The sequence below is a fragment of the Panthera leo genome, chromosome D3, assembly GCF_018350215.1.
Source record: "Panthera leo isolate Ple1 chromosome D3, P.leo_Ple1_pat1.1, whole genome shotgun sequence".
Taxonomy (NCBI): Eukaryota; Metazoa; Chordata; class Mammalia; order Carnivora; family Felidae; genus Panthera; species Panthera leo.
Window position 1 is genome coordinate 39,599,635 of NC_056690.1, and position 72,089 is coordinate 39,671,723.

General features: G+C 38.6%; 1 pseudogene; it reads right to left on the reverse strand.

Moving 5' to 3' along the window:
- Nucleotides 1-28,376: 28,376 nt before the first annotated feature.
- Nucleotides 28,377-30,711, reverse strand: LOC122203107 (annotated as a pseudogene).
- Nucleotides 30,712-72,089: the final 41,378 nt, after the last annotated feature.

Here is a 72,089-nt window from a genome sequence, read left to right on the forward strand (position 1 = left end):
CCATCAGAGTGATAAATGATTTTTCTCTTTTTTTAGTAAAGACTTTCACAGTGGACTTGTTGACTTATCCAGCAATAATCATATGAATGACCCAAACCATGAATTGTTTATTCCTGTGTCTACATGTATTCATTAACAATGCTATAAAAAATCAAAAAAATCCCATTCATTACATGGGATCTCTTGTATCCTCTCTCTGCAACATCCATCCTTTTGGATTAACCTTTTTGACCGTCTCTAAAGAATGACTAATTTTGTCAGCCAAGTCGTTTTCTCAAGTTGTTGCTCATAGCAAGTTGGGAGCCCAGAGGCCTTACTGCTATTTGAACACAGTCCTTTTTAACCCAGACCTAATGACTCCTCTTTTGGTATTAGGCTTCTATGGGACTATGCCCTCAAATTTCCTAGAACCCCTTTTGTCTAGCTGAGAAGGCCTAGCAGGAAAAACAAATTTTTTGAGGATTCTTCAAAAGGGTCTTATGACTATAAGACACTTGGTTGGATCTTAGAATCCTCGGGATTTGTTTTATGTTGAGAATATTTACTAACTCGGAGACTGGAGGTGAAAAACATCTTTTTTCCAACTCCGCAATCTACAGGAACCCCCTATATATCTTTCACATTATACTTGCACCATCGTGAATTCTCTACCAGCTCATCTCTTGTTTCAGTTCTGCATCACTCACAGCTAAGAACAGACAGCTGATGCTTTCGCTGTTCTGCCCAGATACCATTCTGACCAATTTCAAAGCTCGCAGCAGACTCCTTCTAGCTTTGGAGGCTACAATGATCTGCTTCCAAGTCTTCTGTTCCGTTTTGTCTGGGCTCATTCGTGGACCCTTGGTCGTGTATGGGACAAGTAATCTGATGATCTTGACTGGGCTGTCTCACATCTTGGGCTTCATTTGCCTCTAGGCTGGTCTAGGATGGCCTCGGTTGGGACAACTTGGTTTTCCTCCACCTGAACTCATCCTCCAGCAGGCAAGCTTTTCCATCTGACTGTGGCAAGTTTCCGAAAGAAAGCGGGGAATCACGTAAGACATCTCGAAGCTTATGCAGTCCTGTCATACAGGCGTGCTGTCACTTTTCACCACATGCTTTTGGCCAATGTGAGACAAGAGGTCAGCCTCTTTTCAAGGGATGGGTGAAAGAATTCCATCTTTTGATGGGAGTGTCTCCAAGGCCACGTTACAAAATGCATGTATATTGCAGCAATCTTGCACTGACTCTACCACAGAGGTTTATCCTTTGAAATATTGCAGCTACTCCATTCTTATTTTCTTTCCTTCTGAAACTCTAATAAATTTTTCCCATGTCCTATAACTTTTCCCTCTTTTGAATCTCTTTTTCTCTATGTAAAAGAGTCTATGTTATTTCCTTTGATATATTTCAAGTTTGCGAGGTACATCTTCAGCTCTAATGTGCTATTCCAATGCTCCACGGACAATTTTAAGTTTGTTTATTTAAAACATTTAATTTTCAGGGGCGCCTGGGTGGCGCAGTCGGTTAAGCGTCCGACTTCAGCCAGGTCACGATTTCGCGGTCTGTGAGTTCGAGCCCCGCGTCAGGCTCTGAGCTGATGGCTCGGAGCCTGGAGCCTGTTTCCGATTCTGTGTCCCCCTCTCTCTCTGCCCCTCCCCCGTTCATGCTCTGTCTCTCTCTGTCCCAAAAATAAATAAAAAACGTTGAAAAAATTAAAAAAAAAACATTTAATTTTCAGATAAGCGTGGTGATTCTTGATAATTTTCTTCTCTGCGTGTCTCTTTTTTATAATATGCACAGTAATTTTATAATCTGTGCCTGATTATTCAAAATCTCAAACTTTCATGGGTTGCTTTCTTTTGTCTGTTTGCTGTCCCACACAGTGACTTGTTCCCTTGTGTGCTTGATGATTTTTCATTGTGAGATATTTGTTTTCCACTAAAAGTGCTTTTCAGGATTTTTTGGAGTATCAGATGATGGTTCATTTATATTTGCTTCTTTCAGGTGACTGGGAAAATACAGGTTAGAATAATTATTTAGTTATTTATTGCAGGCATAATTTGGGCTAATATCCACATGAGGACCTGCTTACAGCTGTAACTGTCAACGATATTTTTACCCTGTTAATTCTGCCCAAGGCAAAGGCAAATCTCCTCTCAGCTTCATAGGAGTTAGAAAAATGGAGCATGTTTACTGCTGGATCACTTCAAACAAACAAACAAAATATCTTAATGGGTATATTTTACATATCCTATATCCTACCCATTTCCGGGTACTTTGTTCACTTGTAATATGTTCTTGAGGTCCATTGATGTTTTAGCATGTATCAGTAGTTGGCTACTTTATATTGTTGAGTAGTGTTCCATAATATGTATATGCCACATCTGGCTATCTACCAGTTGATAGGGATTTAGATTTTTCATTTTTGGCAATTATGATTAATGCAGCTAAGAACATTTGTGTGTAAGTCTTTGTATGGGTATATGTTTTCATCACCCTTGAGTAAATACCCAAGAGTGGAATTGTTGGTTCTTGTGAAATTGTGTTAACTTTTTTTTAAATGTTTCTTTATTTATTTTGAGAGAGAGAGAGCGAGCAAGCACACATGTGGGGAAGGGGCAGAGAGAGAGAGAGAGAGAGAGAGAGAATGAGAGAGAATCCCAAGCAGGCTCTGAGCTGTCAGTGTGGAGCCAGCTGCGGGGCTCAATCTCACCAAACGTGAGATAATGACCTGAACTGAAATCCAGAGTTAGATACTTAACCGACTGAGCCACCCAGTCTCTGTGGTCTTTTATTGGAGGAAGGAGTTAAATAAAAGACCCACTTGTTGGTATATGAGGGAAAATACCAACAAATGCTGTTTAAAATATCTTTCTAAGAGCACCTGGGTGGCTCAGTCAGAAAGCATCTGACTTTGGCTCAGGTCATGATCTCATAGTTCGTAGGTTTGAGCCCCACATGGGGGTCTTAGCTGTCAATGCAGACAGCTTTATCCTCTATCTCCCTTTCTCTCTGCCCCTTCCCTGCTCTCTCTCTCTCTCTCTCTCTCTCAAAACTAAATATATATATATATATATATATATATATATATATATATATATATATATATATATATACATATATATGTTTTTAGGGTATTTTTTACATTTATTTTATTTTTGAGAAACAGAGTGAGACAAAGCGTGAGCGGGGTTGGGGCAGAGAGAGATGGAGACACAGAATCCGAAGCAGGCTCCAGGCTCTGAGCAAGCAGTCAGCCCAGAGCCCGATGCGGGGCTCGAACCCACAAACTGTGAGATCATGACCTAAGCCGAAGTCGGATGCTCAACCGACTGAGCCACCCCAGTGACCCAAAAATACATAAATATTTTAAAAAGATTGAAAACATCTTTCTAAATGAAATTCTACCTTTTATATAATCTGATAGTACTTTTCAATATCTTCAATGTAATATCCGTTAGTAAATCAGGCATAATTTTTGAAAACACTAAGAAAAGTTACGTCGATGATAGAAATGTGATATTTTAAAAAATTAGCAAAGCACCTTGAATTATACTGAATATTTGCACTCAAATCACGTAAAGGTAGCACTTTATGTTAGTACTTTTCTGAAAGGAATTCTCATGACAAGTATAGGAAGAATGTAGTCATGACAACAGCTCTTTGTATAAACTCTTTAACATACATTTGTGAACTAACATGTATATTTTGTTAACGAGATACACAAGTTTACCTGCAGGGAAAGATCAACAACATATTTTGATTAGAAAAATATAAACATAGTTTCAGCTGCTTTTATTTAAAGGACAATAGGCTGTCTTACACTACAGTTGTTTTCATAATGTTTTTATTGTGGAGGTTTGTTTTTTTTTTTTTGTACCGACTTTCAGGTAAGAACTCAAACTTGGGGCCTCTGGGTGGCTCAGTCAGTTGAGCATCCAACTTTGGAATTTGGCTCAGGTCATGATCGCAGGGTCGTGGGATGGAGTCCTGCGTCATGCCCCATGCTGAGCATGGAGTCTATTTAAGATTCTTTCTCTTTCTCTCTCTGTCCCTCCAAGTCTCCGCTTGGGCTCTTTCTTTTGCTGAAAGAAAGAAAGAAAGAAAGAAAGAAAGAAAGAAAGCAAGAAAGAAAGCATGATAGTTAAATGATAGATAAATAAATAAAGCATGATAAAAAAATATTTGGCAAAAAAGTCAGTAGGAAGGAAGGTAACTCCTTCCTTTTTCCATCTCAAATCCTCCTAGCTGTATAGACTCTTCTCTATAAAGCCAATCCAGCCACTTGAATGAAAAGGGATTTCTTTCCACTCAAACTGCCAAACATGTGAATGGCATACAGAATACATGAGGTGCTTTTTGTGTTTTTAATTTTAGCACATTATTTTATATACAGATTCTTAAAGAGGTAGAATGAGGCATTGAAGATTACAGGCCATGGGGTTGGTCAGAGGCAAAATTAGATGCTTCTGGTGCCTGTGGTGTTGGGTACATTACTCAGGGGCTCTAAAGTCTTGGACAAGTCACTAAGACTCATTTACCACATCTATTAAATGGGGCGATAATACCCCCAGAGTAGTTCTTTATCAATTAGATAAAGTATTTGGGAAATTCATCACGCATGTATGCTGAATAACAGAGACCATAGTAGTCTTGCCCTTGGAAGGAGTTTCTAAGCTTTAAGGGAAATGAGCAGTTTTAGCTTAAGGACTTTTCATATCAGAGTCAAGAAAGAGTAACGGGAAATATCAGCTGACAGGGATAGAAATTAGAATCGAATACACTGCACCTGAAATTACTTAGTTAAAGGACAAATGGGCTTTGTCCTCTCATTTTTTCCTGAAGATATTTTTCTATTAGCAAAGAGCAGAGAGTTTCCAATGATTGCCACTAGCTAGGAATAAAGATTAAAATCTACATTCTCTCTCCGTGAAGAATGTATGTATACTCCTTGAAAATGGCTATTTCTTCTGTATTCTCCGAAGTGTCCATTTCTAGCAAGCACCAAAGAAATAAGATTTTTGAAATTTAATCCAGCTACATGTTTTGAAAATGGTAATTAAAGATGTAGCACACCTAAAGAATAGCACAATGAGACCCGGTAATGCTAGAAGTTTGCATAATAAGTCTGTCCCTTGGAAAATAGAAGCTTTTGTTCCATTAAAAAGAAATTGCCCCAGCTGCTGACTTTTTGGCAGTGAGACTAAAATACTTCATTAGTGTGATTAGTGTCAGAGACACATGTGAAACTATATTGCATATGACCATAATGAAACTAATATAATTCTGTGTTTCAAAAAGTAATCATTATTATACATGCTTATAAAAATAATCACAGTAAATGACTACTCTGCACAGGAAAGAAAAGTAGACTGAAAGTGAGTATCCAAAAACTTCTTGATTACTTCTAATATAATATTTCTCCCTGATGTCTAATAACCAGTCCTGTAATTATTAGTCTAAATTCACTGGGTGGCAACAATGAATAAGTTACACTCTCTGGCATTAAGTTCGGGGAATCCTTATGAAGTGGAGCTATATAGTCTGCTCATTTTTAAAATGGCATGCCAAATGCTTATTAATTATGACAATAATAACCAAAGTGATTAGTGAATTTTCTTTTCAGAAGCAAATTTAAAAGTAGGTCCCGAAGAATCCTACTGTGAGGACATAATAACCTTTATTCAGCAGAGGGACATGGAAGGATCATTCCATTTATTTTAGAAAGAAAGCTACTAGACAAAGGAGGATCTGTGAATGAAGAGAATTCTTTCGATGGGCAGGATCTTGTACGAGCGGAAATAATGGTGCCTTCTACGCTGCACATCTAGATATTTTTTAAAGCATTTTACCTGCTTCCGTGGAATAGGAGTTTTGAAAAGCCATTCAAAGCTTAATGAAAGCCCCAGTGTAGGAACTGACCTTTTTCTATTCTCCGTTTTTCAGTGTAGATATTTCAGCATTCACCAAAACCCAACATTCAAGAAACATGAAAGAAACTGGCTTTCCACTGATGTTACGGAAACATGTAGGGAGTGGTCTCACAAAAAGCAGCCACACCTGGAAGGAAATGGCAATTAGGTTGTTTAACTCTGAAAGAAATTTATAATGTACATAGTGGAAATGTCACATATGCATATATATATATATATATATATATATATATATATATATATATATATACACACACACACACACATGTGTATGTATGTATACATATATATGTATACGTATGTATATATATGTATATACATATACATATATATGTATATACGTACGTATACGTACGTATATAATACGTATATACACATACATATATATACACACACGTGTGTATATATATGTATGTGTATATACGTATATATATATGTGTGTACATATATGCATATGAATGGATGTAGACACACACAGATACACATATGTTCTATCTCACTGGTACAACAGAAATCCTTCTCACTTTGCAAATCAGACGGAGTTGGTCTCCTAAGCAGCGTAGGGACGTAGTGAGGACACTTCACTTTCTTTCTTGGGAGATCAGACCCCTAAAATATGTGCTTGTTCTGTCTTAAGAAACAAATATCAGCTAATAGGTTTGAGTCCCCGATAATTTCCTGGCTCCTAACTGCTGCCTGACAGTCTGCTGCTCTGCTTGACCTCTGAGTCCAGCCTGCTTTCTACCTTTACTAGATTATCTCTGCGTGTTGCATAAGCAGCCTTTGCCTTGTCCCTTCTTATTTATATATGGCCTGATTCCCTTGCCCGTTTGGTTTTCATTTCCTTAGCTTTTTGTTCCTGTGCATCTGAGCTCTGACATTTTTATTGTAACGGAAGACCAATTTTGTCTCTTAATGCCTTAAATACATTTGTCAGCAAATAGATTTGTTGAACAATCTAGATCCTGCTTACTAAAATGAAAACGCTATGAGATGAAAATATTCTGTAGAAATTAAAACATTTTTATATATTCAATATAAGAAAATACAATCGGGGCGCCTGGGTGGCTCAGTCGGTTAAGCGTCCGACTTCAGCTCAGGTCACGATCTCACGGTCCGTGAGTTCGAGCCCCGCGTCGGGCTCTGTGCTGACTGCTCAGAGCCTGGAGCCTGTTTCAGATTCTGTGTCTCCCTCTCTCTCTGACCCTCCCCCGTTCATGCTCTGTCTGTCTCTGTCTGAAAAATAAATAAATGTTAAAAAAATTTAAAAAAAAAGAGAAAATACAATCATAACATATGTAAGGATACTAGCTCCATGTATGAAAACTCTATATAGGAAGTACTTTGTACGCTTTATTTCCTCTCATCTTTCCAGAACCACATCAGTTATTGTTGTCATTGTGGTGCAATTTACAGAGAACTAAAAATTCACACTAGGTATATAGCTAGTAAGTAATTAGGGAAGAATTCCAACTCGGATTTCTCTTCCGTGTCAAGCATATGCTACATAAAATTTAGGGAGCTAGAAAACAATTATTGTGATGTTTCAGTGAAGTCAAACGTTATCAGTAAAAGTAGGGCAGAAGATAAAAGCCTCCCATTTTCTGACCAAAAGTGGACTTTGTGAACATGGTTAGCAAACTCATTCTCTCTAGTTAACTAGACTGTTTTGTCCTTCCTAAGGATCAATCTGAGGTCAATGGTCCATGAAATCCCCAAGAATTGAAGGAAGAAAAATCGTCCTTGACTTTTCCCTCTTCTGCATCATCTTAACTCTGTTGTGTCCATCCTCTTTGACCACTTGATAAACTTCAGTTCACCCTTCAAGGAAGTTCCTCTTAATCTCTTCTGTCTTTATGGCCAACTCCCAAGTATAAATATGGACAATTCCTCTACACTGTGTTCCCACTGCATTGAGTCCATATTTCTATCATACTAACTGTATGTAATCTTTCCTTCTCCTATTATTTCCTAAACTTGAGATCAAACATTTTCTTTTTCATGTCTCTATCTCCAAAGCCTGGGATATATCAGTAACCAGGCATAAATGAATAAATGAAAGGCTTGAAGAGGAACACCTGCCAATTACTTGTCAAACTAAATGAAAAATGAAAACCATTTAAATTGTATGATTTTTCCCTAAGTTGCAGACTTCAAGGCCTAATTTTTCTCTTCTCTACTTGCAATTTCAGAGAGATTCCCAAGTAAAATTTCTAGTGCCAATATATATTTAACAATTTTATTGAGATATAATTTACATTGCATATGATTAATCCATTTAAAGTGTAGAATTCGTTGTTTTTTTTAATATATCTACAGTTGTGCAACCATTAACACAATCTAATTTTAGAACATTTTCATCACCTTAAAAAAAAAAAAAAAAAAAGAAAACTAACACTCTCTTGTTACTCTCACCTTGCCCCTATTCCAGCCCTGGACAATTATTAGTACACCTTCTCTCTATACGGATTTGCCAATTCTGAGCATCTCCTATAAATGTAATCATACACGTGTGGTCCTCTGTGTCTGGCTTCTGTCTCTCAGCATAATGTTTTCAAGGTCCTTCCATGTCGTAGCTTGCGTCAATAATTCATTCCTTTTGTTCCGTGGGTAATACTTCCACGGTCGGTCTAGGTATACTACTTTTGGTTTATCCATTATCAATTGATGGACCTTGGCGTTGTTACCACTTCTTGGCTGCTATGAATAATGCTACTCTAAACATTCATGTGCACATTTTTTGCGAACATGTGTTTATTTCTTGGGTACACACCTAAACGTGGAATTGATGAATCCTACAGTAACTCTATGTTTAACTCACTGCAGAAACCATTAAATTTGTTTTCTGTGGCAGCTGCACCATTTTATATTCTCACCAGCAATATCTGAGGGTCCTAATTTCTCTACATCCTCCCCACCCTTTTTTGTATCTGACTTGCTGATTCTAGGCATAGTAGTAAGTATAAAGTGGCATCCCCATAGGTTTTGGGTTTGTATTTTCCTAGTGGCTAATGACGTTGTGGATCTTTTCATGTGCCTATTGCATATTTTCATATCTTCATTGCAGAAATGTTATTCAGATATTTGGCCCATTTTTTAATGGGATTATTTGCCTTTTTATCATTGTGATGTAAACGTTCTTTATGCGTTCTGAGTACAAGTCATTTATCAGATACATAATCCGTAAATATTTTCTCTCATTTTGTGTTTTGCATTTTTGCTTTTCTGATGGTGTCCTTTGCAGCACAGAAGTGTCTAATTTTGATGAAGTTCAATGTACCTGTTTTTGTTTTTTCTGTTATCACTGTCGTTAGGGTGGTGTTTTTAAGAAGGCTTTGCCCAAAACAGGATCATGAAGATTTATTCCTAAGAGTACGATTGTCTAATAAACTTTGATCCATTTGAAATCAATTTCTGTTTATAGTTTCTAGTGTCAACGTTATTCTTTCCCATGTGGGTATCCAATTCTTCCACCACCATTTGTTGACCAGAGCTGAATTTCCTTTCAGTTGAATTGTCTGGGCACACCAATATAATTTTAATAAACGCAGAATATATTCATTAAAACCAGCAAACAAGTATTTTTGGCCTGAATGGTGACATTAGGCCCCTAATTTCTTTCTCTTTCCCATTATTACCACTATGAAACTAGGACCTTCAAGACCATAATGTGAGTTGCTTTATTAATACTTTGTGGAATGAAGCTATAAAAAACCAAAAACTTTATTGGTCTTTTAAATTTTCTCTTTGGTCTTGAATCCAAAATGTAGGCCATCTCTCATTTAGCAGTTTGTCCAGTAGTCAATGTATAAGCACTTAAGTGTTTGACTCTTTAATGTTATCTCTATAATTTAGTTCCACTATGTCCACATCAACTGAATATGTAATAAATATGACAAATGACTTCCAGATAGTCTGCTTTAACAGATGGGATTTATTTCTCGCAACTAGTTAATCCACAGTGACTTAGTTCGTAAATTGTTCATGTGCTACAAATGCAACACGTCTATTTGCAAAAAGACTTACCCATGACTATGAGAAATATTATGGACTATAGTCCAGTGTATCCATTTGTTTTCTTCAGAATCTTTTGGCCACTGTATATATGACCCTTCTCCAAATAAATCCATTTGTTGTTTTTTAAATTACCACTGGGCTGAATAAATATCTTTTTGGCATCACTGAAAATAGATATTAGAATACAAATTAAAAACTGTATTCCTTGAGGAATTGTATTCCTTGGATCAATAGGTAAATGAAAGGATCACTAAAAAACAAACCAATTAAAAAGTAATTCAACTGTTAGAAAAGTATAGCATAGGGAATATGGTCAATAATTATTGTCTGGTGACAGATGGTGACTACATTTACCACGGTGAGCAGTGAGTATTACATAGAATTGTCTAATCGGCATGATGTACACTTGAAACTGATATATCATTATATGTTAATTATATTTCAGTTTTAAAAATCTGTATTTCATCAAAGCAAAAAAATCAACTTGTAGAAGAAAACATAGGGCAAAATCCTCACGACACTGAATTTGACAATGATTTCTTGGATATGACCCTGAAAGAGTGGACAAGAACACAACATAGGCAAACATTATCAAAATTAAACACTTTTGTGCATCAAAGGACACTATCCAGAGTAGAGAGGCAATCCACAGAAAGGGAATAAAATATTTGCAAGTCATAGATCTATTTAGATATTAATATTCAGGATATATAAAGAACTTCTACAACTCAACAACAGAAACAACAAAACAACAAGCAACCAAATTTCAAAATGGGCAAAGGATCTGAACAGACATTTCTCCGAAAAAGATACAAATGACCAGTAAGCACATGAAAGATGTTCAATATTCCTAACAATTAGGGAAATTTAAATCAAAACCATAATGAGATACGAATTCATACCCTTTAGGTTGGCTGTTATCAAAACACCACCACCAACAACAAAAAAAGATGGTGGTAAGGATTCGGAGATGTTTGAACCCTGTGTGTTGCCAATAGAAATGTAATGGCTCTGTGGAAAAAAGTAGGAAAGTCCCCCCCCACCCGCCCCCAAATTGAAAATAGAATTACCATATGATCTAGCAATTCCATTCCTGGGTATTCATCCCAAAGACTTGAAAACAGAGATTCCAACAAATATTTGTACACCCATGTTTGCAGCAGTATTATTCACAATAGCCAAAAAGCAGAAGCAACAGTAAATGGATAAACAGAATGTGATATATATATAAAATGGAATATTACTCAGCATTGAAAAGGAACGGAATTCTGATACATGTTACAACATGTATGAACCTTGAAGATAATATGCTAAGTGAAATAAACCAGATACAAAAGGACAAATACTATATGATTCTACTTACATGAGATATCTAAAGTACTTAAATGCATAGAAAGCAAAAGTACAATGGTGGTTTCCAGAGACTGGGAGGAGGAGGAACGGGGAGTTGTTCAATGTGTGCAGAGTTTAAGTTTGGCAAAATAAAGTTCTGGAGATCAATAGTGAAGATCTATTGATCGTATTTACCTATTTATAGATATTCATCTATAAATAGATCGATCTATTTATCGTATTTCTAATGTTGGACTACCTATTCTGGTACTTCTGATTTGGGGATTTTTGTCTCATTTATGATTACAGTTACTAAATATAATGTGGTTTATTCCTTTACTGTTGGCTGTGTAAGTTGCTTCTTATATTGTACTGTAATAATGTGATGAATATGTTTATACACATATCTCTCAATATATTTAACCAATGCTCATTTAATATTTACTATGTATATGTTTTAAGTGCTTAACAATCAACTCATTTCAGACTCAAAATGATCCACGTTTTACAGTTGAAGAAACTGAGAAACAAAGATATTAAATAACTTGCCTAAGATCGTATAGCAGTTAGATTTAAACCCTGGCAATCCAGGGCTCCAGCATTCATGCTCTTAACCAGTACAGTAAGCTGCTTGTTATTTATTTCAATTAATTCCCAGAAGTTTAATTATGGAATTAAAGAATGTGAAAATTTAAAACTCTTCCTTGTACCTATTCAACTTACTTCCAGGGTGTTTGGATCGACTTACCATCTCACCTAGAGTATTTGGAGATGTCACTCTGCCTTGCCAACTATGGATTTTTTTTTTTTTTCAAAAATTTTTTTAACGTTCATTTATTTTTGAGACAGAGAGAGACAGAGCATGAATGGGGGAGGGTCAGAGAGAGGGAGACACAGAATCTGAAACAGGCCCCGGGCTCCGAGCTGTCAGCACAGAGCCCGACGCGGGGCTCGAACTCACAGACTGTGAGATCATGACCCGAGCTGAAGTCGGACGCTCAACCGACTGAGCCACCCAGGTGCCCCATGGATTTTTTTTTTTTTTTAATAATGGACCTAACATTTTAAATCCATGTCTTGAATTATTAGTTAATAGGGACATTTCTCACTTGAAGTTATTCTGTGAAATTTTCTGTGCCTATTATTCTATTCTTGCTAGTATAAAGACACTCTGATCTATTGAATATATTATTTTTTTTTACCTCACTAGGAACAATTTTATTACTCTAGCTACATATGGCTAAACTGCTTTATATAATACCTTTGTAAATTTAAACACACACAAGGTATTAAACATGAAAAAGCAAGCCAAGCAGCTGCCCAGGGCCATCATCATTTCTGGTCTGCATAACTGAACACCCTCCCAATTGTTCCTTTTCCCTTTTATTTTGTTTCTCATCACCTGGGCTCTCTCCTAAAAAAGAATGAGATGCTAGAGTGAAATTTGAAACATGCTTACATTTTTTCACGTTTTTCAGTGGTGGACAAAAAAATAGCCCAAAGTTCTTAGCAAAAGACAAATAACCTTTCATGACTTTTTTTCCTCCTTTCTAGTTTTTTTTGTTTTGTTTTGTTTTGTTTTCATTATTTTTGAGAGAGAGAGAGAGAGCGAGCAAGCCAGCAAAGGAGGGGCAGAGAGAGAGGACGACACAGAGTTGGAAGCGGGCTCCAGGCTCTGAGCTGTCAGCACAGAGCCCAAAGCAGGGCTCGAACACATGCACCTTGAGATCATGACCTGAGCCGAAGTCAGAAGCTTAACCTACTGAGCCACCCAACGCCCCCTTTTTTCCTCCTTTCTAGATGCATTATTTCTCAGCTTCCTGTGCCATCCCCTAGATCTGCCTCTTCTGCCTCCCATATAAATAGCTACACGGAACCACAAATATTTCTGATGATGCCACACTGCCTCCTACTGCTCTGCTTCCCCTCATGGGCTCCAGTCGTCTCCTCCTTCCCTGTGCCCGACTGCTCGGGCCTGAAGAGTGAGCTTCTCCTCCTCGGAACCTTCCTCTCCTATGAACTCTGGCTCCCTGTCCCCACCCGCCCCACCCCCAACTCTTCACCGAGACAGAAATGAAGGCTCTTCCTTTGGAGCTTCCATTGGGCTCCATATTGACTTCTATCGCAGAACTTCGTAGCATTTACTTTGTGTAGGGCAGCCTGCCAAGTGTACAAGAGTTGCACTAATCCCTCTGTGCTTCTTGGTCCTGTAAGCAATGTCACACCGACAAGAGCATGAGTAATGGACACTTTCTATCTCCAGTCATCCAGCGAGGTTTGCCAGTTGTTAGCTTTGTGGCCCCTCTGAGCTTGTTTCCTAATCTGCTGAAAGAAGGTAAGCGTGACAGAAATTGATTCGTAGGCTGTTTTGACATTTAAACAGGATAATGTTTGTGGTGTCTTTTTAGAGTTATTTAATAAATGTTTAACACAGTCATATTCTATAGGGGAGTCTAAGTTGGTTTTTTTTTTTTTTTTGTTATGTCCTCCTTCTCTGAAATGAAAATACCATACCTCTTTGCCCCTTCAATATTATTTCCCTTTCTTACTGAATATGAAAAAAAATTACACTTTCTCTTTCTCATATTCAAACTGTAGGACCTTTATTTACCAAAGAGTTTGTAGTATATAGGGGTATAAAAATAATTGTTCCTCAGCTGATGTTTGGACATTGTCACGTGAAGCAGAGAAGCTGATTTCAGTAATTCTGACCTGCTGTAAAAGAGTAACATACTATATTTTATTTTATTTTATTTTATTTTATTTTATTTTATTTTATTTTATTATTTTTTTAACATTTATTCATTTTTGAGAGACAGAGAGAGACAGATCATGAGCGGGGTAGGGGCAGAGAGAGAGGGAGACACAGAATCTGAAGCAGGCTCCAGGCTCCCAGCCGACAGCACAGAGCCCGACGTGGGGCTCGAACCCACAAACCGTGAGATCATGACCTGAGCCGAAGTGGGACGCTCAACCGACTGAGCCACCCAGGCGCGTCTAACATACTATATTTTAAAATTCTGACAATGAAATATCTGGTTTCCTTAAAGCTCCCTTTGCCATATTCACTTTGGGCTCCTTTCACCATCGGTTTGCTGCCGAGAGGATTAATACCCATTGTCACTTAGAATTTGCACAAAATAGACATAGAAGCCATCCTTCTTTATTTCACTACCCTGTGAGTGAAAATGATTTCTAAATCTGATAAGATCTACTCCTCCTCAGAGAGCCCTCCTTGGGGGGCCCACACATTCTTGAGCACAGTGCTATCTAGTTCCCCTCGAATCTTCAGACTCTGGGTAAGTCCGTTCCATCTGAGTGGCGGTCAATTGGGCAAATAGAAAAAAAGTTCCTACTTGGCGGTTCTGTTTGTGTGCATGCGCACCTCGCAAACACTAACAACACTAACAACATCTTGGGGGCACTTGCGTGGCTTAGTCAGTTAAGCCTCCGACTTCGACTCAGGTCATGATCTCACAGTTGGTGAGTTCGAGCCCCGCGTCAGGCTCTGTGCTGACCGCTCAGAGCCTGGAACCTGCTTTGGATTCTGTGTTTCCCTCTCTCTGCCCCTCCCTTGCTCATTCTCTCTCTCAAAAATAAGCATTAAAGCCTTTAAAAAAATAAAAAATAAATAAAACACTAACAACATTTTCAAATGTTAATTGAGAAACAGTGCCTTACCTCTGTATGACACAGGGCTGTATCACGCATTTAAGATTGACTTCTAAGGAACATAAAAATTAATATTTAAAGGGTCATTTTCTGGATAGACTTTGCCCTTTCTTTCCTCACATCAAATATGTACATGGGTGCAGCAACGATTTTATAAATTTAACAGTGAGACATACTCTGAGATCCAACTGTGGTCTTTGTTACATGATGTCACTTTGAACACTTTCCCCATTCCCAGTACTTTAGGGCTGTCCTTTTCAAAAGCAAAAGTCCTATTCTTATTGTGAGTACATAATTTTTCATTGCTTCCTGGGAAAGCTATAAGCATTACTGAAGTTATTTTGAGTCCAAATAACTCTTAAAGACATCTTTCATCTGTCCCAGCCATTCACATTTTTCTATTTCAGAATTCCTTTAAGATTAGCTCCATTCTGTTGGAATTTAGACGAACAAGGGCAAGGTTGCACGGGCAAAGGTGAGGAAAAGTTAAAAAGATTGACGTCTATATTGCCTTCCTTTTCCTTTTCCGACTGCTCAGGAAAAGTCTCCTTTCTTTGAGTACAATGTTGCTATTATACACCATTTGCATTTTAGTCAGGGACTGAAATAACAGTGCAGAGATCCCAGAATAGTGTGAACCAGTTTTTTGAAATGCCTTGGAGTAATTTTCATAATGCCCTGGAACCCGACTTGATGGATACATTGGAGGTCTGGGATGACAGGAACCAGATAAAGATGCTTGCCTTTCAGGTTTGGCAACATTGACTTGTTTGCCTAAGGAAAGCCCTCAGAAGGCATCATCCTGATAATAACCATAACCAGATGCAGCGCCCAGTGACAGGACATGGTGCGTACTGGAGGGCTTGACTCTTGACTCTTCCTGTGCAGATGCGCTGCGAACTTCAGCTCAGCAGAAAGGGAGACTCAGAGCGTAACAACGTGGAATGGTGGCTTCCTTCGACCATGCAGCCCTTAAGATAGTGTGACAGCCGCAGAGCAAGTTGTAGTTATTGCTGTTGGCGTCAGTCCAAGTCTCCAGGGCTAGCTTACGTCTGTTCTAACATTCTTTACTGGGGGTCAGCGGCTCCAGAAGCAGAGGGTTAATTGGCTAACCCTCGTGTTTCTATCATGATGGTGGAGATAAATGTCATGTCCTAAAAATGAGCACGGGGGACTCCCCTTCTCGAGATACCTCCTGTGGACCCGATCCCAGTACATGCATTTGACAAACAAGCAGCCCCTGGAGGGAAAGATCAGAACCAGTGCAACTGAACCACCGTGAGTTTGCTGCTTAGTGAGTCAGAAGCTGCCCCAGGTTGAGCTGTGTGTAGCCCAAAGAAAACTTTATTTGTCGCCAATGAGGAGATCACGGGGAATGGCTTCCAGAGCCATGACTTCCTGAGCTAGGGTGGATGGGTTTCTTTTGTTTAGGGTTAGGATGCTTATTTAGATAGGAAAGTCTTGGCATTGTATGGTGCATGGGTCTTAAGGAAACATGCCTATCCACACATTGTATATTATGTAAATGAGGCTCGCGCTCCTCCTTGGGTGGAGATTTTAGTATTATAATGAGGTAAAGGTAGTTGTGGGTCATTCTAGAGGTCACTCCATGGTCCGTTGATGCAGGAGCAAGCCAGGCAGGGGTTAAAGTTGAGCCGGCCCGGGTGGTCTGGGCTGGCTGGAGGTCTTGTCAGGGCGGTTGCTATTGCTAGAAGGGCAGTTTTGCTTCCCGTTTGCCTGAGTGAAGAGAGAAGCTGGAAAGAGGTGTTGAAGGAAAAATGTGGGACAAAGGTTGGTGAGTATAAGCAGATGGGCCGTAAAGGTCAGGTTTTGGGCTCCAGCTGGTAACACTAGTCTTTTGGATCGTCCAGTTTTGTGGGTGACATCAAGGGCAGATGAATATTTTGGCCAGGTCTATGTGATTTACTCTTAGCAGAACCTGGGTCCCTTGACTCCATAAGTGAGAAAGAACCACATTTTACACCATGCATCGCGTATGCTTTAACGTGATTTTGGATGACATGGGCAAGATGGGACTTCTTAGTCACCTGGTGCTGTTGTAACAAAATAACATAGGCTGGGTGGCTAAAACAAAGGAAAAGGAGTTCTTACAGCTCTGGAGACGGAAGTTCGAGCTCACGATGTCGGTAGGGGTGAGGTTCTTACCTTAGATTGCAGATGGTGCCATCTTGCTATGTCCTCACTTGGCCTTTTCTCTGTGCAAGAAGGAGAGTGAAAGCCATGCTGTTTTGGTGTCTCTTCTTACGTGGCACTGATCCCATCATGAGTGCTCCACTGCCATGACCTCACTTAAGCCAAATTATCTCCCAAAGACCCTTACTCAGAATATCCTCCATGGGAGGTTAGAGTTTCAACATGTGAAATTTGGGCGGGAATAATTCAGTCCATAACAGGGAGGGAGGAACAGTTTTGGAAAATGGGCCTCTTTAGAAATGGACAGACTTGAGAAGGAGGCTCTTTGGACTATTACAAAGGGGAGTGAGTTTGCTAGTTGGGTCAGGGGCTGCCAAAAGGGTGGAAAAGTAGGGGCGCTTGGGTGGCTCAGCCAGTTAAGCGTCTGACTTTTGGTTTCCACTCAGGTCACGATCTCACAATTTCTTGAGTTTGCAGCCCACATCAGGCTTGTGCATTGACCGAGCGGAGCCAGCTTAGGATTCTCTGTTTCTCTCTCTCTCTGCCCCTCTCCCATTCATGCTCTTTCTGTCTCTTTCAAAAAAAAAAAAAAAGGGGGGGGGGGGAAGTAGCCAAAGCAGCACGACAATATGTAGGCAAAATTCGCCATTTGATTTTAGACCTACTAGAAACCCCTGTTTCTCCTAACGTGGAACATCATGTCGTATGAACTGCTGTTGTCTGTTTATGCTGACGCCTGCCTGGGGTCGCAACTTTTCAGTGGCATATGCACGGCAGGCAATTTCTTTCTCCACCCTGCTCTGTCTCCCAATGTTGGTCATGTTTAATTAAAATAAATACTTTCTCCCTTCTGCTGTAATGACAGTGCCTCCATCTTATTTTGGCCACCTTTTTCTCCACTCAGTGCATACATAGAAGGCTTTCCTCTCGGAGCTGTGCAGAATTCTCCCTGGAGGACAGCGACCGGTACTCTGTGCTTTGGGAGGAGTTGTACCAGCCAGAAAGGAACTCAGTGAGGCAGCTGGTGGCTGCGGTGCAATTAGCAGGAGCCAGGAGTTCCCCTTGGGCTCTCCTCTGCCCTTTAATCCTCTTAGAGCTCCTGCCAGCAGCTTTTGGGGGCTATATCTTTGTTCTCGTTCTGTTCTAGTTCTTTTCACATACCCTGCAGTAGATGTCAGTACACTCTTGTTCCTATTGTTTGAAGTCGCCCAAAGCCTTCATCTCTGGACTCGAGATGGTGTTTGGGAGAAATAGAATGGCATCAGACGTCATGGTTGTGAGACGTATACATCAGGAACTTTGTAAGATTGTGTTCTCCCCAAATGTACTTGTAGTGCTTGGTAGAAAATATCACTGGTGGGGCGCCTGGGTAGCGCAGTCGGTTAAGCGTCCGACTTCAGCCAGGTCACGATCTCGCGGTCCGTGAGTTCGAGCCCCGCGTCAGGCTCTGGGCTGATGGCTCGGAGCCTGGAGCCTGTTTCCGATTCTGTGTTTCCCTCTCTCTCTGCCCCTCCCCCGTTCATGCTCTGTCTCTCTCTGTCCCAAAAATAAATTAAAAATGTTGAAAAAAAATTAAAAAAAAAAAAAGAAAATATCACTGGTAAGCACGCTCGAAACTTGTGTGCCTTGCTGGGTATCTGTAGCTTTTATGTTATTTATAATTCAGGTAAATTAGGTACTGGTTTCTTCTTTTGGTGGATAATAATTAAGAAAAAAAAATGTCATTGGTTTTAAGTTGTCTTGACTCTAATTCCATGTACTTTATTATAAACACTGGCTTACAATTTGTTCTTTTTATGTCACCACGTTCTGTTCAGTGACTCACCATGAAATCCCCTGAAAATGATCCAATTTTGGTTTCATTTATGTTTCCCTTTTTAGGCAAATAACCACCTAGGCCATTGCAAGTCACTACTAATTACACGCAAGAGCATCTGTTCTTTAGTCAGTCAAGGCTTTCCCCAATTTGGCCATCGATCACCCTTCCTTTCAGGCTGCTTCTCCCGCATGGAGAAAGGCAGCTCGTGCAAAGCATCATCCCTGTCCCAACAATTAAGGATGGCCTGCGACGGACCTCTTACTTATGGGGTCCAAATAAGTTGTTAAAATGAGAATAAACCCTCAACTGGCGAAGAACTACGATAGAGCTTTGCTTAGGAAACCAAATAGGATTCTGCCTGAAAAATCGATAGAAACTTTGCCAAATAACGGACAAAGAAGATAATTTTAAAGCAATTTAAAAGAGTGCTGTAATGCCTTCTAGGGAGAGGTCAGCATTCATTCATTCAATCATTACTTACTAAGTGCCCACTTTAGGCAAGACATTGTGCCAGGCATTGCGCTAACTGCTGGGAATAAAGCTGCGAACGAATTCGCAGAAGAGCAGGGAATGCTTAGCACCGTCAAATGTTTGTGGCCTGCTTTCGGTCCTAACCATGGCGTTTGTGTTTCAATGGACTCCAGAGAACCCAAAGGGGAAGTAGCGAAGCGTGGAAACACATAGGCTGCTTGACTCGAAGCTCTGGCACTCACTAGAGGCCAAGTTTCGGGCCTCGTTTTTCTCATCTCCAAGATAAGGATATGAATTGTGCATTCCTTGTGTAGTTGTGCCATAATGAACTCAGTTAGCACAGGTAAGCATTGGAAATAGTGCCTGGCATAGTGCAAGCATTCAATAAACAGGTAAAATCTCATCTGGGAATATGCTGTGAGGAAAAGGATTCCGAAGCCATACGTGAGATCAACAGGAAAGAGTTTTTTATGCCTATCGAGCAACACTTGCAATGAGCATGAGAACGCTTAGATCTTGGCTGCTCTTTGCCTTCCTTTGCAGCTAAAGAAGTTACAACACAGAAAGGGTAAGACATAGAACTAAGGGACACCTAGTTAGGAACAAAGTTAGCATTGCAACTCATGCCTCTATGCTAATTAGCCCTGCAAATCATTGATCATGTGTAAAGAAATGCTTTGTTTTCTTTCCTTTTGTGTTTCTTAAAGTTTTTATTTTAATTCTATTGAGTGCACATTACAGTGTTATATTTGTGTCAGGTGTGCAATATAGTGATTCAACAGTTGCATACATCACCCGGTGCTCATCACAACAGATGCAGTCCCTAATCCCCGTCACCTATATCACCCCCTCCACTCTGGCAACCATCAGTCCTCAATAATTACGAGTCTGTTTCTTGCTTTGGCTCTCAACGTCTCTCTCCTATTTTTCTCCCTTTGCTTGTATGTTTCGTTTCTTAAATTCCACATATGAGGGAAATCATGTGGTGTTTGTCTTTCTCTGACTTATTTCACTTGGCATTATACTCTCTAGCTCTATCCATGTCGTGGCAAACAGCAAGAAGAATATTAGCCCACAAAACAAGCCTCAACAAATTCAAGAAGATTGAAAAGCAATGATTTTCAAACAAAGATATATGAGCAGTTTTCAAATGAAGGAGAGAAAATCTTACCAAATGTCTATACGGCAGCAATATCCAGAGGCGATAAGTAGAAAATAATTTACTTGATTTTCTGTATTTATTATTTTAGAGAGGAATTCGATGAGTTAATTGTTGAGTTGGTTCCTTACAAACTCTATTTATATTCTCTTTTGCTTACTAGTGACTTTTAAACATAACTGGCTAAAGTCAACTTAAGGTCATTTTCATCCGCTTTTCCATAGCACCATAAAATGTTTCTCAAATTATATGCATAAGAATTTCTGTAGTCATGACAATGGGCACAAACTGGTTGGTTCTAATAGACAAATTTATGTAGGTTGGCATCCTTGAAATTATGCACCTTTTTTTTTTTTTGGCAAATTACAGCGTATTTAGTAATAGATCTAGGTAGGAAGTTAAATTAACCCATTAAACCTAGTCATTGAAACTTTACTCCTATATTCACAAAATAGTTTCTTCTTTCTTTGTAGCTGGGGAAATTAAGACACAGAAAAGTAAATTTTTGGGGAAATGAACCGTGAAAAGCAGAAATAAAGCCACAAGAACTGCCTTCCCATCCAGTGTGCTAACTATGCATCCTCTTACAAGTTGCCCTACATTGTACTCTTGGCGGAAAACCGGAAATTTATGGGTGAACATTCCTAAGACAGGATTATTATGTCCCTTTGTTTTAGAGACAAAGAAAAACAGCGTAACATAGTGCCATCAACGTGTGGCGCTCAAACATTTTTAGCTTGTGGTGTGATAATGGAGCTGTTGTAATGTCAGGTACAAAGTGAGTGCCAATAAATTGTTATTAAAGCCAGGTGAATAAGGAGCGCTGGTGGGTTAAAGGATGAACAAACATACAAACATTTTTACTTTATGAAGAAGTAGTGAACAACAAAGCACCTGGTTCTAACATCCATATTAGCTCATTTAGGGGATAGATATTGGTGAACACACGCCCATGCACACACAAATAGAAGTGTGCTGCACTGTAGCAGAAATTCTCTATAAAGTCTTATTAAACAATAAATAATGTGGGGACTTCACACTTAGAACAACAGCAACAGAACCCCTCAAAGTCCTGCGTGCCTAGCGGGATTGTTTCTTCATTTATTTTTCTTTTCTGCAGGCATTTTCTCTCCGACCCCCCCAACCCTCCCGCCCCTCCCCCCCCCCCCCCCAGTTTATGTGGAGGCGTTACCTTTGCCTTCCGTTTGTGAGTTTGGAAGAGAGGCTCATTAGGGGTGTGCACACCCCCCCCCCCATGGTGGAAATGAGGCCTGGCACGTGACACCAGCTGAGCCAATCAGATTCTCTCTCCTAGGATCCTGGATCTGTAGTCGCAACTGTGTCAGCAGTGGCTTGTCCTGTCTGCTGACTTTGAAACCTCTCTCTGCTTTCTGTTTTTTTTCCTTTTGTCCATTTTCAAGCCAAATCTCTGCCAGCTTCTTTCATTTTATTAATATCTTTATTGGAGTATAGGAAGCATACAATATAGTACACACTTTAAGTATACATTTGACAAGTTTTTTTTGTTTTTTTTTTTTAATTTTTTTTAACGTTTATTTATTTTTGAGACAGAGAGAGACAGAGCATGAACGGGGGAGGGGCAGAGAGAGAGGGAGACACAGAATCGGAAGCAGGCTCCAGGCTCTGAGCCATCAGCCCAGAGCCCGACGTGGGGCTCGAACTCACGGACCGGGAGATTGTGACCTGAATTGAAGTCGGACGCTTAACCGACTGAGCCACCCAGGCGCCCCTACATTTGACAAGTTTTGACACGTTCTCTGTCACTTTTGGTTAGTTTGCATTTTATGAAATTTTGCATTAATAGAATCAATGAATTTTTTTTTTTATTGTCCTCTTTGGCTCAGCACAAGTATTTTGAGATTCATCTATTGTTGTAGCACACATCAACAGTTTATTCATTTTTACTGCTGAGTAACATGCCATTGTATAGAGACACAATGATTTGTTTATTCACCCGTTGGTGGAAATGTAGATTATTTTCAGTTTTGATAGATGTATGTTTAAAAAAATAAATTCCAAAATGATTCTCCCGGTTTATATTCCTGCCAGAAATACGTGAGAGTTCTAGGCTCTCTACATGTTAACTAACACTTGGTATGGTCAATCTTCGCTAATTTTAGGTAATCTAAATGTGTAGTGTTACCTTGTTATGGTTTTAATTTGAATGTCCCTCATCACTAATGATAACGCATTGTCTTTCATGTGCTTACTTTCATTCTGTATATCGTCCTCCAGGAAGTACCTGTTCAAATCATTTACCTATTTATTTATTGAGTTGTGTTCTTCTCTAATTAAGTTCTGAGGGTTCTGTAGCCTTGTTGACAGTTCATTTTTAACCCAGTTAAAAACTGTGTTGAACATTTGACCTGCAGAGCTGCAAGACAACGTTTCTGTTGTTTATGCCTCTAAAAAAAAAATAGTTCTGAGATTTCTGTATATATTTTGGATACAAGTATTTTTTAAATCAGGTATATAATTGGGAAGTATTTTACTTTTGATAAACCCCAGTTTAACAAATATTCTCATAATGACTTGTGGTTTTGGTGTCACATTTAAAAACTCTGTGCCTTGGGGCGCCTAGGTGGCTCAGTCGGTTAAGCGTCCGACTTCGGCTCAGGTCATGATCTCGCGGTCCATGAGTTCGAGCCCTGCATCGGGCTCTGTGCTGACGGCTCAGAGCCTGGATCCTGTTTCAGATTCTGTGTCTCCCTCTCTCTGACCCTCCTCTGTTCATGCTCTGTCTCTCCCTGTCTCAAAAATAAATGAAATGTTAAAAAAAAAAAAAAAAAAAAAAAACAACTCTGTGCCTAACCCAACGTTTTGTCCTGTAATTTATTTATAAGTTATGTCTTTTAGGTTTTCTGTTTGGATCTATGATCTATTTTGGAGTTAATTTGTATCTATTTTTAATTTTTGTTTCATGTATTTATAAACTATTATTAGGTATATAACCATGGAGGGTTGTTATATAGTTTTGATGAATTAACCCCTCTATCGTTATGAAATAGCTTGCTTTATTCTTTGTAATACATTTTGCCTGAAATCTACTTTGTCTGATATTAATATTGCTAATTCAACTCTCTTTTAACTAGGTTTGACATGTCATATCTTCTTCCATCCTTTTACTTTAAATTTTATGTGTCTTTATATTGTCTTATTTGTTTTCTCCAGACCTACAATATCTTCTTTTAATTGGTATATCTAGCCCATTTATATTTAATGTGGTTATTGCTATGATTAGGATAAACCCATTTTACATTTAATGTGATTATTGATACAATTATGGATTAAATCCATCATCTTGTTCCTTTGTGTTTTTTTTTAATGTTTATTTATTTTTGAGAGAAAGAGAGAGAGCAGGAGAGGGGCAGAGAGAGAGGGAGTCAGAGTATCTGAAGTGAGCTCTGTGCTGACAGCAGAAAACCTGATGTGGGGCTCAAACTCCTGAACTGTGAGATCATGACCCGAGCCAAGGCGGGATGCTTAACCAACTAAGCCATCCAGGCGCCCCACTACTATCTAACATGTTCAGTTATCTTTTCTATCTAGAAGTTCAATTTGAGTCTTTTAAAAAAATGCCTTTCATGTTTTAACAGTTTGTGTGGATATTCATTTTTATATTTATTTACTCCTATAAATATTTATATTCATTTATTTACTCCTCTCGAGCTTCATTCTATGAGGTATTAAGTTATTTGGAAAGACTGATCCTTTTGAGCAGATGTTGGCCAACTTTTTCTGTAAAGAGCCAAATAGTATATATTTTAGGCTTTGTGAACCATACATGATCTTTGTTGAATATTATTTATATATTTTTCATATAATGTTGAATAGTATAAAAAATTTAAAAAATTAAAAAAATCTTAGCTTACAGACCATGCAAAAATAGGCTACAAACTGGATTTGGTCCACAGGCCATAGCTCACTGATAACTGCTTTTGAGTCTTACTTTTGTGAGTTTTCAGGCAGGACCAGAGCAGAATCCAGTCGAGGGCTTATTATTCTCCACTACAGAGGCAAAATCCTTGTATGGATTCTACTAATGGGTTTCACTCAGTCAGAAGAGGTACCGTTCCTGGCTCAGTACTATTATCTCTTATCCCTTCTGATGGATCTTTCCAGCCTTGGAAAGTCTCCTTATATGCAGGCCATGATCGTTACCCACTCGGATACTCAGGAGGACCCTCTGCAGTTATCTGATATCTGAGGTTCTGTCTCTGGGCATCTCTCTCTTCTCCGCCATTTTGTCCTATGAACTCTAGCTGCCTTGTTGTAGAGTCTGACTTATGGAGTCCTCCTCGATGGATTGCTTTACGCTAGAGTCTGCCTGGGTTCCCCCTTACTTGCACTGTTGCCTGGCAACTCTCTCTAGTCTGTAAGCTGGAACAATCATAGGACTCACCTCATTTGTTTCCTGTCTTTCAGGGATCACTGTTCATTTTCTCAAGTCAAGAGTCTTAAAAGCCATGATTTCCTATGTTTTTATTGATATGTGAGAATTTCTAGTGGGAGAGTAAATCTTGTCCCTGTTACTCTTCCATCTTGGTTGGAAGCAGAAGTCCCTTCAATTTCCTTTTGATTCTGCTATTCCTCTGCCAGTTCTGCAAGGCTAACTGATTTTTCCAATAAGTTTCCTTATCCCAAGTTGAACAGTGATTTCTGTAGCTTGCAAATAAGATCTAAGCAGATAAACTATATCAACAGTGTGCGATTAAGATAATTCCGTCATACTCTATGGGGAAAAGCAAAGCAATGTGTTGGTCTCCTGCTGCTCTGAAGAAATTGAGGGTTTGGCTTAGGTTTGGGATTTTGTTTTATTTTTCTTCTTTTCTTTCTCCTTCTTCTCCTTCTCCTCCTCCTCCTTGTGAGAATATAAGAGTGGTTCTTTAAAGGTCATCACGTAAAGTCCTTATATATAAAACATTTAAGAATTACACAAATTTTAAGTGCATGCAAATTTAAGTGTATGAAAACACAGAACTGTCTGTAAACATGATCCAGAGATCCCATCTTTTTAATCCATTAGTGATTTGTTGATTCCCCTTGTGATGACTTTAGAAGTTCACAGACGTTCAAGGGCTAGAGAAGCCTGAAGAACATGATTTCTGCACCGCCAGGAGCCAGGGTCATTTAAGGAACCAGCCTCAGAGCTATATAACAGACAACTCTTTTTTTTAAGAGATAAAACTTGGAATCTCTTTTTTTTCCCCCATTGTGTTCACATATTCAGAAGCAAACCAGTGGAACAAAGTCAATGCTTTCAGTTAGGATCGAGAAAGGGGAAGAGACATTACAATAGTAAGTTAAATCCTTCCATTGTTGAAGCATGTGGCAGTAGATGAAAATAACTGTCTGGAGCTAGAGACATTTAAAGAAGGTCAAGTTCATAACTGTGCCTACAAGAAGGCATGGCAGCTTTGATTTGTGATGAAAGGTAGAATAAAATAAATAATGTGAGATTGGAAGCCTATATTTGAAAGAATTCTCTAGCATGTAGGTAACTAGTGGCACCAATTCCTCTGACAGCCGTACCAGGCTGTTCCCAAATGCCATGCTAACCCTTGGTGCTCTGGTTCACTGTCCCGAGCATGCTGTTGAGCAGCCTATTGTTTTGACGGCCACCAAGCCACCAAGCTCTTAGAACATTGGTTCAATGTTGCAGAAAATGAAGGACCTGCTGGTGCAACTCACTCCCCGCCAACAGTATTCTGTGATTTCCAGAAAGCTTTGCTTGGAGCTCCTGATTGAGTAGCTGCTGGTTTTGCATCACCACTACTGCATGAATGGGGGTCTAGAAGGGAGGTGCTTTGACTGCCCAGACCCTGTCTCTTAACCCTGTGGCCATCTGCATCATAGCCTTTTGTTTCTGGGCTTCCTGCTGCTATTAGACAGTGTCCAGCCAAAATTATAAGGGTGGCTCTACCCACTAGAAAAATGCCCAGTGCAGTTAAGGGGGCTTAGGAGAGGAGAGCTGTGCATCTTTGCACAGGAGCAGCTGTCAAACCAAGGGCCCAGTGAGACTCAATGTCCCTGATATCCCCAGATTCTTAAAATCAACGTAGACAGCATTTACTGCCTACCTGACCAGATTTTCCTCCTTTCTTTTCAAATATCACTCCCCCTATTGAGATGTACGTGATTGCTGTATACATTATCATCCATCACCTCGTGTAGCAATAAAAACATCTCTTATTCTTCAAATACTAAACGAAAATTAAAGTTTGATCAGCAAAAGAAATTAATATTCTTTATAGTTCCACCATTCAAAGGAAATTATTTTGAACAACTCTTTGTCTATATTATGTCTTTTCCATATATGGTGTGTGTGCCTATATAATCTGTGTATATCATGCACATGCATAAACATTTTCTTTACAAATATAATTAACATACTTTTTTTCCAATTTTTTGTGGTAAAATGCACATAACATAAAATGACTATCTTAACCATTTTAAGTATATGGTTAAGTGTGATTAATGACATTTATATGTATGCAATGATCTCCCTCATCCATCTCCCTAATTCTTTTCATCTTATAAATCTGAAACCCATTAAAATATTAACTACCCATTCTCCCTTCCTCCTGTCCCTAGCAACCATCATTCTACCCTCTGATTCTATTCTCTGTCTCTATGATTTTAAGTACTCTGAACACCTCATGTAAGTGGAATCCTACAATATTTGCTTTCAGGGATGTGTGTGTGTGTGTGTGTGTGTGTGTGTGTGTGTGTCAATGCGTGTGACTGGCTTATTTCATTTAGCATAACATACTCAAAGTTCATCCACATTGTAGCATATATCAAAAGTCCTTTCCTTTTTAAGACTGAATAATATGCCATTGTAGTATTTATTACATCTTGCTTATCCATTCGTACATTCAAGGGCTCTTGAATTGCTTCCCTATTTTAGCTATCATAAATAATGCTGCTATAAACAAACACTGGTATATAAATACCTCTCTTTTGGGGCGCCTGGGTGGCTCAGTTGGTTAAGCGTCCGACTTCGGCTCAGGTCATGATCTCACAGCTCGTGAGTTCGAGCCCCGTGTCGGGCTCTGTGCTGACAGCTCAGAGCCTGGAGCCTGTTTCAGATTCTGTGTCTCCCTCTCTCTCTCTGACCCTCCCCCGTTCATGCTCTGTCTCTCTCTGTCTCAAAAATAAATAAACGTTAAAAAAAATTAAAAAAAAATACCTCTCTCTTGGAGACCCTGCGTTCAACTTTTTTGAAGATATACCCAAGTAGAACTGCCAGATGATGTGGTAGTTCTATTTTTAACTTTCTGAGAAATAACTTATTATTTTTGACAGCAAATCGCGACATTTTATGTTCCTACCAGTAGTGCACAGGGTTCCAGTTTCTCCACATCTTCACCAACACATGCTATTTTGTTTGTTTGTTTTCATAGTAGCCGTCCTAATGGATGTAAATTGGTGGGATACGGTTTTGGTCTATTTCCCTACTGATTAATAATCCTGAGAATATTTTCATATGTTTATTGGACATTTGCATATCTCCTTTGGAGAAATGGCTATTCAAGTCCTAAGCCCATTTTGAATCAGGTTGTTTGGCTATATGTTGTTGAGTTTAGATGTTCTCTCTATATTCTAGGTATTAATCTCTCATCAGATACAGGCCTATCTAGGAGATGTTTCAGTTCTAGACCATGGCAATAAAGTGAATATGCAAAAAAGCAAGTGAAAGGGATTTTTGGTTTCCTAGCATATATAAAGTTTATGTTTGCCCTATGTGGTACTTTATTAACTATGCACTAGCATTACATCTTGAAAAATAAATAGACATACTTGAATTTTAAAACTACTTTATTACTAAAAAATCCAAACCATCATTTGAGCTCTCAGAAAGTCATAATCTTTTTGCTGGTGGAGGGTCTTGCCTCGGTGTTGATGGCTGCTGACTGATCAGGGTGGTGGTCGCTGAAGGTTGCGGTGGCTAAGACAACGATAAATTTTGCCACATTAATTGACTCTTCCTTTCATGAACAGTTTCTCTGTTGCACATAATGCTGTTTAATACCATTGTGCCTACGGTAGAATTTCGTTTAATCCCCTCAGACCCTGCTACTGCTTTGTTGGCTACGTTTATGGACTATTCTAAATTTTTTGTCTTCATTTCAACAATCTTCACCGTATATTCACCAAACGTAGACTCCATCCCAAAGAGACACTTTCTTTCCTCATCCATAAGAGGCAACACCTCATCCATTCAAGTTTTATTATGAGATTGAAGCACATGCAGGCTCCACTTCTAGTCCTAGTTCTCTTGCTATTTCCACCACATCTGTAGTTAGTTCCTCCGCCCAAGCTTTGAACCCTCAAAGTCTTCCATGAGGGTTAAAATAACTTCTTCCAAACTCCTGTTAATGTGAATGTTTCATCTTCCTATGAATCACGAATGTTATTCTCTTTTTTAAAAAGTTTATTGATTGATTTTGAGAGAGAGAGAAAGTGCAAATAGGGGAGGGGGAGAAGAGAGGGAGAGAGAAAATCCCAAGCAGGCTCCACACTCAGTGCGGAGCCTGATGCAGGGCTCAATCCCACAACCTTGAGCTGAGCTGATATCAACAGTTGGACACTTAACTGAGCCACCCAGAAGCCCAAATTCATGATTTTTTTTTCAATATATGAAGTTTATTGTCAAATTGGTTTCCATACAACACCCAGTGCTCATCCCAAAAGATGCCCTCCTCAATGCCCATCACCCACCCTCCCCTCCCTCCCACTCCCCATCAACCCTCAGTTTGTTCACCGTTTTTAAGAGTCTCTTATGCTTTGGTTCTCTCCCACTCTAACCTCCTTTTTTTTTCCTTCCCCTCCCCCGTGGGTTTCTGTTAAGTTTCTCAGGATCCACCTAAGAGTGAAAACATATGGTATCATGAATGTTTTTTAATGGCATTTAGAATGGTGAATTCTTTCCTAAGGTTTCCTTTCTTTCTTTTCTTTCATTTATTTCTTTCCTTTTCCTTTCTTTCATCCCTTCCTTCCCTTTCCTTTCCTTTCTTTTCTTTTTTTTATTTCATTAATTAACATACAGGCTGAAGGTTTTCAATTGACTTTGCCCAACTGCATCAGAAGAATCGCCAAAAGCTACCAATGGCAGCTATAGCATAATGAATTGTATTTCTAAAACAATAAAACTTGAATGTTGACATTAATTCTCGAGGCATGGGCTGCAGAATGGATGTTGTGTTAGGAGGCATGAAAACCAAATTCATCTCATTGTACATTTGCATCAGAGCTCTTGGGTGACCGGGTACATCGCTAATGGGCAGTAATATTTTGCAATGATTTTTTTTTTTCTGAGAAGATCTCAACAATTGGCTTAAAATAGTCAATAATCCACATTGTAAACAGATGGGGTGTCATCTAGGCTTTGCTGTTCCATTGACAGACCACAGGCAGAGTAGATTTAGCATAATTTGTAAGTGCCTTAGGATTTTAGGAATGGGAAATGAGTGCTGGCTTTAACTTAAAATTACCAGCTGTAGTAGCCCCTAACCAAGAAAACCAGCCTGTCCTTTGAGGCTTTGATGTCTTTCTAGCTATAAAAGTTCTATATGGCATCTTTTTCCAATATAAGGCTGTTTTGTCTACACTGAAGACCTGCCGTCTAGCGTAGCTACCCTCATGAATCATCCCGGCTACATTTTCTGGATGACTTGCTGCAGCTTCTACGTCAGCACTTGCTGCTTCCCCTTGAAGTTTTATGTTCTGTAAATGCATTGTTTCCTTCAACCTTATGAACCAACCTCTACTGGTTTCAAGGTTTTCTTCTGCAGCTTGCTTACCTCTCTCAGCCTTCATAGAATTGAAGAGAGTTACAGTTAGACTTTGACCTAAAGGAATGTCGTAGTCGGTTTGATCTTCTATCCAGACGACTAAAACTTTTTCCATCTCGGCAACAAGGCTGTTTCTCTTATGATTTGCCTACTCCCTGGAATAGCCCTTTTAATTTCCTTCAAGGACTCTTGCTTTCTATTCACAACATGGCCAATTGTTGGGTGCAAGAGGCCTTGCTTTTGGCCTGTCTCAGCTTTCAACATACCTTCCTCACTAAGCTTAATCACTTCTAGCTTTCAATTTAAAGTGAAAGATGGGCAACTCTTTCTTTCACATACACACTTACGGACCATCATAGAGTTATCAGTTGGTCTAATTTCAACATTGTTGTGTCTCGGGGATGGGAGGCCTGAGGAACGGGAGAGAAACTGGGGAATGGCCAGTTGGTCGGTGAAGCAGACAGAACGCTCACAACATTTATCTGTTGACTTTATCATCTTATATGAGTGTTGCTGGTGCTACCCCCAAAATAATTACAATAGTAATATCCAAGATCACAGATCACTGTAACAAATGTAATAATATTGGAAAAGTTTATAATACTGTGAAAATTAACAAAATGGGTTACAAAGACACAAACGAGCAAATGCTGCTAGAAAAATGGCCTGTCATGCAGGGTTGCCACAGACCTTCATTTTGTAAAACAGCATCTGTGAAGCACAATAAAGCAAAGCACAGTAAAATGAGGTATTCCCATATTTGATTTGCAAATATTTTCTCCCATTCTGTGGGTGCTAGTTTGCTCAAGTCTCTTTTGATGCATAAATTTTTTTCATATTCTTCACTGGAAGTTCAATTTGTCTATTTTTTATGTTGTTACCTGAACCTTTAGTGTCATAGCCAAAAGAATCAATGCCAAATCCAATGTTGAGTTTTTCCCTATGTTTTCTACTAAGAGTTTTATAGTTTCGCATCTTACATTTATGTCTTTGGTCATTTTGAGTTACTTTTTGTATATGGTAATAATGATCCAACTTTTTCATACTGATAGCAACTTTCCCCAGCAACATGTGTTGAAAAGACTGTCCTTTTCCTATTCAATTATCTCTGAACCCTTAACAAAAATCATTTGACCATATATGTGAGAGTCGATTTCCGGGCTCTCTGTCTCTATTTCCTGTCTGTCTTTATACCAGTGGCACACTGTTTTGATTACTGTAATTCGTAATAAGTATTGAAAATCAGATGTGAGTCCTCTATATTTATTCTAATTTTTCAAGACTATTTTGGTTATTCAGGGTCCCTTGAGATTCCATAATTTTTAGGATGGATTTTTGCAATTTCTGTAGGAAAAAAAAAGTCATTGAGGTTTGAAGAGGGATTACATTGAATCTGTAGATCACTTTGAGTAGTGCTAACATCTCAATAATTAAGGCATTCAATCCATGAACATGGGATGTGTTTCTATTTATTTACATCTTCTTTCATTTCTTTCAGCAATGTTTTGTACTTTTCATTGTACAAATCTTCCACCTCCTTGGCTAACTTAATGCCTAAGTATTGTATTCTTTTTGACATTGTAAATGGAATTGTCTTCATAACTTCCTTTTCAGAGTGTTCATTTATTTTATAGAAATGCAACTTATTTTTTGCATGTTGACTTTATATCCTGCTATTTGCTGAACTTATTTGTTATTTCTTACAGTTTTTTTTTTTCTGGAATCTCATTCTATATATGAGAAAATAATCTGCAAACAGAGATAATTTTATTTCTTCTTTCCCAGTTAGGTTACTTTTTATTTCTTCTTCTTGACTTAATGCTCTGGCTATAACTCCAAGTGCTATGTTGAATAGAAGTGGAAAAAACTTGGTATCTTTGCCTTGTTTATCATCTTAGAAGGAAAGCTATCGGTATTTCATCATTGAGCATGATGTGTGCTCTAGGCTTTTCATAATGGCTTTTATTATGTTAGGGCAGTTTCCTTCCATTTTTAGTTTGTTGAGTATTTTTATCTTAAAAGGGTATTATTGAATTTTGTCAGTTGCTTGTTCTGCATCAGTTGAGATAATCATGTGTTTTTCCCCCCTTATTATGTTGATGTGGCATGTTATACTGGTTGGGTTTAGTATATTGAACCATCCTTGCATTCCAGGAAAAAATCCCACTTTTAATATGCTTCTGAATATTGTTTGCCAGTAATTTCTTGAGGATTTTTGCATGAATGTCCATAAGGATATTGGTCTGTAGTTTTATTTTTTTTGTACTGTCTTTGTATGTCTTTCATTTAATAGTAATACTGGCCTGAAAAATGAGTTTCCAATTCTTTATTATTTTGGAAAAGTTTGAGAAGGATTGAAGTTAGTTCTTTTGTAATGTTTGTGAGAATTCATCAGTAAAGTCATCAGGTCCAGGGATTTTTTTTTAATAAAGATTTTTTTTTTTATTACTGATTCAATCTCCTTACTAGTTACAGGTCTATTCTGATTTTTTTGTGTGTGGCAATTTAGGCTTGCTACATTTTGTTATTCCAGAAATTTGTGCATTTCATCTAGGTTATCCAACTTTAAGTATAAAATTGCTCATGGTATTCTTTTATAATCTTTTTTATTACTGTGTAATCAGTAGTAATGTTCCCACTTTCATTTCTGATTTTAGCAATTTGTCTTATTTTTTTTATAATCCATCTAGCTAAAGTTCTGTCGGTTTTGCTGATCTTTATTCTCTGCTTAATTTATCTCTGCTCTGATCTTTATTATTTCCTTCCTTCTGCTAGGTTTTGGTTTAGTTTAGTTTTCTTTTGTTTTGCTTGTTCTTTAAGTTATACAGCAAGTTTGTTGATTTGAGGATTTTCTTGTTTTAATGTAAGCATTTATACCTAAAAATTTCTTCTTACACCCCACTCACTTCATTCTATAAGTTTTAGTATGTTATGCTGTCATTTCCAATTGTCTCTAAGTACTTTTAGATTTCCTCTGTGATTTTTCTTCTTTGATCCTTTGGTTGTTTTCTAGTTTTATTTCTGTTATTGATTGATATTTTGTTATATATTGATAAAACTTTATCCTTTTATGGTTGAAAAAGATACTTTGCATGATATTTATCTTTTTAAATCCACTGAGACTTAATTCATGTTCCAATATATGGTCTATCCTGAAAATGCCCACATGCACTTCAGAAGAATGTTATTGAAGAATGTTGTTATTGTTAGGTAGAGTGTTGTATATGTGTCTGTTAGGTTTAGTTCTTTTTTTGTGTTGTTTAAGATCTCTATTTCCTTACTTATCTTCAATCTGGTTTTTCTGTCCATTATTGAGAGTGGAGTATTGAAATCTTCAACTATTATTATAGACCATTTCTCCCTTCAGTTCTGTTTTTGCTTCATATATTTTGGTGGTCTGTTATTAGGTATGCAAATGACTATGATTGTTGTATCTTCTTATTCTGAAACTTGTATTCACATGTAATGTGCTTTTGTCTCTTGTAAACATTTTTTATCTAAAGTCTATTTTACCAATCTTAATATAGGCACTCCTGCTTTTTTTGTTAACTGTTTTCATGGAATATCTTTTTCCATCTTTTCATTTTCAGTCCATTTGTGTATAAAATGAGTATATAGTTGTGTATTTTTTAAAGTTTATTTTGATAGAGAGAGAGAGGGAGGGAAAGGAGGGGAGGGGCAGGGCAGAAAGAGAGAGAGAGAATCACAAGCAGACTTTGTAACATCAGCACAGAGCCCAATGTGTACCTCAAGGTCATGAAATGTGAGATCATGACCTGAGTCAAAGTCAAGAGTTGGATGCTTAACAAACTGAGCCACCCAAGTGCCCTGGGATCATGTGTTTTTATCCATTTTGCCAATCTAGGCATTTTGATTGGAGACTTTAGGTCATTTACATTTAAAGTAATTACTGCTAAGAAAGGACTTATTTCTGTCATTTTGCTATTTGTTTTCTACATACCTTACAGATTTTGACCCTCATTTCATACATTACAATCTTACTTTTTTTAGTTAATTTTTTGTAGTAAAATGTTTAAATTTGTTTCTCACTTCCTTGTGTGAAGTTATTTATATAGTTATTTGTGTGTGTGTGTGTGTGTGTGTGTGTGTGTGTGTGTGTGTGTTTGCTATGGGGTTTGAATTTAACATCCTAAAGTTATAACACTCTAATTTGAGTTTATAAAATACAAAAACTCTATTTAACAGCTCTATCCCCACCTGTTTTTATTATTGATGTCACAAACCTACATCTTTCTACATTGTGTACCAAAAAAACCATAAACTGATAACTATCTCAAATACATTAATCTCTGAAATCATGGAGAAAACAAAGTGTTGAGTTATAAATAAAGTTACAATAATACTAGCTTTTAGACTAATCTTTTTTTTTTTTGAGAAATGCATTAGTCTCTAAAATCACGTAGAAAACAAAAAGTAGAGTTGGAAACAATTGTTATAATAATACTAGCTTTATAATTGCACATATATTTACATTTATTAGGATCTTTATTTCTCCATTTCCAGTTAATATTTAGTGTTCTTTCACTTCACCCTGCTGGACATCCTTGAACATTTCTTGCATGGTAGGTCTAGTGGTAATAAATTCACTCAGCTTTTATTTATTTGTGAATGTCTTAATTTCCCCTTCATTTTTGAAGGACAACCAGATAGAAGATTCTTGGTTGACAGCTTTTTGTCCTTTTAGAAGTTTGAATACAGCTCATGACTTCTGGTCCCAAAACTTCTGATGAGAATCTGCTGATAATTTTTATTGAGGATAATTTTATTGAGGATCCTTTATATGTGACAAATTACTTCTCTCTTGCTGCTTTTGGATTCCAAAAGTTTGACTATGTTTCTCATTGTGGGTCCCTTTGAGTTCATCTTACTTGGAATTCATTGAGCTCAAATGTTTATATTCATCTATATCATCAAGTTTGGTAAGTATTCAGACAATATTTCTTCACATATTCTGTCTTTTTCTCTCTTTTTCTTCTCCTACTAGGACTTCCACAGTGTGTATATTGATCCATTTAATGATGTCTCATAGGTCCCTTAGGCTCTGTTCATGTTTCTTCAATCTTTTTTCTCAAACTCAATAATTTCCATTACTCTAGCTTCAGTTCACTGATTCTCCCTTTTGCCTGCTGAAATCTGCCTTTGAAGTTTTCATTTCAGTTGTATTCAGGAGCTCTATAATTTCTTTTTAGGTCATTTATCTCTTTATTGATATTTCTATTTTGTTCAGACATTGTTTTCTTGACTTTCTCTACCTCTTCCTTTACTTTTTTGAGTATCTGTAAGATAGTTGTTTTAAATTCTTCGTCTAGTAGATCTACCATCAAGGTTTTTCAGGAATAATTTCTGTTGATTAGCTTTTTACATTTTAAATGGACCACACTTTCCTCTTTGTTTATATGCCTTGTGTGTGCGTGTGTGTGGGGGGTGGGTGGGTGTGTGTTTCTGTTTTGTTGTTGAAAAGCTGGATATTTGAACCTTATATTATGGTAACTCTGGAAGTCAGATTCTCTTTTTCTTCCAGGGCTTGCTGTTTTTCATTTGTTTTGTTTTCTGTTTGTTTGGTTTTTTTTTAATTTTTTTTAACATTTATTTACTTTTGAGACAGAGAGAGACAGAGCATGAATGGGGGAGGATCAGAGAGAGAGAGGGAGACACAGAATCTGAAACAGTCTCCGGGCTAGAGTGGTCAGCACAGAGCCCGACGCAGGGCTCAAACTCACGAACCGCGAGATCATGACCTGAGGTGAAATCGGATGCTTAACCGACTGAGCCACCCAGGCGCCCCTTGCTTTCTGTTTTTGATCTTGGTTGTTGTGGTCTGTCTCTGTGCTAAGGATCAGCCTACAGTATAAACCTAAGATCTTCTCAGGTCTTGTTGAGCCTGTGCCTTTCCCAGATATCCACAGTTTCTTGTTTTCTTGTTTTCAAACACTTTCTTGTTGTCCTCATATATACAATTGCTTTTCAATGTCCAGTTATTAATATCTGCCCCCATAAGAGAAAAAAAGAGAAAACTGAAGGAGAGAGGGATAGACACCAGCCCTTTAGGTCCCTTGGAAATCACTTCAACCGGAGGATCAGAGGCTTGCAACAATGAGAAGAGGTTCAACAACAATCACCACCTGCGTCTTTGCATTTCAATGTGACCAAAGCACAGATCCTTGATATTTGGAAGGCAGGGTCTCTTTTGGCCAATTCTGGCTCATGCAGTCTGTGGGCAGGTTGCTCTTGGAATATGTACATAGCTGCCTGACACATCTTGGGGGTGGGGCAAATGGATAGTTTCTACTATGCTAAAAACTAAAATTGACCAAAATTAACATCAATAATTCACAGTCCAAAACTATCCTGGCGTTACAAGCATTCAGTAGATGCCAGGGTTCCAAAAGAGTTACAGCAGACAGATTGTGCCGAGTAATTTTTGTCTAAGTGAGGAGACAGATTCTGGGTCCTTCCTACTAGGTCATCTTCCCCAAATCCCTTAACTTGCTTTTTGAGCTCAACCCACAATGGTATTAGTTTATTTTAAAAGTAATGTTTACGTTATCATGATTAATGACTACATAGTATTCCATTTGCTAACCAGGGATGGACAAATTTCTTCTTTAAAGGACAAGGGGGCAACTGTTTGGGGCTTCACAGACCACATAAGGCCTCTATGCCTTATGGCCTGCTGCTCCTGCTGCTCCTGTGGCTTTTTCTTCCTTTTCTCGTACCATTTCAAAAATGTACAATTCTTAGCTCAAAGCTCATCATCTAGATATAGTATCAATTTTAGGGTAAGTAAGATTTTTCCTCGTATTTGCCACTGTAAACATCACCATAATATGAAAGTAAAATAGGCAATAGCTATAGTTTATAGAATAGGGTAATTTCTCCAATCTTCTGCTTCCAGCATTTGTATGATTTTGGTGATAATTAGAATTTCCTCACTAAGTCAGGAAAAGTGTTTTCCTAGTATTTCTAAATCTTATGAACTATATGCAAAAATGTTACAAGATGATTCGTTCAATGATTAATTCAACACACATTTACTTTGAGCCCAGTAAGTAACCTGCAACCTACTGGTAGTCTTTTTCATCAGCGGTTTTAGTAAAATGAGTCCTCAATTCATTTTTTTTTTAATTTTGTTTTAACGTTTATTTATTTTTGAGACAGAGAGAGATAGAGCATGAACAGGGAAGGAGCAGAGAGAGAGGGAGACACAGAGTCCGAAACAGGCTCCAGGCTCTGAGCTGTCAGCACAGAGCCCGACGCGGGGCTCGAACTCACAGACCGTGAGATCATGACCTGAGCAGAAGTCAGACGCTTAATCGACCAAGCCACCCAGGCGCCCGAGTCCTCAATTCAAAATAGAGAATATTAGTGACATCAGTTAAGCTGTCCTTGTACTGTATTTTGTAAAACATCTTTAACTCAGGGTGTATTTTAGTTTTGGGGCATTATAAACTTTTTGAGGAATTGGTGTCCACAAAAAGGAGGTAGCAAAAAATGAAATCCGACATGTTGATCCCCTAAATAACCTCTCTGCCCTTAAGGTAACTGCAGGTTACTTTCTGCTACGAGAATATTTTGATTTCTCCCTTCTACATTAGACTGAAATGACCTTCTTGTAGAAGCCAGTTCGCAGGAATATTTGGAACAAAAGTGTCATGCTTTTGAAAGAAAATGTTAAGTTAAATTTGCTGCATCGTTTCAGCATGCTGACAGCATTGTTTTAAAAATACCTTTTTTTTTTTAAAATTGTATGTTGAATAGAAAAAAAAACAAGGCTGTTGGAATCCAAGTATAGTGACATCAGTGACATAGTGAGATGCAAGGTAAAAAAAAAAAAGAAAATGGTAAATGGCATTTCATTACTCATTTGATTAATGGATTGTGTCTTTGGGAATAACTTGGAAATGGGGAGTGGGTATGGAGTTGTTCTTAATGTCCAACACCTTGGGCAGAGAGTGGACTAAGGGATCAAATCTGTCCAGAAAGCCAGTGGCACAGACACTGGGTGTGTGTGTGTGTATCCTGTCAACTTTTTTAAACTTTTATATACAACTTAGGGTTTATATAGTTACTTCTTATTGTTGAAATCGAAAAAATAGAAATTGTCTTTTTTTTTCTAAATCTAGGTCCTTTAGGAACAAAACTCTAAACCGTAAATAAATTGTAAAATTTGAGAATGTAACCTATGTGTTTGCTATTCCTTAAGTTATTTTCTCACATCTGAAATATTTGAAAACTACTGAAGGGTCTAGTCATTGTCAGGCACTACTCTGCGTGCCGTGGATACATTAGTGGACAAAAACAAAACCAAAAGCAAAAAACAAAACCCCTGCTGTCGTTACCTTGCATTACAGTGGAGGGAGACTACAAATTGAAAATGAGTAAAATAAATACAGCGATAAGGTCTTTGGATAAAGATAAGGCCCTCAAAACAAGGAGTATAAATGCTTAGGGCTCATTGTCAAAGTAATAGCTTAGGCTTCACTCTCAGGGTGTATATGATATTTTTTTTTTTTTTAACATTTATTTATTTTTGAGACAGAGAGAGACAGAGCATGAACGGGGGAGGGTCAGAGAGAGAGGGAGACACAGAATCTGAAACGGGCTCCAGGCTCTGAGCAGTCAGCACAGAGCCCGATGCGGGGCTCGAACTCACATACCGCGAGATCGTGACCTGAGCCGAAGTCGGACACTTAACCAACTGAGCCACCCAGGCGCCCCTGTATATGATATTTTTGACGAGACCTGAAGAAAGCAAGGAGGTGAACCTTGCAGATATAGAAGGGTGAGGACTTTGAGGTCAAGGCCTCAGGCAAGAGCAGTCTGGACTGTCTGAGCACCAGCATGGAGGGGGCAGTGCCTAAAGCATGCTGCCTGAAAGAATGACATCTGGGTATTTCAGGCCCGGACTGATGGTCTCATGGGCCAGATAAGGGTTTGGCTCTCAACAAGTAAGATGGGAAGTCACTAAAGGTGGATGAGCAGAACAAAGGCGCAGTGTCACTTCTAATGTGCCATCTGAGGGTTACGTGGAGAAAGCAGGCAAGGATACAGTCAGGTGAAGCACTTAGAGCCTTTTGAAATAACTCAGACAAGAGATAATGATGGTTTGGTACCTGATACTCATACCTGGAGTTGATGAGCGGCGCTGGCAGGAAAGATAGAGGAAGTGAGAGATTGACAGGAATCTTGGTAACTTTCTTGTTTAATTTTATTCTTTACTACTTAACGCTATAAAATAATCTATGGCAAACATCATAATTCGATACACGTGTTTTTTCTTGAGATTGAGTAAAAAACAGGTATGTGCTATGTCTTTTTCTGTCCATCATTATACTGGAGGTGTTGGCCAAGGCAGTAAGAAAATAGAGCAACAAAGCTTTAAAACTTGAAAGAAGAAATTAAAATGTTATGATGTTACTGTGCTTGATATACAGAGAATGCAAAATATTCTGGAGATACTTTGTTAAATACTTAGAAACATATCCCCCAAGGGATATGCAAGATGCAACAAAGAAAACTATGAACTTGTAATGAGAGAAACATCTAAAGAAATATGGGGATGAGGGAGATACAAATCATGTTCACGGATTGGAAGTCTCCATATTTCAAGAGTGGTCAATTCTTCCCTAAATGATTTATAGATTCAATACAATCCTAATGACAATCTGAATACTTTAAAACAAGTTTCTGTTTTGTTTTTGGTGAATCTTAAAAAAAAAACCTGACTTGAAAACTTAGAGGAAACTATGATGAGCAGAAAATAGCAGAGAACTCTAGAAAAGCAGAGGGGAGAGGACCTGCTCCATCAAGAGTTAAGAATCAGCCCAAACTATATGGTCCTGTGTCAGAGATAGAAACACCAAGTGCAGCAGAACAGAAACAGACCTAGGTGTCTATGAACACTTGATTGATGATGAAAGCAGACCATGGAACAGGGAGAGCAAGGTGGTCTTTTCAAGAAACGATGCCGGAACGCTTGGCTATCCATCCTTAAGGGAAAAAAAAAAAAAAAGAAGAACTCTATCTCACTTCATTGTCAAAAAAATCAGTTCATATTGACAGTAATATAATATAGGATATCTTCATTATCTCCAGATAAAAAAACATTTTTTTAAAACAACAAGACTCAGCATTAGTCAGGAAGACAAAAACGTTTGAAATCCATGAATGGCAAAATATAGAGGAAAGCCACGTTGTGAAAATCTGTTTTTTGGCACATCATTAATTAACAAAGGGCTTGCACCAAAATGTGTAAATATCTTCAAAATTAATAAGAGAAAGGAAAGGAATCGAATTTTTAAAAAATGGCATGGGATATGAACAGGTACTTCACAAAAGAGAGTTTCAACAGGACTAATAGACCTAGAAGGAGGTTCTCAACCTCATTAATTATAGGGAAATACAAATTAAAACCAAAATGAATTTTAAAACTATCATAATACGAGTATGAGTCTACAAGATTGGCAAAAATTGAAATGTTTGACAACAGCAAATGTTGGTGAGGAAGTGAAGCAACTAGAATTCTTACAGTTAATGGGACTATAGGTTTATAAAACCCGTTGGAACACACTTTGGCAGCCCTGACTACAGCTGAGGATACATCGGCCCTTTTCTGTTCCTGGTTTCACAGTCTCTGGACATGTGTGTTTAGGGGCTTCTGGGTGGCTCGGTGGGTTAAGTGCCCAACTCGATTTTAGCTCAGGTCATGATCTCCGGTCCGTGGGATTGAGCTGTGGATCTGAATCCACGCTGACAGCACGTGGGCGTGTGTGTCTCTCTCTCTCCTCACCCCCCTCTCTGTTTCTGTTTCTGTTTCTCTTTTACTCTCTCTCTCTCTTGCTTCCTCCCTCCCTCCATCCCCCCAAATAAGTAAATAAACCTAAAAAAGGGAAACGTATGTTTATATGTACCAGGATACATGCAAAAGAATATAGAGTGGAATGTTCAAAAAAGGCCCAAACAGGAAGCAAATGCCCATCCAGAATATAAGAGGTAAACACAGTGTGGTATATTCAAATTATGGGGTATTACATAGCATTGGAAATGAACTACAGAAACACAATAGCATGGACGAATCTTGAAAACATAATGTTGAGTAAAAGAAGTCAGACACATTGGAATGAACACTGCATCATCCCATTTGTATAAATTTCAAACAGAAGGTTTGAACTGAGCCTGGGTGGCTCAGTCGGTTGAGCCTCCGACTTCGGCTCAGGTCATGGTCTCACGGTTCATGGGTTCGAGCCCCGCGTCGGGCTCTGTGCTGACAGCTCGGAGCCTGGAGCCTGCTTTGGATTCTCTCTCTCTCTCTCTCTCTCTCTCTCTCTCTGTGCCTCCCCTGCTGCTCTCTGTCTCTCTCTCAAAAATAAATAAACATTAAAAAAAAAGAAGGTAGACATCAACTCGACATGTTAGAAATACATATGTAACACAGCTGTGAAGAAAAACAAGGAGGGGGGGGGGTCCCTTAAAATTCTGAAGAGGGGCTGTTGCTTGTGGGCAGGAAGGAGTGATGGTTGAGAACATCACCTGGAGGAGATGGTTATTTTACATCTTTGGCCAGACGTTCTGGGGCAGACTATTGCTTTATAATCACTTGCCAAGCTGAAAATTTGCCTTTTGTGTACCGTTCTGGTTGTTTCTCATATTTTTTTTTAAATGAACAACACAAACTGAGGCTCAGAAAATCAGAAAGTTCCTTCCGGGTGACCAAACTGGTTGACGACAAGGCTGGAATTTGATCACCATCTCGCCTGCTTCCAGGCAGATGCCTTTTCCAATAGAGCATTGGTTCTAAAATTACTTTTCATGGACCACATAAGAAAAAAAAAAAAAAAAAAACAGAGGTCCTTATGAAAACTGCACCTTACAGAATTTCATACAAAACTAACTGGATCAGAATCTTGTATGTTGGATCCATGAATGCGCATTTATCAAGTTTCAGGGGTGGCTGAGTCACAGTGAGGTTTAAAGCGATTGCACTAAATCATACTTACCTTTCCTCAAGAGGAACTGACCAAGAACCCATCCTCTCTGACGATCTTAGATCTTTCTCTCTATTCCAGGAAAGAAAATTATTTTGATCGTTAAAAAAAAGGGTGCGTGGGTGGGTGGGAAAGGTGACCGTTATCTCCTGGACCCAAAAAAAGGAGTTTAGGAGCAAGTAAAAACTGCTTCTGGGATTCTGCGGTTAAAAAAAAAAAAAAAAAGGAAACAGACAAGAGCAAGGGACTCAGTGTTTGAGGCCACACATTAGGTTTGGATCTAGCATGAGGTTCTCTTTTCTTACCAGCCTTTGTATGCAGTGCAGCGTTTCTGAGTTACAGGAGGAAGGTGATTCCTTATGAATTTCATGTTTATTTTCAGATGTCCCCTTTGTGTTTCATAAATTCTCCCTGAGTATTACAGTTTACCTTGGCTATTCTGAGAGTAACTCTAGAAAGATCTATCAAGGGATAAAAACTAAAGAAGGCTTTTAAATGCTGCCTTCCTTCCTCCCATCAAAGAGGACTTCCCCCTTGATTCTCTCAGCGTCTTCCCCTCTCTGCACTTGCGGAACGGAGCTGCCCGACCAGACTGATTATGTGTGTCTGTGTCTGTGTGTGTGTACACGCACGCACACGGGCAATGTAGAATCTTGAGGAAACACTGTGGAAGCAGGCGTAGAAAAGAGTGTTGTATAGAATCAGAGATGAATAATTTGTTAGAAGTACGGAAGCAGGTGAAAGGTGCCCGTACGTGGAGGACAGATCCGAAAGGAGTTCAAGCGAAAGCAGTTGAAGAATTCCAGGGGATTGGAGCTTAGCTCTGGGTTGAGTTTCTGTGATCACAGCACCACTCAGAGGCCAGGCCACCCTGGGCACAGCTTTCTCAGCAAACTGGAGCCAGAGCTTGAATGGGGAATCAGGACTCCCCGAGGCAACAGTGGGGTGCCCTGGTGGGACCAGAACTGGGGAGACAACACCAACACAGCGTGCACTTCAGGGGTGAAGAGGTGTGACGGCTGGTGGCTGTCCTCCCCTGGCCACCCCGGTAGATGCTGCAGCCTAAGACCAGTCCAGCGGTTGTGCGGACCACACCTACGCTTGTTCGGGCTTCCCTCTCAGAGTCGGAGAACTGTTGGGTTTTGTGTTTAGCAGCAGATGAACAAGATGGCATTTTTACTTTATAGAAATACTGCTTTCACTAAACCACCTGAGTAGAAGCATCCTTTCACACCGACAAAATTGTCTTGTTTGGAGTAACTATAATAGAATATGCTGGATATTGTGCTCACAGCCAAAGAACAGAACAGTTTCTTCTTTATTCCCAGAACACTGGTCCAAAGCATAAGCAAACAATTCAGAGGTTGATTTTTATATTCTTAGATAGAGCCTCTGTATTTGTTCAAAAGGACCATCTTCTATGTTAATAGGCTCTTTCCAAGAAGCAAAGTTAACCCATATTATGTTCTCCAATCTGAAAATGATTTAGGATTAAAAATCACATATAATACTTGTACATACTTTATAGTTTACAAAACCTTTCAGGAATATTTTCACGTATGATCCCCTTCTCAATACTGTGAGGTAGCGTTTACTATTCTCATGCCACACGATGAAAAACCTGAGCGTAGGACATGAATAAATTAGGCTGAGGTCACTTGAGTAGGATGTCACCAAGCTGGACAGGAACCACATCTTACTCTGGGTCCTCAGTACTTTAGCTCCCTACACACACACACACACACACACACACACACACACACAGCTATTTTTCAGGGACATGGTCCTCAGTGTTCTCTTCAATGCCTGCCACGTCTTGGCATTTGGTTGACTGAAATGGTAACTAACCTAGAGGCACGAAAATGTCAACTAGGACTGGGACTTTAAAACGATCGGGCAGAATTGTTTGGACTTCTTAAAGCTAACACTGCCTTAAAACGCAATCACCATCTTAAACGGGATGGATAGCCACCATTATTTTTTCCTCAGTTTGGCGGAAGGCTACCATTCAAAAGACCATTATCTTCTGTATTTCTTGTAGTACCTACTGCTGCTGGTCATGGTAAAGCGAATGGATTTAGCAGACCAAGGCTCGGGTTCTGGTCCTGCCACAAGCTATGTTTCCTCATCACAGGAACATAACATCTCCGGGGCTGTGTTTACTGACCTGTGAAATGAAGGAAATAGCATCTAACCTGTATATAGGGCAAATTAGATGGTACATGTGAAACTATGTTTCACTTGCGATGTGTTGTGCAAATACAAGGCATCATCAGTCAGCATGAAATGTGTTCTGGGTGACTAGCTGTGACCCGTGGTGCTTCATCAAGAAGATCTTAGTACAGGTGTAAGGACTCTTTTAAATGTCAAAAAAAAAAAAAAATAGATCACAGGAATAAAGGCTATTTTGAAAGAGCTTAGAATTCCCTTTTGTAACTCAGATAATAAAAATAAGGCGGTGGGTCTTTATGAATTTTAAACACACAATATAAAATTGAAATCTGTGATAAACATATAAATTAACTTGGAATGAATATAGAAGGCTGAATAATTTTTCTGAAAATAGACTTCATAAGAGATCCTACCTCTATAGATTAATTTTACTGAAATGTCATATTGTTAAGTGCTAACCAATTTTTTGATATTATGAATAGAAAATCCAAGAACAATACGTTTGTTTTTCAAAAACAAAAGGTTTGGGTGTTTTTTTCAGTAACAAAAATACGAAAGCTGTAGATACCATACCATACCTGTGTAGCTATGGTGGGACAGTCTCACTTCTGAGATGCGTGAAGTGCAATGAACCTTGAGTGAATCACGTGGTAATTTCTTTGCCTCACTGCCAAATCTGTAAGAAAGAGAGGGAAGAGAGAAACTGAACTAGCTCCACAAGTATAATGTATCCAGCAACTGTAAAGTACGCAACGCAAACTGTTTTCTTGAAAGAATACGCTTGCCGTGGTTATACGAAATTATTCATAATAGGAAAATCGAGAGTATTCAACTTGACCTTGTTTCCTGTGTAGTCCTACGCCCAAGAGGCTATCTGTACACTGAAAGCAATCTATGAAAACTCGATTTACTAAGTCTAAGTCAAGTAAATTGATCTACAGATAAGACCAAAAAGTGATAGTGCAGAGATATAACATTCGCTGATTTTTTTCTTCCCATCTTAAATGATGGTTTCTGCTTTAGGCCACCATATACAATAACACAAGGGCATATAGTGGTTGTGGGACCAGCAGCGGATCCAGGTACAAAATGCTCCATACTGCAATTTTACACTGGCCAGAAGTTTCAACTGCCCTATTTCAGGACTTCATCTCATTCTGTTGAGAAGTCAATGATTTTAATAAAGATAGAAGTACTTATAAAAGACATAATTTATACAAAGCTGTAAATAGCTGTACATTAAGTGGCAGGTGGACAGAACAAAGTTGACAATTTAGAATTATAATCTGAAATAAATAATAAAATTAGACAGTTAAAAAATAAAGGCCCCTATTATAGTTATGCAAATTATGGCATGAAATAGTATGAGAAAGTCTGGTTTAACTACAGGCTCAGAGGGGAAATGCCTTTCTTCCTATTTCCGTATCAAGAGAGACCTCCAACATGGTGACATTACTTGTCTCTTAACCCATGACCTAACTTGCTGGTAAGTGACAATCATTAATTCATGAATTGGGGGGAGCTGCGAACTTCTATAAATGTGTAAGTGCGAAAAGTCATTATGACTTGTCCATCGTAGGTCATTGCAAGATAGCAGTTAAGGGTAAGTGCATCTACTCTACAAAACCAAGTTCTTCATGATTACCTGTCCCAATACCCAGGTTCACAGGGGCTGGGTACAAGCAGTAGCAAGCCCATTGTATCCCAGACTCAAGCGACATACTCTAATTCAGGTTGTATATTTAATGCATTTCCATCATGTGACTTTTTTCCGTGACGAAATTTTTCAATTTGTCTAAAGTTACATGGGCATTATTATCTATTGTGCTCCCTTAGACTCATATAAACATGTAATATAAAACAACTTAAATATATTAATATTTAGCCAAGCCTATAGGTGATATGAAGGTAAAGAGTAATAGTGGTTTTTAAACATGTGAAGGGCTGTCTTTTAGAACAGGGCTTATTCTGTGTAGCCTCGGAGGGAAACATACTTTTACTAAATAGAGCAAAAAACATTTCTAGCAATTAAAGCAGGGGCAAAAGTATTCATTCCAGAATCTACCAAGAGCCAGTCCCAGTGTAAGTTACTAAAGACACAACGGTGATCATGCCCAGAATGTTGCCTCCCTCATGAAGTTTGCTCTTCAGAAGGAATAACAAACAGGTAATCACAACACTTGTCATGAGCACCATGTTAGGGAAAGTACAAAGATCTTACTGAACACCTGTAGTAGAGTGTGTAATCCAGTCTAGGGCATACGAGAAGATACGTGATTTTAAAAAGATTACACCATGGGGGCACCTGAGTGGCTCAGTAGGTTAAGCATCCGACTCTTGATTTCAGCTCAGGTCACCATCTCATGATTATGAGATCAAGCCCTGCACTGGGCTCCGTGCTGAGCACGGAGCCTGCTTAAGATTCTCTCCCTCTTTCTTTCTTTTCTGTGCCTCTCCTGCTCACTCTCCCTCTCCCTCTCTCTCTCTCTCTCAAAAAAATAAAATTACCTATCTGTTTTATGAAGAAGAAAGGGTGGCACAAGTAAAGGAGTGATACAGACTGAGTACATGGGCATAGACAGAGGTGGAGTAGAAGCATAGAATATACTTCAAATATAGGATGAATGACTTTTCCGCCGGTGGGCTCTCCCATCACTGGAAGGTTTCAAAAGATGCTGAATGACTATTCAGTAACAAAGGTGTTATGTATAAGGGCATGTATTGACTAATCATGCAGTAATCTAAAGAATACTGTTGCTTCTCGAATCCTTACTGCCCAGGTTGGCCAAGTGGACTTGAACTGGGGGAAGGTCATTACCCACTGAGATTGGAGGTGTTGGAAAATGTTCAGCCAAATGAAGCATAACAGCTGTGTTTTTTTTTTTTCCCATCTACCCAAATCTGGGGTGAATTTCTGATGTGCAGGTGGTGAGGACTGAGATCCGTATGATGAGATGAATTTTTTGACATATCTATTTTCAAAAGAATATTATGACTTAGAATTTAACATTTCCTAGAGAACATTTGGAGATAGAAATGATATTTATCAGGGGCCATTAGAGATAACTGGAGGCAATCTGCTACAGTTATAGCTGGTGATTCTGCTTATGGATATATACCCTAAAAATTTGTTCTTCAAATTTTCAGCTCTCATCAAAGCAATCTGATTTTAACAAATCAGATTAAACCAAGTGAAAACAAGCATCTCCTTCCATTCTCCACAAACCTCAAGCCCTATTCCCTGGAGATATTCCCTTTTAATTCTTTTGGCCATTTCTTCTGGCATTCTTCTAATATTTATTTTTCACTTGCTTCTTTTAGAAATTATCTGTTGGCTTCAGTTATAATTGATACAAATTTACATCCATTTCCGTCTTCTCAGGTTTAATTTCATCCTCTGTAAAAGGTAAGAAAACAGTAAGCATTGAACCTCTAGATCACCGTGAGGCTCAAATGAGCCCTGTCACTGTCACTGTTTCAATGGTTCCATCCACGGAACCATTCTGCAAAGACAACACCTGAAAACACAACCAGGCAGCAGGATATAAGGATTCTTAGTCTCTGGATGATCTCAAGAAGCAGAATTGTTCTCAACACCATTACATCACCAGTTTGCCACCAATTTGGGTCACTGATAGAGAAAATACGATGTTACCTTTCTATCATGTTCTCCTATGACCTGTAGACTATTATGTGACGAAGAAATGTTTATATTAAATTTCTTTGAATCAGTATATTTCAGAGTACCTTTGTTACACCACCTTATCCTATCTATTAACTATTGGGAACATCTTGTAAACTTACCAATGTCTAATGTTCACTTATAATATAGTTTGGCTCATTCACATAAAGTCATTCACAATAACTGCTCGTTCACTGTGCCCTACCAAGTTCCCATCCCAACTAAAATTTAGAGCAAGTCAGCCATGCAAATTAGCCCAGAACTGGCAATTTACTAAATAGGTCCCTTGTGGTTTTAAAGAGTTAATATAACTTCTAAAAGCAGCTAACCAAGCCTGCTCAAAGTTTGAGTCCTGGAAGGACCTGGCTCATTACAAACTAGTGCTTTTAAGATTTTGATAGTTGTTTTATAACATCCAGCTATTTGGAGAACAGCGAAGGAGTTCAAAGGCAATTGGTTGTTCAATCTAGCAAGCATGAATTGAATAACCAAAATGCATATAGCACTGACATAGTACATTTCACTCGACGGGAGGAGAGCAGTTATCTCCTGGGAAAAGATTAAGAAATGGAGACTTTCGGGAAAGAGTTGGTTGCCAAGGCCTAAAGTAACTAGGAGGTTTTGTGGGATACAGAGAACAATGGCAGTTAGGCAGGCGCTTAGGAATACATGCTTTCCACCTTCATCCTGGAGTCAAAGGGAATATTAGGGGGAGAATTCCAGGAAACCAGCTGGTAGAATTCCACTTTAGAGAAAGGTTTATTTGTCTTGCACAGTAATGGTACTTCTGTTTCATAGTGATAGCCCCGCATATGGAGTTTTGATATCATTATGGCACGTACCCCTAATACGCTTGATCTGAGTTTCTCAGAGACATTTCTAAAATGAAATAATCGATTTGAATTCATCAATCTCCCTCGATTATTTCACAGATATGTATGAAATATAGATAATAATTATAAATACATATATATAGAACAATTATGTGTGTGTATGCATGTATATGTGTGGGTTAGTGACAGTTTGCATTTCTGAAGTCTGTCGTCCAATGACTCTATGAAAATAAAATGATTATATTGTCAAGTGATAAATTTGGACATGCTAGCTGATACACATGAATATGTGAGGGCTGTAAAACTGGAATTTTATTTTATTTTATTTTTTAACGTTCATTTATTTTTGAGACAGAGAGAGACAGATCATGAACGGGGGAGGGTCAGAGAGAGAGAGAGGGAGACACAGAATCTGAAACAGGCTCCAGGCTCCGAGCGGTCAGCACAGAGCCCGACGCGGGGCTCGAACTCACGAACTGCAAGATCATGACCTGAGCCGAAGTCAGCGGCTCAACCGACTGAGCCACCCAGGCGCCCCTCTTCCTGGAATTTTAAATAGAGGAAGACCCAGAAAAATCTGTGTATATAATTGGTATTATCATGTTTTTATATTACTTTATAGGAAGTACTATATAGCAAGCTACTATCCACATAAAATATAGGAAGTACCATATAGCAAGCTACTATCCACATAAAACCCAGATAAGGATAAGATAGTTGCTCTGGATTTATAATTAATACAAGTGTTACTTATCGCTTTGTTTTTAAAGTTGGAATTCAACCTCATGTATATTTTATAGAATCATAATTTATAGGGACAAGTGATTTATTATTTCAATAAGATCTATGTTCTCTGCCAAATAGCATACAAGAGAAGGAATAGTCTTTGGAATGCTAGCATAACCCACATACTATCTGCCCGCTGGTAAGGTTCTTAATATTGTGTCAGAAGGAGCATATATTTCAGAACAGCGAATTTTGCAATACCTCAAGGTATTTACCTCTTTTAGGTGTCACAATAATATGAAATATGACTGTAGTATGATTCTACACTGGTGCATTTTGGCTTTTGAATCCGTATTAAAATCTATGATAAATGCAATCAGGGGTTACAGTTAAGCTAATGACACAACTTCTTGAGTTCTTGTTTAAAAAAAACACATTATTTAGGCCAATTCACATACCCATACAACTCACGACTTAAAGTATAAAATTCAGTGATTTTTGGTATATTTCCAGATATGTGCAATCATCACCACCGTCAACTTTAGACTATCTCATCCCTTCTAAAAGAAACTTCATGCCTGTATGTGCTACCTGTAGAGACTTCCCTATTCAGGGCAGTTCATGTGAATGGCTTTTGTGGCTGATTTCTTTTGCTTGGCATGTTTTCAAGAGTCATCCATGTTGTAGCATTTATTCCTTATTATGAAACCTTATTCCTTTTTATGAAAAAAAAAAAAGTTCCATTACATGGATGATCACATTCTGTGTATTTCTTGACCAGTTGACAGGCACTTAGTTCTTTCCAATTTTTGACTACCATGAATAATGCTGCTATGAAATAGCAGTGACTATTTCCCCAATGACTAATAATGTTGAGGATCTTTCCATGTGCTTGTTGGCCATTTGTATTCATTCCTTGGAAAAGTGTCCTATCAGATCCCTTGTCCATTTTTCAGCTGGGTGATTTGTCTTTGTATTTACCATAGAGTTCTTTTAATTCCATCTAATATTACATACTCCGTGGATACACAGCTTCTCGTTCTTTTCACCAAAAAGGAGTTGAAGTGTTTTCTTCAAAGGCTGGAGTCTTTTTAGAACATTTATTTCCATGTGGTAAACTTGTCCTTTTCTGGAGAGCATCAGAGATTTTTATTGCCTTCCTTAAGGCTCCATGACATGACTAAATAAACCTAACACAATTCTTTTCTGCACTAGTAGTTAGAGTTTTCCAACCAGAACATCTTTTATTGGTCCCTAGGGGACCAGCTAAAAGAGAATGACAGTGAGTTGGAGAGCTAGGTAAGCTTCTAAAGTGATGACAAAATTTTAGTGGTTTTCTTTCGCCTTCTTCCAATTCTAATGTATTTTTCACGGTCACTTTCGAATTTTGCTTTTTATGTTCTGGATTCTGACCAAAAAAAACTATTTCACAAACCTTGCAAAGTTAATTTAATTATGGGTAAACGTTAATTTTGTTGTGATTTGTGTGCATTTGGCATTTTAATAAGGATTCTCCTTTACTATAAAGATGTATTTTTCATGGAACTTTTATGTGCTGAATAAATTACATCGATATAGAGGAGTAAAAAAAAATAGGAAAATAGACAAAACCAACAATAATGAGAGACTCAAACATACCATTTTAAGTTTTGAATAATAAGCAAAATGAAAATTTAAAAAATGATAGCGATCTGAATAAAATCATAAGAATACAATAGAATTGATAAACAATCAGAAGCTAGTTGTCAAGCAATGAAAAGTCAAGAATGGGTCTTTTCATCAAGAATCTTTCTAAAAGATTATTACAATAATTTTGCTTCCTATTTAAAACCCTCAAAAGCCTTCCCATTGCCCTTAGGAGAAAATTGCCAGTATTTCACAAGGTGTTAGAAGGAAGCCCTGCACAATCTGGACCCACATGGCCCCTTATGCCTCATTTTCACCAGATTCTTCTCGAATTCTCTCAATTCCATCCCTCTGAGCCTTCATCCAAATCATATTCGAATGCAAGAAGCTCTTTCACAATAAAAGCCCTTACACATAAAGCTTCTGAGAACACATGGTGAATTTGCATTTGTGTTGAATGGCATTAGGGCCAGAAACCTAGAAACAAAACCAGCAGAAGCTCTTTTTCAAAATGCTCTCAAGGGAGTTACCTAACAGAATAATGACACTGGAACACACAAACAAATTATGGCACTCATGTAGGTTTGGGCCCCAATCTCATCCGAACTCTGGTTCACTGAGCTAGAATATGCGTCGACTAGGCTAGTGAATTCATTGGCCTCCTTATCTCCTAAGGCAAAAGCCAGATCTTGATTGATCAGACACAGAACGGTGCCAGGGAAGACAGAAAGCAGTGAGTGAGAGCAAGTCAGCCTGCGATATCATAAGGGTCACTCCGGGTCAGGCAAACATCTCAAACAAATGGGTAAAGAAGGAAAGAAAAGAACCTGCCACAAAAGAGCCCTAACAACGTCAAACCATGAGATCTTGTCTTCTGGCAGAGCAGTGCCAATAAATCCATGGCAGTTCCTCATCCTGCCAGAAGTGAGAGCAATTTGTTGGTAGTGTTGATGAGGGAGCTGGGGCAAGCTGAGGGCAAAATACAGGTTAACAGCACTACCCCCCCCCCCCAACCATGGAATATGTGTGATATTCCTCTGACACTCCCAGCTCCCCAAGAACAAAGGAAAGGAGTTTTAAGTGCTTGCCATGGTGATCTGGGAAACTAAGGCAAATGAAAAATTAAATTCCCTTTTGGCCTACAGTCCATTGACAAGTCCCTGGAACTGGTAGAGTGACTTTCCTCTAGAAGCTCAGCTGCCTCGATGATGACACTTTGCCAGGGACAAAAGAGAATCTTAGCTTAACATTATCCCAACCTCGAGGATCCTGTGAGTCTACTTTAACATATAAGAATTCCTTTGGAAACTTCCTTTATCCCAACTCCCTGGAGATCTATGCTGGCAATCATACTCCAAGCTTATGGCCCCTTGATATACATCTGAAGGGTCTCATGACTGAGGTTTTACTAAATGGTAATAAATGATGTTTCCCTAGTAACAGCTAGCCCCTCAAGGTCCTGGAAACCTTGCTTCCAAAATACCTTAAAGACTTACTCTATCACTAACCCCCTCCCAACCTGAGAGTATATAATCAGTTACCTGCAACGACCCCAGTGGAGCTCTTCCTGCCCACGGGTCCTGTCCCGTGCTTTAATAAATCACCTTTTTGCACTAAAGACATATTCAAGAATTCTTTCTTGGCCACTGGCTCTGGACCACCCCACCATCACCTCAACACTTCATCAGTGTTAGAGAATATATTTGAAAACTCATCTGTGATGTCAACATTATTCCCTTTTCCGAGATTATTTAGGCCTTTCCAGTTTTAAAATACATAATAGGCTCAGGGTCAAAGGGGTGGGGTGCAGAAAACCACAATGAGCAAACACACGGAGGAAAGTCATAAAATTATTTTTTCCCGAATAATGTTAGGGCCTCAACCCAAACTGACTTACATGTAAATGTATTGGAACACTTAAGCAAAGGTACTTAAGTTATGGAGGATTTTTTAAATCCCTAGCAACCCAAGTAAAGCTTCTCAACTTATTTATTAATGATGAAATACACCAAATAGAGGTATTAAAGTTGGTGTCTTTAGTTCACACTATACCGAAATAAACCTCAAGTGAAGAAATGGTTTCAAAATCTTTTAAATGCCTTAAAAGTACTAGGAGAAATACACAGCAATGTTGTTATAAATGTGGGATGTGGACCTATACCCCAAAATAATTAACAAGGAAGAAACAGGCAATAGACTTGAATACATGACAGTTTATATTTCTGTATGGACACATCGTCATAAATGACCTGAAAATAGAAGCTGGGAAAACGATTACAATTTATGTAACTGAAAATGCATTAAAAAATACATAAAGGGGTGCTTGAGTGGCTTAGTCATTTAGTGCCTGACTGTTAATTTCACTTCAGGTCATGATCTCATGGTTCATGAGATTGAGCCCTGTTTCAGGTTCTGCATTGCAGAGCCTGCTTGGGATTCTCTCTCTCTCTCTCTCTCTCTCTCTCTCTCTCTCTCTGCTCCTCTCCCACCAGTGCTCTCCCTCTCTCTCTCAAGAAATAAACATTTAAAATGAAAAAATACATAAATAACTAAGACCCAAGTAGAGGAACAGATGAAGCAAATATATAGACAGTTCACAAATGTGAATTCTAAACTTGGGGGACATTATTTTCTATAATACATCTAACTGATTAAAAATTAGAATGCATTGGGGCGCCTGGGCGGCTTGGTCGGTTAAGCGTCTGACTTCAGCTCAGGTCATGATCTCACGGTCCGTGAGTTTGAGCCCCGCGTCAGGCTCTGTGCTGACAGCTCAGAGCCTGGAGCCTGCTTCAGATTCTGTGTCTCCCTCTCTCTCTGCCCCTCCCCTGTTCATGCTCTGTCTCTCTCTGTCTCAAAAATAAATAAACGTTAAAAAAAATTTCTTTTTAAAAATTAGAATGCATATAAAAATTAGTAAGATAAAGAGTAAGCACCCAGATTGACAAATAGATGAGGCTACTGTAGAAACAATTCACGAAGGTTTCATAAACATACAAGAACTTGTGCATTGGACAAGAGCATGTTGAAAATAACACTAATTCAGATTTTCCCAGGCATTTCTCTTGTCTGTCTGCTCAAATAAATCTAGGTCTACTACTATCCTCCCCTCTTAGATCCTCTCAACAATGTGCTAGAAAGTGAAAAGGAAAAGGGGAAGGAGGAGAACATGGCCTGGGGAAAGATTTGGGTTGTTTCTTTCTAGTTTGTGGAGGAGACAGATTCAGAAGCAATTGTGATACATGAGAGAAAGGAGGGGAGAAGTGAATTTTCTAACGTATTATTAAAGATTTGCCGGAAACCACTAGGGAATTTATTTATATTTTCCATTGGCTTCCTACACTCAGTTCTTTTTTGCAGTGCTCTTGGAATAAACCGTGTGGGTCACAGCCTTATATGATTTATACAAAATCTGATAGACATGGAATGAGTGTCTTTGTAAAGATTTGATGCCCTCCAAAAGGAGCGAGGGAGGGAAGGACCAAATGCTGTTTGTTATTTCTGGATGGATATATGATAACCGATGTTTTTTTCTTTTGGTGTTTCTCCTATATTTTAGAAATGATACATTTATTTCTTGTTATTCTTTCCTCAAAAACATATTTAAAAAGTAGAAAATTTAAGACATTTTACAGGCGGGCTCTACCATTTTTAAGGGTGGCATTGCCTTAGTGTGTTTTTTAAAGGAGTTATTTTTAGGACAACAGAAACGTCCAAATAATGGAAGGTCAACTTACAGGGTTTTAAAATAAATTTAATATTTTCCTAACATTAATGATTAATCTGTATGATTCACATCCCACTTATTTTAGCTTTAGGATATTAAAAACAAGTTGAAGTTTGTATGTGTTTAAATAAGAATGTTGACAAATATTGAAACCTTTGAAAAGACTGAAGGGGAAAAGGGACATATTTTCATAGGCAGGTTTCTATATGTTATGGAGTTCTGCCTTAATATTTTCTAAGTCAATATAAACCCTTTTCACTGTAACTAGATGTCTTTTCACTCTCCCCACAGCATTACGTCAGACATCAACAATGAAAAAGTAATAGCACATAGACGTTGACGTTGACGGTGTCTGTTCGAGTCCTGGTAGGCTTGAAGGTCTGTGCACCAATAATGTTCTCCATGTGGGTTTCTGGCTTTTAGTCCTCGGAGCAAGTAGGGATGATTATTAAAGATGCTGCCTAAGAACACAAAATAGAACACAGAAAAGAAATGGAATGTGTACTAGATACACAAAAGCTATAGGCGTGTTAAATTTGGGCAATTTATCATTAGTTCATGTAGATGAGCGAAGACTATATCCAATTCTATGAGCAGTAATACCCTTCCAAATTTTTTAAGTAGGCAGATTTTTCTAAGGCCTACTAAAGGAAATCTGGCAAAAATTCCAGCTTGCTTAGGAGCTCTGCCAAAACATCATATTTTAAAAGTCAGAAACAAATCTCTGTATGAATGTTAGCCTCACACAGACTAGACCAGCAGAATCATTATTTAAAAACCTGCAGGGTTTCTGCCCATTTGCGAAGACTTCACAAATGCTTTGTGCAAGAAGGAGGTAGTAAAAAAAATCGATGACAATTCCTATATATAGTATGTATTGGAGGGGCCTGAAATTAAAAATTCAGAGGAGTTTGGAAGCAGGAGTGAAACTATGGAGAAGTCACAAAATCTCTTCAACCTCATTTTGTAGATGAGGCAAAAGTTACCTATTATCCGTGATGGTTCTGGAATTTTCAGTGTCAAACTCTAAATTGTATACTGTGTAGCACTCAGCGTTAGGTGGAAGAATGAATGTATAGTATTTTACATTATGTTACCTGGAGTAACTCTATAAGAAGATAATTTGCCTCATATTTCAGGTATTAGTAGGAGCTCGGAGAAAAAAACTAATGCCATTCATGAGGACTCCACCCTTCCTTATGACTGAATTCCCTCCCAAAGACCCCACCTCCAAATACCATCATATTGAGGATTAGATTTCAACATAATGAGTTTGGGGGGACACATACATTCAGTCCATAACAACTATGACATCTTTCTGGGTTTTTTTTTTCCATATAAAACACACTATCGTTTCCATCAGTATGTATTCTTAAAAACATTCTTTCAAGAAATCAGATCAAGGGAAAGGCCCTGATTAGAAAGTCAAATTGTCTTGACACTGACTAAGTACCATCATTAAAATACTCAAAAATAACACAGTGATTCAGGATCCAGTACAGTGTTGTGATAGGTGATCTCCCACAGCTGACCCAAGAGCTAATTAGTATACACAAAAATGCAGAGTCTCAATTGTCAAGGCTCAAAATACGCATCCTGCTCTCTTATCTATTAGAAGAAAGAACATAAGCAGAGACCCCAACATTATTTCTCGAAAGATGGCAGGAAGTAATGAAAAATTATCCACCCGTGAGCCAATCTGTGAATGTTAGAAACCATTTCCAGACCCTACCTTAAAAGAGAAATGGAAAACTGAATCAAAGCGATGGAGTAGCTGAATCAAGGCTGTTGTCTATAGACTATCCCAAATGCTCTTTCCTAAGGCAAAATAGGATATTTCCATTGGCTATGGTCTTGATAGGGAAATGCGGGTAAAATTCATTCAGTGAAATGTCATAAGATAAAATAATCTGAAAGGATATTTAGAGAAATTTTTTAAAAAGCACAGAGTAACTTTGCTTAAGATCACAAATTTCCCAATGCCTGGTGGAAGAAGAAAGAAATGAAGAAACATGTGAAACTTACATGTGATAGAGTAAAAATCATAAATTTCTTCATATATTTTTTCCCCTTTTTGTCCCAATGGTTTCTTGCTCTATTTTTATTTATCTTTTACATTTCAGGCTGTATCAGTCAATGTTGAACCAGAGAATCAGAACCAGTTGGAGATACGTATTAGATTTATCGTAAGGAGTTGGCTTATGTGATTTGAGAGACCGGGCAGGCGTAACACAAGTCTGTATGGCAGGATATCAAGGCATGAGGAAAGGCAGGCTGGAATTCACAGACAGAAGTGGAAACTACCACCCGCAAGTAGAGTTTCTACTATATCAGAAAGGCTGAGTCTCCCTTAAGCCCTTTCAAGTGATTGAATCAGACCTATCCAGTCGATCTAAAATAATCTCCCTTACTTAAAGTCGACTGATTACAGACTTCAACTCTATCTTCAAAATATCTTACAGCAACACCTGTATTAGTGTTTGATTGAACAACTGGGATAAAAGCCTCGTCTAGTCAACACATAAAACTGTCCATCACATAAAACTGACCATTATAGATGTACCATAATTTTTTAAAATGAGGCATGACTCTGAAAATCTATAGACTAGATGTGTTTTTACCAACCAACCACACACACATGTGCACACACGTGCACACACACACACACACACACACACACTCCAGTCACACATTTGTTAGGATTAGGTTGTTTTTTAAAAGATATTTTATTGCTCTTTAACATAAAAGCAGTCTGGAGATACACTACCCAGGACTGGTATGGTGGCTCTTGCGTCTCACCAGTGATTTAGGGTCCCATTTTTCATGTCCCTTCCTACTTTAGTAGGTCTCTTCCATCATCAAGGTTAACTCACAGTCCAAGGAGACTTCTGGAGCTCCATTCTTGATTTCTGTTTTCTCAAAAACAAAAAAGACAAAAGGGAGGAAGGCTGTCTGCCTCTCCTTGAAAGGGTCCTGGAAGTCTCCCATGTCTGCTGAAGCCTCGTTGGCCAGGACTTGATCACGTGGCCACATAGTGCTGTGAGGTAAGGTAGGGAATGTGGTCTCTGGTTCCAGGAGACTGTGTCCCTGGCTAAAATTTGGGAGTCTATGACCAAGAAGCAAAAGGAAATGGATGGTCTAGTACACAACAAGTATCCTTTGCATCACAAGGTAGCTTTAAAATCCTTGAGAACATTTAGCTTTGCATTGATATATTAGTATAGCCTCTTTGAGACGAATTTTGAAGAGTGGGTTGAGTAGGCATTATAGACATATTTATCAAGTATACTTGTGGTTTTTTTTAAATTTTATTTATACTTGTGTTTTTTTTTTATTAGCTGTTTTGGGCTTTGCTAGGTTAGCAACTTCTACCACTTTTCCTTTTTTTTTTTATTTTTCTATTTTTATTTTTTGAGAGAGAAAGAATGTGCATGTGCACAAGCAAGGGAGGGGCAGAGGGAGGGGAAGGGAGAGACTCTTAAGCAGGCTCCAGGCTCAGCTCGGAGCCTGATGAATGGCTCGATCTCAGGACCGTTGAGATGGTGACCTGAGCTGAAATCCAGAGTTGACACATAACGGACTGAGACACCCAGGCGCCCCGTGTCACTTTTCCATTTTTAACGTCTACCGTTCTACCCAAAATGCCCAACTTAACTTTGAAGCTCTTATTTTGGAAACAGTTTCAGGATCTATGACCAACTCGTTCGGAATTGGTATCAAGTTAGTTTGGCTCTGACTTTGTGCCAATTCTGGCAATGGGGATTTTGTCTTGCTCACCAAAGTAGTTCTTAGCATAGGACTAGTTTTATACAGTCAATTTGTATGTGTGCGTTTCTTTCTGTTTTTATGGTTCTCTCTCACACGTATCTTAGATTCCGTGTTAGATGAGGAGAGGGGTGGTCCTGCCTTGCTTTTACCAGTACGACCTTAGGCTTTGATTTGCTTCTGATGATGTTATTGACTTGAATAGAAATTTTTTTTTGCCAGTTCTGATTTCTGAAAATCATTTGAAGGACTGAATTATCCAATATTTGCCTTCTCCCTTTCTCATCAGTTACCCAGAGTGAAATTTCTTTCTTTAAATATTGAGATAAAATTATTACTCTTGTGTTCAATAAAGGAGGCTTAAACATGTGACTCTCAGAAGTGTGTCATACAGTGAGTGGCAGTGTTTTAAAAAGGACCATAATTTACTTTATCAAACCTGCAATGGATTTTCAGGGGGGAGGGGTAAACGGAAATACACTGTTCTATTTGTAAGAAGAAATGCCTCATTTGTTCATTACTAATTTCTTTGACTAATATTAAAGTGCCTTGATTGTGCAAGAATGTGGTTGAATACCTTTTGCTTATTGCAGTAATTTGTAATCATTTGCAAGGTTGCTGAGTAATAATTTTATCGTCGTGAGGAGATGAGTCTATTAGGAAGCAGTGATTGCCAACTGTGTATTCCTTATAGCAGCATGGAAAGAGAGTTATGATACCAATCGCTTTTTTCCTTGAAACATCGGTCTTTAATTGGTGATAACAGCTAGCAGAGAACTGCTTAAAGGTATGTTTTTTCCCCTAGATGGTCATAAAGGGACCATTGTCTTGCTACAGTCTAAATAGCACTTTGTATTCTCTACGATTTTGAGCATTTTTGTTTCCTCCCTTTGTTTTGGCATACTCCTTCTTTGGCATAACCTTTTGAAAAACACCTATGAAACTATCATATAGTTCATTCTGTTTATCACATGTAAGCAATTCATAAATTTAGACCACCGTTTGGTTTCTGCGCTGTTGGAGACGTTTCCCCTCCCTTTATTCAGAAAGTGGATGAGTGATTTGGGGTTAGGAATGTGGAGAGCAACACTCCCACTTTACAACAAAAGAAAAGCTGGACACACTGCAGAGGAATGAATGTTCTGAAGCCCATCAGAGAACGGAGGTAGCAGGGCCAGGCTCCAGAGGATACACGTTGTGTGATACCATTTACATGGCATTCTCTGAAAAGCAAAACTCTAGAGATGACAAACAGATGGGTGGTTGTCAAGGGTCGAGGTTTGGTGAATGGGGTGCGGAGAGACTGCAGAAGGGAAATTTTCTTTTAAGTTTCTGTTTAAATTCCAGTTAGTTAACATACAGTGTAATGTTAGTTGCAGTTGCACAATTTAGTGACTCAGTGCTTCCGTACGTCACCCGGTGCTCATCACGACAAGTGCACTTTTTAATCCCCATCACCTAGTTAACCCGTCCACCCCTCTGGTAACCATCAGTGGGTTCTCTATAGTGAAGAGTCTGTTTCTTGGTTTGCCTCTGTCTCCTTTTTCATCCTACACTCGATTGTTTCGTTTCTTAAATTCCACATATGAATGAAATCATCGCAGAGGGGAGATTTTAAGATGATAGAAGGAGGGACCCACTATTCCTGTTAGTTTGCTCAAGACTGTCCCAACTTGAAACCAAAAGGCCTGTGTACTAGGAATCACTCTTATTTCCAGGCAAACCAGGATTACTGGTGACTCTAGAGGGAAGTACTCTGTATGGCCGTGGCTTGGTAGATACTTGGCTCTATGTCTTTGTTATAACCAAAAGGCTGTATGAAAGCTTCTGTGAAAGTGTTTTAAAAACTCTCTGCTAACGTCTCCAGGATCCCAGGGCTGTGACAAATCTAACTGTATTGAAAATGAAGAGAACTAGATCAAAAATCGGAATCTGACCACATGAGTAAAAATAAAAAGCAGATATATGGAGTTTTAAGGAGCACGTGATAGGAATCTGCAAGTATTTGCAGGGCTATCATGGAAAAAAATGGCAGTTCTGGCGACATGGTAACTGATAATCCTACATTTGTGCAAGACACGACCTGAACGTCTGTGTTCCGTGGTTCCGCATATCGGTTAAGTTATTTAACACATCGGTGCTTTGGGTTTCTCTTCTTAGAATAATCAGTTTAATGGCATCCACCTCCAAAGCTGAGGTAAAGGTAAAGTGAGGTTATATATTAGCTAGCAACTAGTGAAAATAGACAATGTTACGTCTGATATACTTTAAGTGGCTTGCTAGCATTCTCATTTAGCCTTTCTGGTTTTTAGATGTATGTAATACAGAAGATTGTTAAGAGCTAAAATACCAAAATGGACTCTCTTTTCTGCTTAACAAAATCAGGGTCGCAATTGTTGTGAATTTAACTTTCTCACCAACGTACAAGAATGGAATTGACGAGGGCGTAGAAGAATGTTACAGGCAAGAAATAGTTACGTAACAGAAAAACAGGTAACAAAAAACAGAGTTATTTTCTTTTGTGTGACATTGAGTCAGGTCCTTTTTACCATGAGTTTAGACATTCTTGTATTAAACACATAGCAGAATTAAAGGGCCGAAATGCTTCTTTCTACTCTGCTTCTGGAAATCTACAGAAAGCTACCACAGACAGCTGTGCAACTGCGAAGACAGTAAGCAAGGACCTGTAGTTTCTGGTTTCAGATGTAAGGAGCTCAGAAGTTTCTACCCCATTCTAACAAGTAAAAAACTGAACAAACTGAAAAATCAATATCTCTTGTCAGATTCTTAAGGGAAGGGAAGGTATCGGACAACAAACTGAAACATCAACAACTCTCGTGGGATTCTTAAGAGAGGGGAAGACATAGGACGAACCACCGACCCTCAAATCGTAGAGATGGGAGAGTATAAGTTACTAGCATTTCACCAGAGTAGAGACTCACCAGCAGAAACTTTGTGAGAACCAGTGCGAGGGCAGGAAAACCCAAATCATACTTGATGAATTCCTGGAGCCTCACTGTAGACAACTATTAGGGTTAAAAAGTCTAGTGGAACTCAGTCATCATAGGAGGCCTCACAAGATAATGAGACTTAGCTTCAGGACCTCCGTTAGGTTGGCACAGTACATATCACAGTAAAATACCACCATGCACCTGGCAGGGGAAGAGGAAAAGCAACCATTCTAGGAGGCCAATGCCTTATCCATTAGGCCCCTGGGCCTTCTGTAAAGGAACCATTCGAAACCATTCTGAACAGAGCACTCTGTTCTTATTAACAAAAGCTTCCTACAGGAGACGCTGGTGAACCAGAGCCTAAACTACTGGGGTTCGATCAGAGCCTGACGGACCTAGGAAGGAAAATACCCAGCTCCTGCCCACTCTAGCCATTTTGTCCCATCTAAGTGGCGAGAAAAACACAACTAAGAAATACTTGTGAAGTTCACAGTCCAGAGGCCACAGGCCCATGGAAAGACTGAAACCTAATCACAGGGCTAGCGAACACTTCCGCTCTCCCTGCACTCACCACCACAGGACTAAAGGCTGAATTATAGTAGTTCCTTTCACTCAGTATATCATATCTGGCTATCAGGAAACAATGACAACACTGTGTGGAGCAAAAGCACCAGAACCAGGCATGGCAGTGACGGTGGAATGGTCTTACGGAGAATTTAAAAAACAAACAAACAAACAAACAAAAAACGTGATTAATATGCTAAGGACCCTAATGGATCAAGTAGCATGCTGGAACAGATGGGTGATGGAGAGGGAGAGGTGGAAATCCTAAGGTCCAAAAAAACACAGTAACAGAAATGAAGCATGCTTGTAATGGGCTTATTTGACAGGCTGGACGTGGCTGAAGGAAAAAGTAAATGACCTGAAGGACAGACCAATGGAATGCTTGAAAACCAAAAAGCAAAGAGTGAAGTAAACATAAAAATATCCAAGAACTCTGGGACAACTACAGAAGGGGTAGCATATGCATGATGGGGATACTAGAAGGAGATAAAGGAACAGAAGAAATTTTTGAAAGAGTAACAACTGAGAATTTCCCCAAATTAATGTCAGATATCAAACCACAGATCCAAGAAGCTCAGAGAACACTAGGGAGGATACATGCCAGAAACAAACAAACAAATCTATAACTTGGCAAATCATTTTCAAACTACAGAAAATCAAAGGTAAGAGACAAATCCTGAAGGAACATAGAGGTGGGGAAAAAAAAGCAGCTTGCCCGTAAAGGAACAAAGATAATTACATTTGACTTCTCCTCAGAAACCATGTAATAAAAGTGTGGGATGAAATATTTGCAGTGTTTAGAGAAAAAAAAAATCCACCAATCGAGAATTCTTTAAAATTATGCTTCAGAAGTAAGGGAAAAACAAAGACTTTCTGAGAAATACAAAAACTGACAGAATTTGTTGCCAATAGATTTGCCCAGCAAAAAGTGTTAAAAGAAGTTATTTAGGGAGAAGAAAAATAATATAGGTCAGAAACTCATATCTATGTAAAGTAAGGGAGAACACGAAAGAAATAGTAAAGAAAAAAACTTTCATTTTTAAAAATTTAATATATAATTGTTCAAAATCATTATACCAATAATGTATTTGATTATGATCATATATTTGCTTATTCATGCTTATATATAAGTGAAATGAGTGACAGTAATGACACAAGGAATGGAAGAAAGGAATTAGGGGGTTTTGTTATATAAGGTATAGTGTAAAATGACATAGTATTATTTGAAAGTGAACTTGGATATTGGCAAATTCTAGCACAACCACTAAAAGAAGTAAAAAATAAAGTATAACGGATATGGTAAGATAGGAAAGAAAATAGAAATATATTAAATGCTCAATTAAAATGATAAAAGGCAAAAAAAAAAGAATGGAAGACAGAAATAGCAACAAAGGACAAGAATAAATAAGAATAGCAACAGATATGGTAAATATTATTTCGACAATATCAATAAGCACTCTTAATGCCTCTGGTCTAAATGCATCAGTTAAAAGGCAGAGATTGTCATAGTGGATCAAAAAACACAACCCGACTCTATGTTGTCCACAAAAATACACTTAAATATAAAGACCTGTATAAACTGAAAGTAAATGGATAGAGAAAATAGACCATGCTAATATTAAACAAAGCAAGAGCAGCTATGTTAATTTCAGACAGAGCAGACTTCAAAGTAAAATGCTATCTGGGATAAAGAAATATCTTACATAATAGTTAAAGGTCATTTATCCTAAGACACAGCAATTCTTAATGTCTGAGCACCTAACAACAGAGCATCAACCTACAGGAGGCAAAAACCTGATGCAACTACAAGGAGAAACAGATGAATCCACTACCCTAGTTGGACACTCATCACCCCTGTCTTAGAAATGGACAGCAAGCAGGAAATCAATAAGGATAGAGTTGAACTCAGCAACACCATCAATCAATGAACTATAATTGACATCTACAGACTACTTCATCCAAAAACCGCAGAATAGATCTTTTTCTCAAGACAGTAAGCAGGAAAGTCTAATCTTCCTGGTTTATTGCCACTCATTAGAAATATGTATATATATTGCACTGAGTAGGGGACAGGCACATTGCTAGTTGTAGAAGTTACAAAAATGAATATGGATAGATACATAGATCAACAGAATAGAGAGTCCAAAAATTAGTCCTCGTAGATATGGTCAATTAAAAATTGGACAAGGGTACCAAGACAATTCAATGGACAAGAAAGATCTTTCAACAAAGTGTACTGAGTCAATTGAATGTCCACATGCAAAAAATAAAATTGAATCGTATCACACATCTTATCAAAAATTAACTCAAAATGGATCAAAGACCCAAATGTATGAGTTAAAACCAAATAAAATGCATAGAAGAAAACACGATTATAAACCTGTGTGGCTTTGGATTGGTTTCTTAGCTATGACACCAAAAGCACAAGTGAAAAAAGAAAGCATAGATAAATTAGGCATCAGCAAAATTTAAAACTTTTGTATGCAAAGGACACCATCAAGAAAGTGAAAAGACAACCCCCAGAATGTGACAAAATATTTGCAGGTCATATGCCTGGTAATAGCCTTATATCTACGGTACATGAAGAACTCTAACAGCTCAGTAGTGAAAACACAAATAACCTAATTAAAGGGTGGACAAATGATATGAATAGGCATTTTTCCAAAAGAGATCTACCTATGGCCAACTAGCACATGAAAATGTGCTCAATATAGACTAATAACATCATCATTAGGGAAATGGAAATCAAAACCAGAATGAGATATCACTTCATACCACACTAGGATGGCTAGAATAAAAAGACAGATGATAAGAAGCATCAGAGGGCAATATAGAGAAATTGTGTGGTGTCACCACTTTGGAAGACATTCTAGCATTTTCTTTCTTTTTTTAAGTTTATTTTGAGAGAGAGAGAGAGAGAGCATGAGTAGGGGAGGGGCAGAGAGAGAGAAAGAGAAAGAGAGGAAGAGAGACAATCCCAAGCAGGCTCTGCAGAGCCCTACGGGAGGGCTCAAACTCATGAACTGTAAGATCATGATCTGAGTTGAAATCAAGAGTTGGATGCTTAACTGAGTGAGCTACATAGGCGCCCCTCTAGTAGTTTATTAAAAGACAGTATAGCACTTTCTTAAAAGGTTACACATAAAGTTACCGCATGACCCAGTATTTTATTCTTAGGGATATAGTTGTGAAAGTTAAAAACTTATACACACACACACACACACACACACACACACACAAATTTGAACATTAATGCCAGCACTTTTCATAATAACCCCGAATGAGAAACAAGTGTTCTTCCACTGATGAATGGATAAATAAAATATGGTACATCCAGACAATGGCATAATATTTGGCAATAGAAATGAATGAAGTACAGATACGTGCTATAACACGAAGGAAACTTGAAAACATGCCGAGTAAAAGAAGCCAACCACGGGAGGCCACAAATGTAGGATTCCATTCATATGAAATGGTCACAGTAGGCAAATCTACACAGACAGAAAAGTAAATTAGTGGTTATCTAGGACTAGGCAGAGGGGAGCTGGGAAAAAGAGGAGCGATGGCTAACATTACAGAGTTGCTTTAAGGTATAATGAAAGTACTCAAAATTCGATCATGGTGATGTTTGCACAATTCTGAGAATATACTAAAAAACCACTGAACTATGTGCTGTACAGGGGTGAATCCTATCATGCGTGAATTGTATCTTAATGAAGCTGTTATTTTATGTTTATTTTTGAGAGAGAGAGCAGGAGCAGGGGAGGGGCAGAGAGAGAGGGAGACACAGAATCTGAGATGGGCTCCAGGCTCTGAGCTGTCAGCACAGAGCCCGACGCGGGGCTTGAAGTCCTGAACTGTGAGATCATGACCTGAGCTGAAGTCGCTTAAGCTACTGAGCCACCCAGGCAGCCCACGAAGCTGTTATTTTAATGAGCCCTTTCATTAAAGAGTTCCTAATCCGACTAGGTAGACTGGCAAATGAATACATACTTAAGTGATAGTGGAAGAGTAAGGAAAGCCCCCTTGGGGCAGGGTGGAGAGGCCGCACGTTATCACCCTCTCATGTAAGTGTGTGTTTGCCCTCATAACGCTGGGGGATTGAGTTTGTAAACTCAGCGCCCTAGAAGTGCCTGTACACTAAATTTACCCCAGATAAAAAAGTATTTATTTCAGACTGAAATATAGATTAAAAAGTCATCTTTCTTTCTTCATAAAAATTGAAAAGAACAAAAGCAAAAACCCATATCATGACAATTATTTTGTAAATACATACAATGTCCCTGTACATGCTTATACATGTTCCTAATCAATGTCATTATACTAATTTATATCTTATAAGATAATTTTATCCTTATATCTTGATATATTGATATGTATCAACATATTTTAATCTTAGATATATGCCAATATATTTGGTGTTTTGATGTATTATATATATATATATATTGATGTATTTTATATATATATATATATAAATTTAGTGATGGAAAAAATTTAGTTTTTATCATTTAAAGGGATACTAGTTTTATGATACAATTAAATAAATGGGATACAGTCAACGTACATTGATTATACATCAATGTACAATCAATGGAAAAAACATACAAAATGGCCCAGAATATCCCTTCATGTAAAATTGACAAAGTAAAATCGGGGAATAGTAGGATTATAATAATGTCTTAGTAGTTTCCAGTCTGTATTTTTCAGAAATAAAAGTCCCATTTATCATATAGTTGTTAAATACCCAGTTATGCTTTGATATCTTCAGTATGAGAAGCTCACTCCTTTACCAGTCTGCCTGTCCCAACACCAGCCAGCCCTAATTTCTTGGAAAATATGTTGAGAATTCCTCTCTTTGCAGTGGCTCCAGTATGATTTAGGTTTGCCATTTGGAGCATCCGAAAATAGGTTTATTCCACATTAAAATCTTACCTATGTATCATTCCTTAATACCTTTCCAAGCGGTTTTATATATATCAATCACCTCATTTTATTCTCCGGTAAGGTTTGCAGAAGTGTGATTATCTCAGCTTTGCAAAGAAACAGCAGAGGCCTCTGTGATCAGCATTCATAAGGAGAAACCATTGGATCCCATTTAAGTGGGGAAATTGTATTTGTTTATTTGTATGTTTGTTTGTTTTTCAAAATGTTAGAGAGCGTTCAGAAACTTGGTCAACTCTGTAACAACAGGGACATAAGGCCAACTGGGACAACCCCCAGAACCACATCTCAAAGCGGTTCAGCAGCCACAGAGGCCACCCGCACCCCCATACCAGTGCCCTCCGCTCAGGCAGCTGGATTCTGACCTGACTTATGTGGATGCACCCCAGAGGTGGAAGATAAGGTACATGCCTGCACTTTAGTAACCAAGGAAGCTAAGAAATGTGGGTTTTGCTGAATTTTACATGGAGAAGGTAAGACGACAATAAAAGAAAATATCAGAATGTGCAGAGAGTGATTACATTACTTTGAGCTGTCAAAAATAACAGATGCCGACTATGACTTCCTAATTGAGTTTTCTGATCCTGAGTTCCTCCTCCCAAATGATCTTGTAAGCTTTTCTGCTCGGTTTCTATACATTTTGAACCTGCTCATGGAACTTGACATCTGTATCTGTTTAACTTAAATTTGCTAGCTTGGGCTCATTGCTTCAAATTTTTTAGATCATGTCAAAACCAGTTTTTTTCACATAAGAACATGTCAAACCAGTTTCGTTTATTAAGACCTTGGGTACGGTATCTTTTTTTGGGGCATACCAGAATCTTTCTTAGGCAGTGATGATGGTTTGAAAAACAATACCACAGTTACTTGAGCTATATTCTGTGCTTTAAGAATCACTACTTTGTATACTTTTAATATATTTGATTTCTCAATTATACCTCAATAGAGCTGAAAAAGAGATCATTATTAAAAAAAACTGAACGTAGGCCATACAGGAACTCTCTGTCCTATCTTTGCAACTTTCCGGTAAATCTAAAATTATTCCCAAATCAAGGTTTATTAAAAATACAAAACAGGGGCGCCTGGGTGGCTCAGTCGGTTAAGTGTCCGACTTCAGCTCAGGTCACAATCTCGCGGTCCGCGAGTTCGAGCCCCGCATCGGGCTCTGGGCTGATGGCTCAGAGCCTGGAGCCTGCTTCCGATTCTGTGTCTCCCTCTCTCTCTGCCCCTCCCCCGTTCATGCTCTGTCTCTCTCTGTCTCAAAAATAAATAAACGTTAAAAAAAATTAAAATATATATATATATATATATATATATATATATATATATATATATATAAAACAAATGAATTACTACTTTGTTGTATAGCTATTCAATCGTCCATGCATTTGTCTTTCTTCCCCATACCTCTCAACCCTGTCTTTAGGAATGTCATGAAATGTCAGGTCACCTTTGCCAGACTCCCCAGGTTTACTACCTCACTGCTAAAGTCTTCACTTCCACCTGCAGAATTTTACTTACAGTAGGTACTTGTCCCACTATTTTTCATTCTGACCCACAACATTTTAATTTCTAGTTGTTATAAGTGTTTTAGTGAATACCAGAAGTGTGGTACGGGGCAGGAGTTAGAGAAATTTGACCACTTCAAAAAAAGGTCTAATATTCTAGAAATGATTTTACTCATGGACTGACTCCATTCATTCATTCAAGAAACAATGACTGAGGTCAGAGAGGAAAAAAACCTCTCTAACCTCAGCTGCAGCAATTTCTTACTTGACACATCCCCAAAGGCAAGGGAATTAAAAGCAAAAATGAACTATTGGGACCTCATGAAGATAAAAAGCTTCTGCACAGCAAAGGAAACAATCCACAAAACTAAAAGGCAACCAACGGAATGGGAAAAGATATTTGCAAATGACCTATTGGACAAAGGGCTAGTATCCAAAATCTATAAAGAGCTCACCAAACTCCACACCCGAAAAACAAATAACCCAGTGAAGAAATGGGCAGAAAACATGAATAGACACTTCTCTAAAGAAGACATCCGGATGGCCAACAGGCACATGAAAAGATGCTCAACGTCGCCCCTCATCAGGGAAATACAAATCAAAACCACACTCAGATATCACCTCACGCCGGTCAGAGTGGCCAAAATGAACAAATCAGGAGACTATAGATGCTGGCGAGGATGTGGAGAAACGGGAACCCTCTTGCACTGTTGGTGGGAATGCAAACTGGTGCAGCCACTCTGGAAAACAGGGTGGAGGTTCTTCAAAAAACTAAAAATAGACCTACCCTATGAGCCAGCAATAGCACTGCTAGGAATTTACCCAAGGGATACAGGAGTGCTGATGCATAGGGGCACTTGTACCCCAATGTTTATAGCAGCACTTTCAACAACAGCCAAATTATGGAAAGAGCCTAACTGTCCATCAACTGACGAATGGATAAAGAAATTGTGGTTTATGTACACAATGGAATACTACGTGGCAATGAGAAAGAATGAACTATGGCCTTTTGTAGCAACGTGGATGGAACTGGAGAATGTTATGCTAAGTGAAATAAGTCATACAGAGAAAGACAGATACCATATGGTTTCACTCTTATGTGGATCCTGAGAAACTTAACAGAAGACCATGGGGGAGGGGAAGAAAAAAAAGAAAGAGGTTAGAGAGGGAGGGAGCCAAAAACATAAGAGACTCTTAAAAACTGAGAACAAACTGAGGGTTGATGGGGGGTGGGAGGGAGTGGAGGGTGGGTAATGGGTCTTGAGGAGGGTACCTGTTGGGATGAGCACTGGGTGTTGTATGGAAACCAATCTGACAATAAATTTCATATTAAAAAAATAAAAAAAAAAAAAGAAACAATGACTGGGTATTGTGGGGAATAACCTTTCCTTGGGGAAATCAGCCTCTCCACCTCACGGGATGAAGTTTCCAGTCACTGTACCTTCCCCTAGTCCTGAGACAGAGGGGTAATGAGAGCCAGGTTGAGACTGTCAGAATCATTTTGTGGGATTAATATGTGGACGGCCTGCCCTGTGCTTAGGGCCAGATGCAGAATGAAGCGGTCTGATGACAAGCACAGCCCAGCGTTGCGGGGAAGAAGAGAGCCTTGATGGCCTCCTCTGAGCCCTGAATCCTGCTGTATATAAAGGCAATGCCAGCTTTAGGCTTTTCAGTTTAATGATCTGATGAATTCCATTTTTGTTAAGCTAGTTTGTGTTCCACTTCTGTCACTGCAACAGAAAAGGACACTGAAAGGACACTAAAAATATTCTATCCTCAGTCTGACTTTTAGGTGTATTCGTGAGTTTTCTCTCTTTCATCTTCAAAAGTATATACTGGAAATGCAAAAAGGCTATGCCAGGGGCTATTCTATTCTGTCATATAGGGAGGCGTTAGTAATAATGCATGGGGCAATGGGCGAGGTTAATGGCAGCACGTTTGAAGTATTAAAGGAATATCAAGGAAAAAAAATGACCAAATGTAAAAACACAGAGCCCACCCCATCACCACCTTCCTCCCACTCAATGCCTTTCGCCTGTTACTTTGGTACAGAGTCAGGGCCTTGATCAGTGCCTCCGCCTACTCTCAGATCCTGCTCCCAAACAAGTTTCAATTTTCCTCAGGGCAGCACTCTGAGGTCACCGGTGAATTAAGTTCTCTTTCCTTTCCCCCCTAGAATTAAATGTTGGAGGTCTTTTTCTTTTGTTTTGTTTTCGGGTAGAGCTTTTATGTTGCCTTTGGCAATATCTAGTCTTGAAGGTTAACGTATGAGCTTATGTTAATTTCAGTGAAGGTTGATACATTTTTTTGATCTTCACTTGAATAACCTTTCAGGTAGTTTTTTCTCTTCCATTGACTGTAGATCTGTAGATGTCACTGTCTATTTAGTTCACCTTGGTATACTCAGAACAAGGAGGGTAGGATTTAACCTTTCATGTAGTGATTACAAAATAGTTACTCGGTTTGGAACAAGTCTTAACTGCCTTCATCGGTTGGCTAATTAGCTCTAAGTCATATATTTTTGACCTTTTAGAAAATGGCAGTGTTTCATTCTGAGTCATCAGGCTGATTACGCTTTTGCTTTAAAAAAAAAAAAAGAAATTCTTGTATTTTAATTAACTTAGCTATATTGTTTATGGAGAATTGAACACCCTTTGGCTCTGACCTACAGTTCTCGCCAATGGCTAAAATTTTCTAATGTGCAGTAGAACTTGCACTGCAGGACTAGCTCACGGGGTAATGGCATTGATGAACTGATCTTTTTGAAGATAATAGATTAATATTCTGCCCACAATTTGTGAAACCCAATGGGATCATCACCATATCTTGATCATATTTTATCCCTCAAGCGACTAGCACACTTTCTGGCACATAACATGGGCCAAGTAAAAGTTTTTACATGAATAAATCAATGAATGGATACACTTTATACATTTTGATGTTGTATTGAGTGACTCATTTTCTATAAAGTATACAATGTTCCCTTAGACTGAAAGAAATGATTTATGTTGGGTGTTCTTTTAGGTAAGGAGGGATGAAAAAACAAGTATTCTCTACAACCAATAGACCTTTGCCATTTTGGGTATAGTTCTCCTTTATAATAGGTGTTTTGAAAGCTTTTTCTCCAACTCTTTGTATAAAAATGTCTCTGTATGCCCTATGCTGTACCTACAATTTTGCTATGTTTCTGCTGATTCCACATACAATAGCTGAAATATTATTCACAGAT